The sequence below is a fragment of the Mobula hypostoma genome, chromosome 12 (genome assembly GCF_963921235.1).
Source record: "Mobula hypostoma chromosome 12, sMobHyp1.1, whole genome shotgun sequence".
NCBI classification, from domain to species: Eukaryota; Metazoa; Chordata; class Chondrichthyes; order Myliobatiformes; family Myliobatidae; genus Mobula; species Mobula hypostoma.
In genome coordinates, this window is record NC_086108.1 from 101,541,740 (window position 1) to 101,602,687 (window position 60,948).

Genomic DNA, 60,948 nt, shown 5'->3' on the forward strand with positions numbered 1-60,948 from the left:
CCATGGGAGGAGCTGCAAAGTTCGATGGCCACAGGCAGGAACAACCTCCCGTGACGCCCAGTGTTGTATCTTGGTGGAATATGGCCGGAGTCCAACAGCAAAAAGTTCAATATCCGGTCTACAAACACGTTCCTCGATCATAATATGACCAGGATTGCACCATCCATTGTTAACCAGAACATTTCCATAATGCTTTTTTATCCTTGTAGTTTCTTCACTCTACCCACAAAAATTCAGGTGGTTAGGCAGCCTTCCAGTGGAAGATTGAAGATCCTTCATCAGAATTTGAAAGAAGATTTAAAAAAAATTGTTAAAGTGCAAAGAATTTCAATACTTATGCAGGAAATTGACTCATGATGTCTACTGGCTCTTTTTGCTTCTATTGATGCTGAAAAACCCATTTAGATCTTCCAGCAATTTAATTCTTGTTTCCAGACTCCAGCATCTGCAGAATCATTGATACCCTACTAAGATCCAATGGGGAAGAGGGAACATGCCTGATAGGGTACAACCGGGGTACACACCTCATGTATGCACAGTTTTGAGCTACTAAGCTGTTCTATCTTGTTCAGGTCACATATTTTACAAGTAAGCAACAAGATGAAGAACTTCGGTATGCGGCCAGGACTATATATCGATAAGGACAGTGTGCCATCCATTCTTATTGATCCCATCACGCATAGTTTAGATTTGACTCTGGTAGATGTGAAGACGAGAACAATTAAATTTATCCTTTATTCATTACCTACTGCTCAGTCATTTTAGCAGGTATGTCCTTAGAGATTCAAATAGCTCAGTCAGAGGTGATGTTACAACCCACTACTGTTGATGGAATTGAAAGGCTCCCACCCAGAGTAAATCATAAACGCAAGAGATTCTGAAGATGCTGGAAATCCAGAGCTACACACATAATATGCTGTAGAAACATAATATGCTGGTGGAACCGAGGAAGTCAATCAGTAACTATAGAGAGGAATAAACAGGCAATGTTTCAGGTTGGGACTCTCCATCAGGACAGTCAAGGAAGGGGGAAGAAACCAGAAAAGAAGGTGGGAGAAGGAGAAAGAGTATAAGCTAGAAGGTGATATGTGAAGCCATGTGAGGGGGTAGGTAGGTGGCTGGATGAGGAAGGATGAAGTGAGAAACTGGGAGGTGATAGGTGGAAAAGGTGAAGTGCTGAAGAACAAGGAATCTGATAGGAGCGGAGAAAGAACCATGGGAGAAAGGGAAGGAGGTGGGGCAGTCAAGGGAGGTGAAAGGCTAGAGAGGAGAAGGGAAGGGGTAAAGAGGGGACACAGAATGGGGGATAGAAAAAGAGAGAAGAGGGTAGGGGTGATAAATTACCAAAAATCAGAGAAATCAATATTCTTGTTGTATGAGGTATTGCTCGTGACCGTGAACCGGAATGCAGACTTCACGGACCGGACCATGACGTTGTGAGGTGCATATTATGCCTCAGGAGCCTGATTGACTTATTCAAGACAGGGACAAAGCAATTTGCTGAAGGTAGAGCAGTGGGAATGGTGTATATGAAGGTGTTTGTCAAAGTTCCCATGGAAGGCTCATCCAGAGAGTGGGATCCATGGAAACTTGGCAGTGTGAATTTGGAATTAGCTTGCCACAGAAGTTCAAAGGATGGTAGTAGTTAGGGCTTATTCTGCGTAGAGGTCAATGACTAGTGGTATTCCACAGGAATCTGTTCTGCTCATTGTGATTTTTATAAATGATTTAGATGAGGAAGTGGAAGAGTGGGTTAGTAAGTTTGCAGATGATATGAATATTAATGGCATTATGGATAGTGTAGAAGGTTGTCATAGGTTAGGACGGAACATTGATAGTATGCAGAGCTGGGTTGAGAAATGACAAATGGAATTCAATTCATAAAAGTGTGAAGTGATACACTTTGGAAGGCTGAACTTGATGGCAGATTACAAGGTTTATGACAGGCTGTGAGGAGGAACAAGGGGATCCTGGGGCCCAAGTCCATAGGTCCCTCAGAGCTGCTGCACAAGTTGATAGGGTGGTTGAGAAGGCATATGGTGAGTTGGCCTTTATCATTTGGGAACTTGAGTTCAAGAACCACAAAGTAATATTGCAGGTCTATAAAGCTCTGGTCAGACCATGCTTGGAGTTTTGAGTTTTGTTCTGGTCACTTTATATGAAGGTTGTGGAAGCATTAGAAAGGGTGCAGAGGAGTGTTAACAAGATGATGCCTAGATTAGAGAGCATATTTAATAAGGAAAGTTTGTGCAAGCTATGGCTTTTCTCTTTGGAGCAAAGGAGGATACTACTACTACTATGTCGACTCAGGCCTAGGGGGCTGACGTCGGGCACGATGACGGACTCTCCACTTCTCCCTCTCCCTCATCAGCGTGTTCAGTTCATCTACATTAGCCGCGCTGCTGTCTTCTAGGAGCGTGTTGACCATAGTCTTGGGAGGGTGCCCAGGGTTCATCCTCCCGTGCTTGGGCTCCCATATGATGACTAGGCTGGCAGGTAGCTCGGGGTGGTGTAGACAGTGCCCCGCTAGTTGCAGTCTTCTTGCCTCAATTTTAGTCGTGAGCATCGGTAGGTTGTTATAGAGCTCGACGTTCATCATGTGCTGTTGCCAACTCATGTCAAGAGCCATCCGGAGCATTTGTGTATAGCAACCATCTAGAGACTTTCGCATAGTCTTGGTGAGTGTCCACGTCTCGCATCCGTACGTGAGAGTGGACTCTGTAACTGCTATGAAGATCCTCTTTTTAAGCCCTCTGGTCAGATTTGACTTCTAGATTTCCTTCATGTTGTTCATAGCCCTCCACGCCAGCACCTTCCGTATCTTTATGTCCTTCTCTGAACTCATCATTCTCGACCCGAGGTACTTGTAGTTAAAGGCTTTCTTAATGGTATCATTCCCTACGGTCTTTAGAGTACCTTCGTCGCAGTTAAAGGCCATGTACTCTGTCTTTTTAGCGTTTAGGTGAGGTCCAACTTCATTGCATTCTATTTCCAAGGAGGATGAAAGGTGTATAAGATAGTAAGAAGCACAAGTAATGAGGATAGTTAGTGCCTTTTCCCCAAGGTGGCAATGGTTAATACCAGAGGACCTCCTTTTAAGGTAAGTGGAGGAAAGTTTAGCGGGGATATATCAGAGGTAGGTGTTTTTACACAGGGAGTGGTAAGTGCCAGGAATGCACTGCTGGGTGTGGCGGCAGAGGCTGATTCACTGGGGGCATTTAAAAGACTCTTAGATAGGCATATGGATGAAAGTGAAAATAGAGGGCTTTGGTCTATGCAGGAGGGAAGGTTAGATCGATTGTTGAGTCAGTTAAAAGGTCAGCATGATACGTGGGCTGAAGTGCCCAACACTGCTCTACTGGTCAACATTATGTTTTATGTTCTACTATTCCTATTGTGAAGGCAATATCCTTAAGCTTTCTTTTGCTATCTTTGTGTATTTAGTATAAATAGTGACCCCAGCGATCAGACACACAATAATTATGACAACTGCTGAAAGATTCTCAACTTGAAACAGCAACTTTATTTCCCTCTTTTTAGATGCTATATGTCTTGCAGAGTATTTCCAGTACTTTCAGGTTTTTCTTGAGTAGTGGCTTACATCATAGAAAAGAAACAATGCTTTTATTGTGGACAATACATTATCTGTATACAGCAAATTAAGCAGCCTAAACATTAGCTGTTGTTACTGATTCCACACCTTTAAAAACACACGAATTTACTCAAAAATGACAATGGGTTTTGGAAATGAAGAAAATAAGACAAAGGGAATTCTTCAATACTTTGATAACTTTCTCATCCCCATTCTAAATTTATATGAATTGGCAGAATTTCTTGTGCTGTTTTGGTGAAATAGCTGTGCTCACACATCCTGGTGTATAACCAACTGGTCAGTTTATAGCCAGGACTATAAAAAATAGACAGTGAGTAAATTTATACAGGAATTCTTCCAATTGTTGTAACTTTGGGATGAGGGATGAGCAAATGCTGGAAAAATATCAAAAGTGTTTATTTTCCTCAAATCCAACCCATTCTCTATGATTTAATCTACAACCAAATAAAGGGTTTTGATCATCAGTCTCTTTAGTAGCAAGCTGTCTGTTTAATGTGGCTTTGAAAGCACTATGCAGCTGCAGAAATTTTCTTTGTCCTTTTTGCATACATAATAAAAATAATTATCCCTGCAACCAAACCCACAATACCTATGACAACTGCAGCAATCCAGGCTTTTGGTGATACATAATTATCATTCAGGTCAACCAAAGGCTCGACCAAAAGCACAAAGAAAGTTACCTTGGCAATGTTTGACAGTTCTGATGCATGATTGCTTTTGTCATATGCACGCACAGCAAAATAAACAGTTGCACCATTTTGCAAACTTGGTTTCTCAGGAAAAAATACTGTTTCCTTGGAGCCGTATGGCTGTGGATGCATGTCGGTCAAATTAATTAATGGAGCTTTGGGGAAATTGTCCCTTAGCTGTAGCAGATTATCACTCATTCTCAGCTCGTAGCGAGATGCTAAAAAAGGAAATCAAAAAATTGGATGTAAATGTTTGTCTTTGTGTACAATTGGAAAAGGCATACAATTTCCTTAGTATTATGAAAAACAGCCAAAGCTACAAGGGTAAAGAAGAAATTTGGCATAACCTTACGACCCTTACTAATTTTTAATCGATGCACCATAGAAATAATTCCACCTTGAAGAATAAAGGCTTGATATTATTCCTAGGTGTCTGTGAGATGAAGCATCTTGGCCTGAAACGTTGATATTCCATAGATGCTGCCTGACCTGTTGAGTTCTTCAGCACTTTTTCTGTGTGTTACTTTGGTATGGTAATCGCTTTGCACATGACTGCAAGAAACTTCAGAAACTTGTAGAAGACACAACTCAGCACATTATGGAAACCAATCTCCCCTCCATGGACTCTGTCTATACTTCTCTCTGTCATAAGGTGTGCATTGGGTGCGGACCCAAATGCAAAACACAGACACTGACGTACAAGGAACAGGACTAGGTTTATCGAGATACCAAGGTGAGTAAGGAAGAAATGACACTGGATATTGACACAGGCCCTGGACGAGACTAGGATTCAGGGCCTGGGCTAGGGCTTGGACTAGAAACACGGGAACCTGGATGGGGAACTAGGAACAAGAAGCCTGGACTAGGAACATGGAACTCCGGAACCAGAGCCTGGACAAGGACCCAGAACCTGGGCTTGGTTGGGACTCAGAACCTGGGTTTTGACTCAGAAATGGAACCCGGGTCTAGGCTAGGACTCAAGACTAGGATCTTGGCAAGGAGAGGACATGGCTACAGGACAGGTCAAGGTACCCCAGCACTGGGCTGGGCGAGGAACTCCTGGGCTGGGCAAGGCACCGAAACTAGATGAGGACACGAAGCTCAGATTTGGACCGGGCTGGAACACGGTGCCTGGACGGTCTTGGAACACAGGAATGCAGAGCCTTGAACTTGAACTGGACGCTCAGAGTCTTGGATGTGGACTGGACGAGGTACTCCAGGGCAGGACGTGGCTCTCGGACTAGGTTTGGCTCGGCTCTTGGGTACGGGGCCAGGACCCTTGCTGGGACGCAGGGCATGGATGACTGCTGAGGACACTTGCCGAGGTAAACTGCCGAGGATACTTGGACTGGATGAGGGGCTCCTGGACAGGAACACAGCGGCTGATACTTGGAACACAGAACACAGAACACAGAGCCGGGACCCCTCCTTGGGAACAGGACCTAGGGCCGGGACTCTTCTTTGATACGGACACTAAACACGGGGACACAAAGAGACAGTTCCAAACTCAACGATAGATAGTTCCTTATCTTGGTGTGGCAAGGCTCCAGTCTCACTCTGGCAGTTGAACTTAACAGGGATGCAGGCAAGGCTTCAGAAGGAAGGGGAAGGGAACAGTCCAGCAGGGAATCCTTGGTTTGAGAGGTATTTATGTGCCAGCCCGAAACGAGAATCAGGTGCCTCAATTAAGGCACCCAGTGGAACCCAGTGGCACCCAAGGGAAAACAGGAAAACCCGGAATAAGGAATCGACGGACCGGACCGTGAACTGGAATGTAGACTTCACAGACCGGACTATGACACTTTCTGCCTCAGTAAAGCAGCCAGCATAAACAAAGACCGCACCCACCCTTGATATTCGCTCATCTCACTCACCCATCATGCAAAAGATTATGGTTTTATCTTGTTCTACCTCAAAGCACTGTGTAATGACTTTAATCTGTGTGAATAGCACGTAGGACAAACTTTTCACTGTATCTTGTGACATGAGACAACAATAAATAGAGAACAATAAATCAGGACCAGTTTTTTAAAGGTGAATAAATACTCTCTTATTGTCACATGAACAACACTCAAAATTGGATTTTCACTTCAAATTTATAGGATTATTCTAATATGTGTGGTTGAATTAGATGGTCTGTAGGATGCGTATGAGTATCTGACAAATGTGTTTTAAGTATGGCAGGAGGTGTTTGTGACTGTGTAAGAGGCTTGGTGCTATTTGCCATCAGAATTTATTAACTGTGGTATAAAGGATACAGCATTGATTTCCTAGTAGGTTAGAGACAATTAAAGGTTCCAGCTTCAAAACTAGCAAAACATTGACTGAAGATCAACACTGTGACACAGCTAAAAGATCTGCTACAGCCATTCAGGTTCAATTATGAGCAGCAGTGCTCTCTGAGGAGTTTGCACGTTGTCTCTGCAACATTTCCTCTTGGTGCTCGTTTTCTTCCAAATTCCAAAGATCTGCAAGTTGGGGATGATTATTTAGTACCATAAAATGCTCCTAGTTTGTAGATGACTGGCAAAATCTGGGGAGTGGTGTGCTCGGGTGGGGGAGTTGATGGGAATGTGGTAAGAGTAAAATAGGATTAGTGTAAACTAGTGCTTGATGGTCAGTGTAAACATTGTAGGTCAAAAAGCTTATTTCTTCATTGTATGACTATAGCTTCTTTAATTTACTTCACAACAGATACTTTCCTTTCAAGTATCTTAAGCCAAGCAACAATTACCTGAACCTTGATCATAGTCACCTCCTGGTGCTGTCCATTCCAGCTTAATTTCATCTTTAACTATTGTTGCTCGAAGGTCTGTGATTTTACATGGTGGAAAATCAACAGGAGGGGGATCTGAGGGAAGTGAAATTGTTCCTCCTGCTTGAACCCTGTTGAAGTCTCCTGATGTGGTATTAACATGTGTTTCCTTAGCCTGAGGCTGTTGTGGAATTGCCTCAATATTTCCTAAATGGAAAGAAAAGAAAACATACCACTTCAATCCTAACAGTGCATGCTTAACGACCTCCTCTTTATTAAAAATGACAAGGTAATTCCTGCCCAAACTGCAGCTGATTGAGCAATTGCCACTTAATCAAGTCTGGTGACCATGCTATTGTATGTATTTGCAATTTTACTGATTTCTCCATCATTGCCGTATGGTGGAGAAATGATGCTTCCAAATAGCTGGTAGTTTATATATCTTTTTTAAAAAGTCTCCCTATGAATAGTTGTACATGTATTATGAATCTTAAGCTGGCTGGCACTTTCTCATATTGTATAATAACAAATCTGGATAGACAGATTGATGAGGTCAGAAAAGATGTCTTTTTCCAATTTCTGCCGGGATCAATAAAGTATGACTATGACTATTCTGCAAAAGGAGTCCACATGGTATTCTAAGAATAGAAGGGTTAAAAGCATTTTGCATCAGAGTAAAGGAGATGGCAGATTTAGTAATCCCATACTCACAGAATCTGATTATATTCATCTTCTGTATCCTTCCTATTTAATGAAACCTTAAGAAAACAACTTGAGTCCCTTTAGGAACTAAGTGAAGTAAGTTTTATCATCCTAGTATGCACAGTCCAAGTTTATGCCCTCCTTGGGAGAGTCGTAGACTTATACACCATAAAAAAACCAGGGAAGATATTTGTCAGTCGTTGCAGCAACAAACAAGTTTTGGAATATCAATATCAATGGGATCAAATATTGAGAGAAGAATACATTGTCTATTGATACCCAAACTCTGATTAGCACTAGTAACGAAATATAAATTTCTACTCCTTCTGTTTTATTATTCCTTCTATGAGAAGAAATTTCCACTCAGTTCAGTTTAGACAATATATTAAATGAAACAATTGTCATTACAGACACAGAACAGCTTCATATTTATATCAGTACGTGCATCAGGACAATCCTAGTCCTGGGTCCCTAACCCCTACACACATATAAGAGAACTTTATATACATTGTAAGGATTGAATTAATATAGCTAATGTACTACTCAAAGTTTCACTGTGAAATTAGCAATTTTGACTTGTCGTTGCCAAATATTTATTACCATTTTTTGTATATCCTGGTATTGGCATGAGCAGTCCCTCCTTTTTTATTGTTATCCTTGTAGTACCTGCAGTTCCTTGTACACGCACTTTAACATTGTATCTTCCAGTTCCATTAAAGCTAAAGAAATACTTAGAATAAATCCCATCGTTCCTGACAATATCGGCACCTGAAGGCAAGGAAAAGTACATGGTTTCTGGTTGAGAAGAGTAAAGAATTGCAATATTGGACTAACATTGGGGCTATTTCGATAAGTGTAATAGAGATTTTTACCCTCACTAAATTCAATTCACAGCATTGCGGGTGTACACTCATTTCCAGGACTGTGGTGATTCAAAAAGGCAACTCAACACCACCTTCTCAAGACCAATTAGGAATGGGCCTTTAAATGCTGGCTCAGCCTTTGATGCCAACATCCCTTAAGAAAAGACTTGGCATCCCACGTAAAAGGTACCCCATTCATTCTGCCTTCTACTAATGCATAAAAACAGAAGTTTAACACAAGAGCAAATCTAACTCCTTACATTTAGAGTATGTTCACAGATAGCTGCTAAAAAGACTGCTGGAGGAACCCAGGGAGTTCAACAGCAGCTTCATGATGCTTGATGTTATTAAACAAAATAATTTTGGTTGATTTGGGGAGCAGATTCAAGGGGTCACATGAATTACTCTTGGTCCTTTTTCTTATAGTTACATTTCATCAAATGTTGAAAAGACCAGAGTATGCTGATAGTCAAGGTTGTGACTTTGCTGTGACTAAATCATTTGCATTTCTTCTGTCATCTAGGCACTTCATGTATTGGAGAATATCGTAGGACATAGATGCATGTCGATAGTGATTTCAGGATAAATGAGTCACATCTACCAAAACTTGGTTTGTAAAATTTTAAAACTTTGGTACATTTGCACATATAGTTAATGCGCAGGAGGAATGTGGCAAAACTCAGCAAGACACAGTAGCATCATGGTTAGCACAATGCTTTACAGTACTTGCGAACCGGGTTCAATTCCTTCTAGGCCAGGTCTTCACGTGCTGCCGCTAGAGTCCCTGTTTCCCATTCCCTCACCACCACTCCTCAATCCTGTCTCTCTCAGGTCCCACCATCATCTCCTGGGTCCTTGGAGACTCCATCTTCCTCTCACCCCACCATCCCTGAACATTCAAAACCTCCCTTCTCCTCAGACACCACCAACCACCTTCACCTCCGGTCCCAGCCCTCATCCATGCCAGGTTTTCACCGTCCCCTCCGACCTTCCCCTCTCTGAGACAAAACGTTTTGTCCTCAGTAAGGGCCTCACTTTTGTTCCCCTGCACCCACACCTCAGTGAGCTCCGTGCCTGCCACGACGCTGAGCTCTTCTTCGCCACCTCTGTTTCCCAGCCTATTTCTTTGGCAAGGATTCCCCGCCTCGCACTAATGTCCCCTTCTCCCATCTCCAACCTCCCTCCTCTTCCTGGACACCCCACCCTGGTCTTCTGCCTGCTCTGGACCTTTTCATTGCCAAATGCTGACAGGACATTAATTGTCTAGACTTTAACACTCTTCTGTCCTACTCCAACCTCACTCCCTCCGAACACTTTGCTCTCCATACTAATCCTAACGTCACCATCAAACCGGCATATAAAGAGGGTGCTGTAGTAGTCTGGCAGATTGACCTCTACAGTGCTGAGGCCCAGCGGCAACTCTCAGACACCTCCTCTTACTTATACCTCAAACAGGACCCCAGTAAGGAAGACCAGGCCATTGCCTCCCGCACCATCACCAACTTTATTGACTCTGGGGATCTCCCATCCACTGCCACCAACCTCATAGTTCCTGCACCCTGCACCTCCTTTTTCTACCTCCTACCCAAAATCCACAAACCTGCTTCTCCAGCTAGACCCATTGTTTCAGCTTGTTTCTACCCTGCTGAACACATATCTTCATACCTCACCTCTATTTTATCCCCTCTGGGTCAGTCCCTTCCTACCTATAACTGTGACACCTCACACACTCTTGATCTTTTCAAGGATTTCAGGTTCCCTGGCCCCCATTACCTTATTTTCATTCTGGACATCCAGTCCTTATGCAGCTTCATCCCCCACCAGGATGGCCTCAAAATTCTCTGTTTCTTTCTGGACACCACCAGACCCAACCAGTTCCCCTCCACCACCACTCTCCTCCGCCTAGCGGAAATTGTCCTCACTCTAAATAATTTCTTCTTTGGGTCTTCCGACTTCCTTCAAACAAAAGGGGTAGCCATGGGCACTCACATGGGTCCCAGCTATGCCTTCCTGTCTGTCAGCCACGTGGAACAGTCTATGTTCCAAGCCTACACTGGTGACCGTCCCACACTTTTCCTATCCTATATCTACGACTGCATTGGTGCTGCTTCCTGCACCCGTGCTGAACTCATTGATTTCATCTGCTTTGCCTCCAACTTCCACCCGGCCCTCAAATTCACCTGGTCCATTTCTGACACTTCCCTTCTCTTTCTTGATCTCACTGTCGGTGGAGACAGCTTATCCACTGATGTCTATTATAAAGCAAGGGACTCTCGCAGCTACCTGGACTATACCTTGTCCCACCCTGCTACCTGTAAATACACCGTTCTCTTCTCCCAAATCTTCCATCTCAGCCGCATCTGCTCAGGGTGAGGTTTTTCATTCTAGAATGAAGGAGATGTCCTCCTTTTTCAAAGAAAGGGGCTTCCCTTCCTCCACCATCAACACTGCCCTCAACCGCATCTCTTCCACTTCACACACAACTGCCCTTACCCCATCCTCCTGCCACGCTACCAGGGATAGGGCTCCTCTCGTCCTCACCTACCACCCCACCAGCCTCCGCGTCTGGAACATAATTCTCTGAAACTTCCGCCACCTCGAACCGGTTTTCACCAGCAATCACATCTTTCCCTCCCCACCACTTTCTGCCTTCCGCAGGGATCGCTCCCTATGCGACTCCCTTGTCCATTCGTCCGCCCCACTGATCTCCCTCCTGGCACTTTCCCTTGCAAGTGGAAAAAGTGCTTCACCTGCCCCTGCACCTCCTCCCTCACTACCATTCAGGGCTCCAAACAGTCCTTCCAGGTGAGGCAACCCTTCACCTGTGAGTATGTTTGGGTCACATTCTGTGTTCGGTGCTCCAGGTGTGGCCTCTTGTATATCGGTAAGTCCTGACGCAGATTGGGAGACTGCTTCACCGAACTTCTACGCTCCATCCGCTAGAACAAGCGGGATCTCCCAGTGGCCACCCATTTTAATTCCACTTCCTATTCCCATTCTGCTACGTCCAGCCATGGCCTCCTCCACTCGCGACAAGGCCACAGTTAGGTTGGAGGAACAACACCTTATAGAAAACATAGAAACATAGAAAATAGGTGCAGGAGTAGGCCATTTGGCCCTTCGAGCCTGCACTGCCATTCAGTATGATCATGGCTGATCATCCAACTCAGAACCCTGTACCAGCCTTCCCTCCATTTCCCCGATCCCTTTAGCCACAAGGGCCATATCTAACTTGCTCTTAAATATAGCCAATGAACTGGCCTCAACTGCTTCCTGTGGCAGAGAATTCCACAGATTCACCACTCTCTGTGTGAAGAAGTTTTTCCTCATCTCGGTCCTAAAAGGCTTCCCCTTTATCCTCAATCTGTGACCCCTCGTTCTGGACTTCCCCAACATCGGGAACAATCTTCCTGCATCTAGCCTGTCCAACCCCTTTAGGATTTTATACGTTTCAATCAGATCCCCCCTCAATCTTCAAAACTCCAACAAGTATAAGCCTAGTTCATCCAATCTTTCATCATATGAAAGTCCTGCCATCCCAGGAATCAATCTGGTGAACCTTCTTTGTACTCCCTCTATGGCAAAGATGTCTTTCCTCAGATTAGGGGACCAAAACTGCACACAATACTCCAGGTGTGGTCTCACCAAGGCCTTGTAAAACTGCAGTAGTACCTCCCTGCTCCTGTACTCGAATCCTCTTGCTATAAATGCTAGCATACCATTCGCCTTTTTCACCGCCTGCTGTACCTGCATGCCCACTTTCAATGACTGGTGTATAATGACACCCAGGTCTCGTTGCACCTCCCCTTTTCCTAATCGGCCACCATTCAGATAATAATCTGTTTTCCTATTTTTGCCACCAAAGTGGATAACTTCACATTTATCCACATTAAATTGCATTTGCCATGAATTTGCCCACTCACCTAACCTATCCAAGTCACCCTGCATCCTCTTAGCATCCTCCTCACTGCTAACACTGCTGCCCAGCTTCGTGTCATCCGCAAACTTGCAGATGCTACATTTAATTCCCTCATTCAAGTCAATAATATATATTGTAAACAACTGGGGTCCCAGCACTGAGCCTTGCGGTACCCCACTAGTCACTGCCTGCCATCCTGAAAAGGTTCCGTTTATTCCCACTCTTTGCTTCCTGTCTGCTAACCAATTCTCCACCCACACCAATACCTTACCCCCAATACCGTGGGCTTTAAGTTTGCACACTAATCTCCTGTGTGGGACCTTGTCAAAAGCCTTTTGAAAATCCAAATATACCACATCCACTGGTTCTCCCCTATCCACTCTACTAGTTACATCCTCAAAAAATTCTATGAGATTCGTCAGACACGATTTTCCTTTCACAAATCCATGCTGACTTTGTCCGATGATTTCACCGCTTTCCAAGCCTTCAACTGATGGCATGAACATTGATTTCTCAAACTTCCGGTAATGCCTCCACCCCCTCATCCTTCATGCTCACCCATCGCCTCCCTCTGGTGCTCCTCCCACCCCCTTCTTCCATCTTCCATGGCCTTCTGTCTCTTTCACCCATCAACTTCCTAACTCTTTGCCTCCCCTTCCAAGTTTCACCTATCGCCTGGTGTTCCTTTCTCCCCTCTCCCCCATCTTTCAAATCTATTCCTCAGCTTTTTTTCTCCAGTCCTGCTGAAGGGTTTCAACTGTATTTTTTCCCATAGATCTGCCTGGCCTGCTGTGTTCAGTGGAAAAAGCCTGCTTGTATTTACACCGTCTATGTACCTCATAATTTTTGTATACCTCTCCCCTCATTCTACTTTGCTCTAGGAAATAATGTCCATAAGGCCATAAGGTACAGGAGCAGAAGTAGGCCATTCGGTCCATCAAGTCTGCCCTGACATTTAATCATGGGCTGATCCAATTCTTTCGGTCATCCCCACTCCCCTGCTTTAACCCCATACCCTTTGATTCTCTGGCTAATCAAGAATCTATCTATCTCTGCCTTAATTATACCCAATGACTTGGCTTCCATAGCCACTTGTGGCAACAAATTACACAGATTTACCACCTATGACTAAAGTAATTTCTCCGCATCTCAGTTCTAAAAGGTCGTCCTTCAATCCTGAAGCCATGCCTTCTTGTCCTAGAATCCCCTATCATGGGAAATAACTTTGCCATATCTAATCTGTTTAGGCCTTTTAACATTCAGAATGTTTCTATGAGATCCCCCCTCATTCTCCTGAACTCCAGGGAATACAGCCCAAGAACTGCCAGACTTTACTCATACGGTAACCCTTTTATTCCTGGATCATTCTTGTGAATCTTCTCTGAACCGACTCCAAAGTCAGTATATCCTTTATAAAATAAGGAGCTCAAAACTGCACACAATACTCCAAGTGTGGTCTCATGAGTGCCTTATAGAGCCTCAACATCACACCCCTGCTCTTATATTCTATACCTCTAGAAATGAATGCCAACATTGCATTCACCTTCTTCACAACCGACTCAACCTGGAGGTTAACCTTTAGGGTATCTTGCATGTGTTGGTGCGTGGCCAAGTGGTTAAGGCGTCGGTCTAGTGATCTGAAGGTCACTAGTTCGAGCCTCAGCTGAGGCAGCGTATTGTGTCCTTGAGCAAGGCACTGCAATGACACCAGTGCCAGGCTGTATCAGCCCTAGTGCTCTTCCCTTGGACAACATCGGTGGTGTGGAGAGGGGAGACTTGCACCATGGGCAACTGCCGGTCTTCCATACAACCTAGCCCAAAGCCCTAGCTCACGAGAATAATGGATGCCTATATATATATCTTGCACCAGGACTCCCAGTCCCTTTGCAGCTCTGCATTTTGAATTCTCTCCCCATCTAAATAATAGTCTGCACGTTTATTTCTTTCACCAAAGTGCATGACCACACACTTTCCAACATTGCATTTCATTTGCCACTCCTTTGCCAATTCCCCTAAACTACCTAAGGGTTTTTGTTTCCTCAACTCTGCTCGCTCCTCCACCTATCTTTAGATCATCGGCAAATTTAGCCACAAATCCATTAATACCATCGTCCAAATCATTGACATACATCGTAAAAAGCAGTGGTCCCAACACCAACCCCAGTGGAACTCCACTGGTAACTGGCAGCCAGCCAGAATAGAATCCCTTTATTCCCACTCTGTTTTCTGCCAACCAGCCAATGCACCACCCACACTAGTAAATTCCCTGCAATTCCATGGGCTCTTTTCTTGCTAAACAGCCTCATGTGCAGCACCTTGTCAAAGGCCTTCTGAAATTCCAAGTACACCACCTGTTTACGCTGCTTGTAATTTCCTCAAAGAATTGCAGTAGGTTTGACAGGCAGGATTTTCCTTTCAAGAAACCATCCTGGCTTTGGCCTATTCTATTCAATCTTTGACTGTAACTCAGGTCGTCAAGTCCTGGCAAAATCCTTGTAAATTTTTCCAGTACTCTCTCAATATTATTGATATATTCCCTGTAGACAGGTGACCAGAAATACACACAATACTCCAAATTAGGCCTCACTAATGTCTTGTACAACTCCAACATTACATTCTAACTCCTGCCTCAATACTTTGATTTATGAAGATCAATGTGCCCAATCCTATCCACTTGTGTTACCACTTTCAAACAATTATAGATCTGTATTCTGTGTACCCAGGTATGTCTGCCCAAAGTGCAACACCTTATACTTGTCAGCATTAAAGTCCATCTGCCAATTTTCAGTCAATTTTTCCAGCTGGTCCACTTCCTGCTGCAAATTTTGATAACCTTGCTCACTTTCCACTACATCCCCAATCTTGGTGTCATCTGTAAGTTTGCTAATCCAGTTTACCATTGAGGAGGTGACTTATTCTCAGTAAAATAATGAACAGAAATTTCTGAATGTCAGCTTCTGCTCGAATGCACAATAACCTTTGTTGTTTATTGTTCTCCATTGATATTTGTAAGATGGAGGGAATTGCTGAGGACAAGGTTGTAGATGTGGTGTACATGGACTTTAACAAGACTTTTGATAAGCTCCTGTATGGTAGGTTGGTGTGGAAGGTCAGATCATCTTCAATCCAATGTGAACCAGTCAAGTGGATGCACATCACACTTGCCGGTGATAATAAACCTGATTCTGATTCCGAAATTGGCTTGGTGAAAGGAGACAGATAGGGTTAATGGAGGGTTGTTAATCCGATTAGAGGTCTGTGACCAGTGCTGTTCCACAGAGACTGGTACAGGGCCACAGTTGTTTATCATCTTTATTAATGACTTAAATGGTAGTGTTGTTAACATGCAGGTGACACAAAAGTTGGTGATTCAGTGGACAGTGAAGAAAATTATACAATTTTAAAAGTGGAACAACTTGGGAAACTTGCCAGAGAATGGCAAATGTAATTTAAGACGGACAAGTATAAGGAACTGCATTTTGGTAAGTAAAATCGGGGAAAAACTTACACAATCATAGAAACATAGAAACATAGAAAATAGGTGCAGGAGTAGGCCATTCGGCCCTTCGAGCCTGCACCGCCATTTATTATGATCATGGCTGATCATCCAACTCAGAACCCAGCCTTCCCTCCATACCCCCTGACCCATGTAGCCACAAGGGCCATATCTAATTTCCTCTTAAACACAGCCAATGAACCGGCCTCAACAGTTTGCTGTGGCAGAGAATTCCACAGATTCACCACTCTCTGTGTGAAGAAGTTTTTCCTAATCTCGGTCCTAAAAGGCTTCCCCTCTATCCTCAAACTGTGACCCCTCGTTCTGGACCTCCCCAACATCGGGAACAATCTTCCCGCATCTAGCCTGTCCAATCCCTTTAGGATCTTATACGTTTCAATCAGATCCCCCCTCAATCTTCTAAATTCCAACGAGTACAAGCCCAGTTCATCCAGTCTTTCTTCATATGAAAGACCTGCCATCCCAGGAATCAATCTGGTGAACCTTCTTTGTACTCCCTCTATGGCAAAGATGTCTTTCCTCAGATTAGGGGACCAAAACTGCACACAGTACTCCAGGTGTGGTCTCACCAAGGCCTTGTACAACTGCAGTAGTACCTCCCTGCTCCTGTACTCGAATCCTCTCGCTATAAATGCCAGCATACCGTTCGCCTTTTTCACCGCCTGCTGTACCTGCATGCCCACTTTCAATGACTGGTGTATAATGACACCCAGGTCTCGTTGCACCTCCCCTTTTCCTAATCGGCCACCATTCAGATAATAATCTGTTTTCCTATTTTTGCCACCAAAGTGGATAACTTCACATTTATCCACATTAAATTGCATCTGCCATGAGTTTGCCCACTCACCCAACCTATCCAAGTCACCCTGCATCCTCTTAGCATCCTCCTCACTGCTAACACTGCCACCCAGCTTCGTGTCATCCGCAAACTTGGAGATGCTGCATTTAATTCCCTCATCCAAGTCATTAATATATATTGTAAACAACTGGGGTCCCAGCACTGAGCCTTGCGGTACCCCACTAGTCACCGCCTGCCATTCTGAAAAGGTCCCGTTTATTCCCACTCTTTGCTTCCTGTCTGCTAACCAATTCTCCACCCACACCAATACCTTACCCCCAATACCGTGTGCTTTAAGTTTGCACACTAATCTCCTGAGTGGGACCTTGTCAAAAGCCTTTTGAAAATCCAAATATACCACATCCACTGGTTCTCCCCTATCCACTCTACTAGTTACATCCTCAAAAAATTCTATGAGATTCGTCAGACATGATTTTCCTTTCACAAATCCATGCTGACTTTGTCCGATCATTTCACCGCTTTCCAAATGTGCTGTTATCACATCCTTGATAACTGACTCCAGCAGTTTCCCCACCACCGACGTTAGGCTAACCGGCCTATAATTCCCCGGTTTCTCTCTCCCTCCTTTTTTAAAAAGTGGGGTTACATTAGCCACCCTCCAATCCTCAGGAACTAGTCCAGAATCTAACGAGTTTTGAAAAATTATCACTAATGCATCCACTATTTCTTGGGCTACTTCCTTAAGCACTCTGGGATGCAGACCATCTGGCCCTGGGGATTTATCTGCCTTCAATCCCTTCAATTTACCTAACACCACTTCCCTACTAACATGTATTTCACTCAGTTCCTCCATCTCACTGGACCCTCTATCCCTTACTATTTCTGGAAGATTATTTATGTCCTCCTTAGTGAAGACAGAACCAAAGTAATTATTCAATTGGTCTGCCATGTCCTTGCTCCCCATAATCAATTCACCTGTTTCTGTCTGCAGGGGACCTACATTTGTCTTTATCAATCTTTTCCTTTTTACATATCTATAAAAGCTTTTACAGTCCGTTTTTATGTTCTCTGCCAGTTTTCTCTCATAATCTTTTTTCCCCTTCCTAATTAAGCCCTTTGTCCTCCTCTGCTGAACTCTGAATTTCTCCCAGTCCTCAGGTGAGCCACTTTCTCTGGCTAATTTGTATGCTACTTCTTTGGAATTGATACTATCCCTAATTTCTCTTGTCAGCCACGGGTGCACTACCTTCCTTGATTTATTCTTTTGCCAAACTGGGATGAACAATTGTTGTAGTTCATCCATGCAACCTTTAAATGCCTGCCATTGCATATCCACCGTCAATCCTTTAAGTGTCATTTGCCAGTCTATCTTAGCTAATTCACGACTCATACCTTCAAAGTTACCCCTCTTTAAGTTCAGAACCTTTGTTTCTGAATTAACTATGTCACTCTCCATGTTAATGAAGAATTCCACCATATTATGGTCACTCTTACCCAAGGGGCCTCTCACGACAAGATCGCTAATTAACCCTTCCTCATTGCTCAAAACCCAGTCCAGAATAGCCTGCTCTCTAGTCGGTTCCTCGACATGTTGGTTCAAAAAACCATCCCGCATACATTCCAAGAAATCCTCTTCCTCAGCACCTTTACCAATTTGGTTCACCCAGTCTACATGTAGATTGAAGTCACCCATTATAACTGCTGTTCCTTTATTGCACACATTTCTAATTTCCTGTTTAATACCATCTCCGACCTCACTACTACTGTTAGGTGGCCTGTACACAACTCCCACCAGCGTCTTCTGCCCCTTAGTGTTACGCAGCTCTACCCATATCGATTCCACATCTTCCCGGCTTATGTCCTTCCTTTCTATTGCGTTAATCTCTTTTTTAACCAGCAACGCCACCCCACCTCCCCTTCCTTCATGTCTATCCCTCCTGAATATTGAATATCCCTGAATGTTGAGCTCCCATCCCTGGTCACCCTGGAGCCATGTCTCTGTGATCCCAACTATATCATAATCATTAATAACAATCTGCACTTTCAATTCATCCACCTTATTACGAATGCTCCTTGCATTGACACATAAAGCCTTCAGGCGCTCTTTTACAACTCTCTTAGCCCTTTTTAATGCTTGCCCTGGATTTGTCGGCCTGCCACTTTTACTTTTCCCCTTTGTACTTTTTGCTTCTACGCTCACTTTACACCCCTCTGTCTCTCTGCACTGGTTCCCATCCCTCTGTTGTGAACTAACCTCCTCACACCTAGCCTCTTTAATTTGATTCCCACCCCCCAACCATTCTAGTTTAAAGTCACCTCAGTAGCCCCCGCTAATCTCCCTGCCAGGATATTGGTCCCCCTAGGATTTAAGTGTAACCCGTCCTTTTTGTACAGGTCACGCCTGCACCAATAGAGGTCCCAATGATCCAAAAACTTGAATCCCTGCCCCCTGCTCCAATCCCTCAGCCACGCATTTATCCTCCACCTCATCGCATTCCTACTCTCACTGTCGCGTGGCACAGGCAGTAATCCCGAGATTACTACCTTTGCGGTCCTTTTTCTCAACTCCCTTCCTAGCTCCCTATATTCTTCTTTCAGGACCTCATCCCTTTTCCTACCTATGTCATTGGTACCTATATGTACCAGGACCTCTGGCTCTTCACCCTCCCACTTCAGGATATCTTGGACACGATCAGAAATATCCCGGACCCTGGCACCAGGGAGGCAAACTACCATCCGAGTCTCTGGACTGCGTCCACAGAATCGCCTATCTGACCCCCTTACTATCGAGTCCCCTATCACAACTGCCCTCCTCTTCCTTGCCCTACCCTTCTGAGCTACAGGGCCAGACTTTGTGCCGGAGGCAGGGCCACTGTCGCTTCCCCTGGGTAAGCTGTCCCCTCCAACAGTACTCAAACAGGAGTACCTGTTGTTAAGGGGCACAGCCACCGGGGTACTCCCCATCACCTGCCTTTTCCCCTTCCCCCTCCTAACCGTGACCCACTTGTCTGCCTCCCGTGGCCCCGGCGTGACCACCTGCCTTCCACTCCTCTCTATCACCTCCTCGCTCTCCCTGACCAGACGAAGGTCATCGAGCTGCAGCTCCAGTTCCATAACGCGGTCCCTTAGGAGCTGCATCTCGATGCACTTGGCGCAGATGTAGACGTCCGGGAGGCTTGGAGACTCCAGGGCCTCCCACATCCGACACCGAGAACAGCAAACTGCCCTCACAGTCATAATGCCCCTCTCCTCAAATAGCAACAGAAAATGAATGTCAAACCTTCCTCGCCTTGCCCGCTTCCGCCTAAGCCCGGTGAGCCGAAGCCCTTAAGTCTTCACTCTGCTCCCGGCTCACTCCGCAGCCCGCAAACTACGCTGCCCGCTCTATGAGGCTCTGTTCCTTTTAAATCTGCCGCGCTGCACTGCCCGACGTCACACGCCTGCGCAGTCCCGCCTCTCAGAAAGCCGTTGGAGAAAAAAAATAACGAAAATTTCAAAAATCTCTTTCTCGGCACTCCCACTCAGACTCTCAGACTCCTTCTTCGAATCAAATCATTAAACAAAAATGTGGGGGCTCTATGGAGGTTATAAGGTAAATGTGCAATGCTGAGCACACCACCCCTCTTCACCATATCATGACATCCCCAAAATGAGGAATAGAAATTAGTCTCATTGACCTGGGACAGAAATCTTGCAGCAATTTTTTTTTCTTATTCTGTTTAGATCTGACACAATACTTACCTCAGTGCAAATGATGAGCTTCACCTGAGCGGAAACTCTTTCACTGAAATTACACCATTTCTTGACAAAGCTGAAAACTTCCAAAGCATGTGAGGACATCAGTCTAGCCTTAACTTGATTGTTTGGCAGGCCCATGGGCAAGTTCTGGCCTCAGGAGACGAATTTACTGACTTGGCAATCAACATGTTAAGATCATTAAACCCAACTCATGTCATAAGTGCCTGCATTACGATCTTTCATATACTTTGGAAAGGAATCTACATTTTGATATATCTGTTTTTTTATGTCCAATTGAACTGCACTTTCCTACTTACAGGGAGAATAAATGTATCCTACCTAAGCCATCATCAGAAAGCACATGTTCAATCGGAGGCCCGCTGGGACGTTCAATAATAGCTGTCACGTTCGCATATAGGATTGGTAGAAATCCATGACTGACTTCCACATTAATAATTATTGGACTGGTGGAATCCTTTCTGTTGATGTACCCCTTAACTATGATTGGTGGAACTGCTGAATCTGCTGCTCGGGATGTTACTGTGATTGTTATAACCTGTTTGCCTCCAGGATTCAGGATGCTGTAGATCCATGTTCCAATCTGCAAAGAAAAGGTCAAAGTTATACTTACACATAAGGGCTTCCTCCATAACTTGATCTACTCCGCATTCTGTTAAAATGTATTTAATGTTTTACTTATTTAGAGGTACAGCATAGTAACATGCCCATCTGGCCCGTGACCCTGCACCACCAATTACGTCTGTGAAATGTGGGAGGAAACCAGAGCACCTGGATGAAACCCACACTGTCATGGTGGGAATGTATAAACTCCTTTCAATTTCCTGTCTATTGCAACTGAACTGATCTCATCGGTATTTCTTCGCCGGTTTGATTGGGGCATGACTGCGCAAGTGTGTGGAGGTCAGCCAGTGAGAACGGTGAGAAGGGTTTAAAAAGGAGACAGTTTTACAGAGTGGGCATCAGAGGAGCGGGTGACGGACTAGAGGGAGACAGAGAAGGAAGGCTTTGGCTCAACGAGGCTTAGACATTAACGGATCGAGGCAAGGTTATCTGTGCAGAATACAGACAGAAAGTATGTGTGAGAGGCCAGTTTTCTGAGCTCAGTGTCAGATGTGGGAGGTCCTGGAGACTCCCAGCCTCCTGGACAGCCACATCTGCGTCAGGTGTATTGAGCTGCAGCTCCTTAGGGACAGCATTAGGGAACTGGAAATGCAGCTCGATTACCATTGTCTGGTCGGGGAGAGTGAGGAGGTGAAAGAGAGCAGCTATAGGCAGGTAGTCACACCGGGGCCTTGGGAGACAGAGAAGTGGGTAACAGTCAGGAGAGGGAAGGGGAAAAGGCAAATGCTAGAGTACCCCAGTGGCTGTCCCCCTTAACAAAAAGTACTCCTGTTTGAGTACCGTTGGGGGAGATGGCCTACCTGGGGGAAGCAACAGTGGCCCCGCCTCTGGCACAGAGTCTGGCCCTATGGCTCAGAAGGGTAGAGAAAGGAAGAGGATGGCAGCAGTGATAGGGAACCCAGGTGCCAGGGACCGAGATGTTTCTGATCGCGTCCACGATATCCTGAGTGGGAAGGAGAACAGCCAGAGGTTGTGGTACATATTGGTACCAATGACATAGGTAGGAAAAAGGGAGAAGGTCCTTAAAACACACCACAGAGAGTTAGAAAGGAAGTTAAGAAGCAGGACCTCAGAGGAAGTAATCTCGAGATTACTGCCTGTGCCACATGACAGTGAGAAAAGGAATAAAATGAGGTGCAGGATAAATGCATGGCTGAGAGATTGGAGCAGAGGGCAGGGATTCATATTTAATAGAACATAGAACATAGAATAGTACAGCACAGTACAGGCCCTTCGGCCCACAATGTTGTGCCAACCCTCAAACCCTGCCTCCCATATAAGCCCCCACCTTAAATTCCTCCATATACCTGTCTAGTAGTCTCTTAAACTTCACTAGTGTATCTGCCTCCACCACTAACTCAGGCAGTGCATTCCACGCACCAACCACTCTCTGAGTAAAAAACCTTCCTCTAATATCCCCCTTGAACTTCCCACCCCTTACCTTAAAGCCATTTCCTCTTGTATTGAGCAGTGGTGCCCTGGGGAGGAGGCGCTGGCTATCCACTCTATCTATTCCTCTTATTATCTTGTACACCTCTATCATGTCTCCTCTCATCCTCCTTCTCTCCAAAGAGTAAAGCCCTACCTCCCTTAATCTCTGATTATAATGCATACTTTCTAAACCAGGCAGCATCCTGGTAAATCTCCTCTGTACCCTTTCCAATGCTTCAACATCCTTCCTATAGTGAGGTGACCAGAACTGGACACAGTACTCCAAGTGTGGCCTAACCAGAGTTTTATAGAGCTGCATCATTAAATCGCGACTCTTAAACTCTATCCCTCGACTTATGAAAGCTAACACCCCATAAGCTTTCTTAACTACCCTATCCAGCTGTGAGGCAACTTTCAGGGATCTGTGGACATGTACCCCAAGATCCCTCTGCTCCTCCACACTACCAAGTATCCTGCCATTTACTTTGTACTCTGCCTTGGAGTTTGTCCTTCCAAAGTGTACCACCTCACACTTCTCCAGGTTGAACTCCATCTGCCACTTCTCAGCCCACTCTTGCATCCTATCAATGTCTCTCTGCAATCTTTGACAATCCTCTACAATATATACAACACCACCAACCTTTGTGTCATCTGCAAACTTGCCAACCCACCCTTCTACCCCAACATCCAGGTCATTAATAAAAATCACGAAAAGTAGAGGTCCCAGAACAGATCCTTGTGGGACATCACTAGTCACAATCCTCCAATCTGAATGTACTCCCTCCACCACCACCCTCTGCCTTCTGCAGGCAAGCTAATTCTGAATCCACCTGGCCAAACTTCCCTGGGTCCCATGCCTTCCAACTTTCTAAATAAGCCTACAGTGTGAAACCTTGTCAAATGCCTTACTAAAATCCATATAGATCACATCCACTGCACTACCCTCATCTATATGCCTGGTCACCTACTCAAAGAACTCTATCAGGCTTGTTAGACACGATCTGCCCTTCACAAAGCCATGCTGACTGTCTCTGATTCAGACCATGATTCTCTAAATGCCTATAGATCCTATCTCTAAGAATCTTTTCCAACAACTTTCCCACCACAGACGTAAGGCTCACTGGTCTATAATTACCCGGACTATCCCTACTATCATTTTGAACAAGGGGACAACATTCGCCTCCCTCCAATCCTCCGGTACCATTCCGGTGGACAACGAGAACATAAAGATCCTAGCCAGAGGCTCAGCAATCTCTTCTCTCGCCTTGTGGAGCAGCCTGGGGTATATTCCGTCAGGCCCTGGGGACTTATCTGTCCTAATGTATTTTAACAACTCCAACACCTCCTCTCCCTTAATATCAACATGCTCCAGAACATCAACCTCACTCATATTGTCCTCACCATCATCAAGTTCCCTCTCACTGGTGAATACCGAACAGAAGTATTCATTGAGGACCTCACTCACTTCCACAGCCTCCAGGCACATCTTCCCACCTTTATCTCTAATCGGTCTTACCTTCACTCCTGTCATCCTTTTTTTCTTCACATAATTGAAGAATGCCTTGGGGTTTTCTTTACCCTACTCGCCAAAGCTTTCTCATGCCCCCTTCTTGCTCTTCTCAGCCCCTTCTTAAGCTCCTTTCTTGCTTCCCTATATTCCTCAATACACCCATCTGATCCTTGCTTCCTAAACCTCATGTATGCTGCCTTCTTCCACCTGACTAGATTTTCCACCTCACTTGTCACCCATGGTTCCTTCACCCTACCATTCTTTATCTTCCTCACCGGGACAAATTTATCCCTAACATCTGGATCATTGGGACCTCTTGTGGGGCAGGTGGGACTTGAATCCCAAGGGGACCAATAGCCTGGCGGGGAGGTTTGCAAAGGCTATTGGGGAGAGTTTAAACCAGAATTGCTGGGGGGTGGGAACTGAACTTAAGTGACAGAGGTAGGGGCGGTTGGCTCACAAATAGAGGAAGCTTGGAGACAGTCTGAAAGGGAAGATAGGCAGGTAATAGAGAAGGGACGCGCTCAGAGCGATGGTTTGAGATGTGTCTATTTTAACGCGAAGAGTATTATGAATAAAGTGGATGAGCTTAGAGCGTGGATCAGCACTTGGAGCTATGATGTTGTGGCCATTAGAGAGACTTGGATGGTTCAGGGTTAGGAATGGTTACTTAGAGTGCCAGGCTTTAGATGTTTCAGAAAGGACAGGGAGGAGGGCAGAAGAGATGGGGGTATGGCATTGCTGATCAGAGATGTTGTCATGGCTGCAGAAAAGGAGGAAGTCATGGAGGGGTTGTCTACGGAGTCTCTGTGGGTGGAAGTTAGGAACAGGAAGGGGTCAATAACTCTACTGAGTGTTTCTTATAGACCACCCAATAGTAATAGCGACATCGAGGAGCAGATAGGGAGACAGATTCTGGACAGGGTTCTTGTGGTAGGGGATTTTAATTTCCCAAATATTGATTGGCATCTCCTCAGAGTGAGGGGTTTAGATGGGGTGGAGTTTGTTAGGTGTGTACAGGAAGGTTTCTTGACACAATATGTAGATAAGCCTACAAGAGGAGAGGCTGTACTTGATCTGGTTTTGGGAAATGAACCTGGCAGGTGTCAGGTCTCTCAGTGGGAGACCATTTTGGAGATAGTGATCACAATTGTATCTCCTTTACCATAGTAGTGGATAGGGATAGGAACAGATAAGTTAGGGAAACGTTTAATTGGAATAAGGGGAAATAGAGACCATCAGGCATGAACTTGGAAGCATAAATTGGAAACAGATGTTCTCAAGGAAATGCACAGAAGAAATGTGGCAAATGTTCAGGGGATATTTGCATGGGGTTCTGCATAGGTACGTTCCAATGAGACAGAGAAAAAATAGTAGGGTATGGGAACCATGGTGTACAAAGGCTGTTGTAAATCTAGTCAAGAAGAAAAGAAAAGCTTACAAAAGGTTCAAAAAACTAGGTAATGATAGAGATCTAGAAGATTATAAGGCTAGCAGGAAGGAGTTTAAAAATGAAATTAGGAGAGCCAGAAGGGGCCATGGGAAGGCCTTGGCAGACAGGATTAAGGACAACCCTAAGGCATTCTACAAGTATGTGAAGAGCAAGATAAGATGTGAGAGAATAGGACCAATCAAGTGTGTCAGTGGAAAAATGTATAGAACCGGAGGAGAGAGCAGAGATACTTAATGAATACTTTGCCTCAGTATTCATTACAGAAAAAGATCTTGGTAATTATCGGAGTGACTTAGAGTAGACTGAAAAGCTTGAGCATGTAGATATTAAGGAAGATGATGTGCTGGAGCTTTTAGAAAGCATCAAGTTGGATAAGTCACCGAGACTGGATGGGATGTACTCCAGTCTACTGTGGGAAGCGAGGGTGCAGATTGCTGAGCCTCTGGCAATGATCTTTGCATCATCAATGAGGACAGGAGAGGTTCTTGAGGATTGGAGGGTTGCGAATGTTGTTCCCTTATTCAAGAAAGGGAATAGAGATAGCCCAGGAAGTTATAGACCAGTGAGTTTTAATTCAGTGGTTGGTAAGTTGATGGAAAAGATCCTGAGAGGCAGGATTTATGAACAATTGGAGAGGCATAATATGATTAGGAATAGTCAGCATGGCCTTGTCAAAGGCAGGTCATGCCTTACGATCCTGATTGAATTTTTTGAGGATGTGACTAAATACATTGATGAAGGTAGAGCAGTAGATGTAGTGTATATGGATTTCAGCAAGGCATTTGATAAGGTACCCCTTGCAAGGCTTATTGAGAAAGTAAGGAGGCATGGGATCCAAGGGGACATTGCTTTGTGGATCTGGAACTGGTTTGCCCACAGGAGGCAAAGAGTGGTTGTAGATGGGTCATATTCTGCATGGAGGCCAGTGACCAGTGGTGTGCCTCAGGGATCCGTTCTGGGACCCCTACTCTTTGTGATTTTTATCAATGACCTGGATGAGGAAGTAGAGTGATGAGTTAGTAAATTTGCTGATGACAGAAAGGTTGGAGGCATTGTGAATAGCGTGGAGGGCTGTCAGAGGTTACAATGGGACATAGATAGGAAGCAAAACTGGGCTGAGCAGTGGTAGATGGAGTTCAACCCAGATAAGTGTGAAGTGGTTCATTTTGGTGGGTCAAATATGATGGCAGAATATAGCATTAATGGTAAGACTCTTGACAGTGTGGAGGATTAGAGGGATCTTGGGGTCTGAGTCCATAGGACACTCAAAGCCGCTACACAGGTTGACTCTGTGGTTAAGAAGGCATATGGTGCATTGGCCTTCATCATTCGTGGGATTGAGTTTAGGAGCCGAAAGGTAATGTTGCGGCTGTATAGGACCCTGGTCAGACCCCACTGGGAGTACTGTGCTTAGTTCTGGTCGCCTCACTACTGGAAGGATGTGGAAATCATAGAAAGGGTGCAGAGGAGATCTACAAGGATGTTGCCAGAATTAAGGAACATGCCTTATGAGAATAGGTTGAGTGAACTTGGCCTTTTCTCCTTGGAGCAACGGAGGATGAGAGGTGACCTTATTGAGGTGTACAAGACGATTAGAGGCATTGATCGTGTGGATAGTCAGAGGCTTTTTCCCAGGGCTGAAAGGGCCAGCACGAGAGGGCATGGTTTTAAGGTGCCTGGAAGTAGCTACAGAGGAGATGTCAGGGGTAAGTTTTTTTTATGCAGAGAGTGGTGATGGCGTAGAGTGGTCTGCTTGTAGCGGCGGAGGAGGCAGAAATGATAGGGTCTTTAAGAGACTGCTGGATAGGTACAAGGAGCTTAGAAAAATAGAGGGCTATGTGTAACCCCAGGTAATTTCTAATGTAAGGACAAGTTTGGCACAGCTTTTTGGACGAAGGGCCTGTATTATGCTGTAAGTTTTCTATGTTTCTTTGTTTCTATCTTAGACACTAAATGGGCAGCATGGTAATGTAGTGGTTAACACAACGCTTTACAGTACCAGTGAACCAGTTTCAATTCCTGGGGCTGTCTGTAAGGGGTTTGTTTGTTCTCCCCGTGACCAAGTGGGTTACCTGCAGCTGCTCTGGTCCCCTCCAAATATTCAAAGACCATACTATACCGGTTGGTAGCTAATTGGTCATTGTAAATTGTCCTGTGCTTAAGCCAGGGTCAAACCTGGGTTTTCTGGGCAACGTGGCTCGAAGGACTGAAAGCATCTCTTCTGTGCTGTAAGTAAATTTAGTCATTTTTTCTGTGTTAGAAGGAATGGTTAGAAAACTAACTATTTCCAGTAAAACTAACCAATCTTACTGGAAATATTTCTCGTGAACTCCAAATGCCTTCATAGCTGAAGTCCCATGACTGTCATTTACTTGGAAGGGTATTTTATGTGCAACCGAGAGGAAACTGCCAAGTTTCCGCTAGCCTACAATGCTTGTCCTTTTTGGTGATAGAGATTGAGCCTTGCCCATATTGTATGGGAAGTATCTTCAGTATATCATGTAGATGGTTACATAGTTTCTCTTTAGTGCATCAGTCTGGGAGGGAGTCGGTGATGCAGTAGCAGATATAAAGAAACGGCAGTGAGGGACTCAAAGATCCACCATTTTATGGACTCAATGTTGCAGGGTGTCCATAGTTTCTGCAATAGAAAACTCTAGAAAAACTCAAAGGTTAGATGGTATCTGTGGAAGGAAAACAATTAACAAGAAAGGGCTTATCCCAAAGGGTTCTTTTATCTTAAGCTCGCTAATTAATTCTGGTTCATTGCACAACATCTAATCCAGAATAGATGATCCTCTAGTTGGCTCAAACACTAGCTGCTCTAAAAAGCCCATCTTGTAGGCACTCTAGAAATTTCCCTTATTGGAATCCAGCATCAACTTGATATTCACAATTTAAATGCATATTGAAGTCTCCCATGACTATTGTAACATTGCCATTTTGGCATGCATTGTCTGCCTCCCATTGCAAGGAGTCTGTATACAGTACAACTCCCATCAAGGTCTTTTTACCCTTGTAGTTGTTTAGCTCTGTCCACCATGATTCAACACCTTCCACCCCTATGTCACTTCATTCTAATGGTTTGATTTCATTTTTTTTACCAACTGAGAAATGCTGCCCCATCTTCTTTCCTGCCAGTCCTTTCAATACAATATGTATCCTTGGATATTAAGCTCCCAGCTATAATCTTCTATCAGCCATGATTCAGTGATGCCTACAACTTTATATGTGCTGATATGCAACTGTGCTGCAAATTCATCTATCTTATTCTGTATTCTGTGCACATTCAAATATTACAACTTCAGTATTGTAATCATGCTTTTTGACTTTGTCCACATTTTACATTGCATCTCATCCTGTTGACTGCAATTTTGCCCTATCACTAGTCTCTCCTCTCTGCATAGTGCTGCTGTTGTAAACCAGCTACCTCATCTTGAGGACTATTATTCATCTTTCCTAAGATACTTCTTGCATTGAAATATATGCAGCTCAGGACACTAGTTGCACCATGCTCAACTTTTTGATTCTCAACTTTGTTTGAGGTTTTACTAACATCTGCTTCCACAACCTCTCCACTAACTGTTCTGGCTCTCTGCTTCCCTCTGCAAGTCTAGTTTAAACCCAACTATGTAGCATTAACAAACCTTTCAACAGCATATTAGACCCCCTCCAGCTCAGGTACAACCTGTCTCTTCTGTGTAGATCCCACCTTCTCAGGAAGAGCGCCCAATGATCCTAAAATCTTATGCCGTCCCTCTTACATCAGCTCCTTAGCCACATATATAATCTTCCTAGTTCTGGCCTCACTAGCAGCTGGCATGGGTAGCAGTCCTGAGATCACAACCCTGGAGGTTCTACCCATTAACTTAGCACCTAACTCCCTGAAATCCCCATGCAGAACCTCATCATTTGTCCTACCCATGTCATTGGTACCTACATAGACCATGACCTCCAGTTGTTCATCCTCCTACTTAAGAATGTTGAGGACTTGTTCCAAGATATCCCAGACCCTGGCATCCGGGAGGCAACATACCATCCAAGAATCTCATTCTTGCCCACAGAACCTCCAGTCCATTCCCCTAATGAATTGCTTATCACCACAGTGTGCCTCTTCTCCCCATTTCTCTTTTGTCACAGAGGTAGACTCAATACCAGAGACCTGACCACTGTGACTTTTCTCTGTTAGGTCATTCCCACCGACAGCATACGAAATGATATTTCTGTTGTTGAGCGGGTTGTCCACTGGGGTACTCTGCCTTGGCCCTTAACCCCTTTCTTCTTTCTGCTTCCTGTCTTTCACTCAGTGTCCTGTGCCCTACCTTGGGTGTAACTACGTCTCTATATGTCCTATCTATCATCCCCTCAGCCTCCCAAATGGTCCAGAGTTCATCCAGTTCCGGCTCCACCTCCTTATCTCAGATTGTTAGAAGCTGCAGCTGGATGCGCTTCATGGAGTTGTAGTTGCCAGGGACACTGGAGGCCTCCCTGCCTTCCCACATCCCACAAGAGGAGCATTCTAGTATCCTGCCTGGCATCTCTACTGTCCTAGATGAGCAGATATAAAGAAGGGAAGACAAAAAAAAGAGCTTTACTTTTCATTTATTTTCTCCGACTTCACTGGCTTCCGCTTTTTGCTGAAACCTCAAGATCACTACTCTGATTCTATCTAGATGACGGCCGCAGGTGTGATGGTTGCTGCTCCTGCCCCTATCTTCCTTTAATTTGCTCTTGTTCAATCAACCCAAACACTGATTGGCCACTGGTCAATCACTGTTGCAACTGACTGCTGACTTTTGTTCTCAGGCAGTGGACCTGATTTAAAAAATCCGCTCCTCTCATAACTTCCGATGTCTGGATTGGCCACTGGTCAAACAATGTGCCCTCGTCAAGAGATACTTGTCTTTCTGTGCAACATGTATTAGCATAGTTTAATGAGAACAACCAGAGGATCAAGGATGGAGCTCGGGACCTGTAACCTACAGCACCAATTATGTGTAGAAATAAAAGCCTGCAAGTGGCTAATAGTCTTGAAATCACAGATTCTTTAGGGCTGTCAATAGCCAACACGCCCACAGGAACAACTACTGAGAGTCATGAGTGGCAGTCATTGCCCACTAGAAGGAGCACTTTCAAGATCTCCTCAGCTGAGATTGTATTTGAGATTGATGCTTGATTCAGTTCCACAGCACAGAATCCCATATAACTGCAGCATCAAAGGTTAAAAATGCCACTCTACAGCTGATAAACATCAAAGTCTGCAGACCAAATAAAATCCCTGCTGAAATACTGAACAAGATGGAATAGTTCCAGTATGAATTCATGAGCTCATCCCACTGCTCTGGGAATCAGGGATATGACAGTAGCATCATTGTGACCATCTTCTAGAAAGGAGATTGGTCCCAGAGGAATCTCCTTGTTGTCCGCTCTGAGAAAGACTTCTCAAGAATTGTCCTCATCTTCCTCCTTCATGTGGACGAAGTATTAGAGCTGCCATGAGGATTTTGCCCCTCAAGGGTCACAACGAAATCCAAGAAATTTGAAGGAACGGTAACCAATGTACTGTAAATGGCTATTTCAGTCTTTTAAAAACTCTTCAAATGAGAAATATTGTCAAAATTGTATGCCTTCATTGACATACTACAATAGTTCCACAATGACATACAAGCCATTATCTTAATCACGGAGTCCAGCACAGACCCATAATCAGTGCAGACTGGGTTCCACCTGCTTCAAAAGGGCAACAATCATACCAGAACCCAAGATGAGCAGGGTAAGCTACCTCAAAGACTTTTGCTCAGTGTGCACTCACACCTACTGTGATGAAGAGCTTTGAGAGGCTGGTCGTGTCTAGATTTCAACTCTTGCCTAAGCAAGCACTTGGCCGCAATGCAACTTACCCATCACCACAATGTCTACACAGATGCAATCTTACTGGCCCTCTACTCAGCGTGGACAGTAGTACCTACCTACATTAGGCTGCAGTTTATTGACTACAGCTCAGCGTTCAACACAATCATACCCTCAGTTCTAATCAACAAGCTCCAAAACCTGGGCCTTTGTACCTCCTTCTGCAAATGGATCCTTGACTTCCTCATCAGGAGACCGCAGTCTATTTTGATCAGAAATAACCTCTCCTCCTCACAGACAACCAACACTGGTGCACCTCAAGGATGCATGCCTAACCCACTGCTCGACTATCTCTACATGCTCAATTATGTGGCTAGGCACAACTCAAATATCATCTACAAATGAAATATAGCTGATGGCATCTATATGCCATCTATAAATTTGCCAACAACGCAACTACTGTTGGCAGGATTTCAGATGGTGATGAGGTGGTGTCCAGGAGCGAGATAGATCAACTGATTGAAGGCGTCACAGCAACAACTTTGCACTCAATGTCAGCAGGACCAAAAATTAATTGTGACTTCAGGAAGGGGAAGTTGAGGGAATGCACACCAGTCCTCATCAAGGGATCGGAGTGGAAAGGGTGAGCAGTTTCAAGTTCTTTGTTGTCAACATCTGTGCCCAACTAACTGATGCAATTACAAAGAAGCTATGACATCAACTAAACTTTTCATTAGGAGTTTGAGAAATGGTATGTCACCAAAGACACTTGCAAATTCCTACAGATGTACTATGGAGAGCATTCAAACTGGTTGCTTCACCGTCTGCTATGGAAGGACCACTGCACAGGATCAGAGAAAGCTGCAAAAAGTTGTAAACACAGCCAGCTTCATCAAAAGTATTCGCCTCCCCAGCATCCAGAACACCTTCAAAAGGGGATGTCTCAAAAAGATGGCATCCATCATTAAGGACCCTTATCACCCAGGACATGCCCTCATCTCATTGTTACCATCAAGAAGGAGGTACAGGGGCTCAAAAACGCACACTCAATGTTTCAGGAACAGCTTCTTCCCTTCTGCCATCAGATTTCTGAATGGACATTGAACCCATGAACATTACCTCAGTATTTTTCCCTCTCTTTTGCACCGCTTATTTAATTTAATTTTCTTTTTTATGTATACTTCTTATTGTAATTTATAGCTTTTATTTTTACGTGTTGCAATGTACTGTTGTTGCAAAACCACAAATTTCATGACATATGGCAGCGATATTAAACCTGATTCTGGTTCCAAACCGCTCTTTGATCTTCCTCAATACAATGCTGCATATCATCTCTAACAAGTTTCTCCTTTGAATGGGGTTAATCTACAAGACAAATCAGAGTGTTTGTCCTTTACTCCAGAGCCAAACTCACTCCAATATTAGTCACCAATAACAGTATATAGATGATGCTTGTGTATGGGCGCGTTATAGAGCTTAAGCTCCATTCACTGAAGCATATGATAATCAGACTTATACTAAACACAGGAGAAAATATGCAGACGCTGGAAATCTGAGGAACACACACAAAATGCTGGAGGAACTCAGCAGGCCTGGCAGTATCTGGAGAGCAGTAGGGATCACAGCAGGGGAGAAGTGAGAGAGTTCCACCGAAATCCCATCAAAGGGAAGATTTAAACTTCTTCAGGATAGGCATCCCTGGAAGAAACTTCACAGAGTAGTAATCAAATCACAAACAAGAGAAAATCTGCAGACTCTGGAAATCTGAGCAACACACACAAAATGCTCGAGGAACTCTGCAGGCCAGGTAGCATCCTGCGGAAGTATTTCAGCTCTAAATGCCAACTATACTTTTTTCCATAGATGCTGCTTGGCCTGCTAAGTTCTTCCAGTATCTTGAGTATGTTGCACTAAAGACAAAAGGTTATGTAGATCCTGGAAATCCAAAGCAACACACACACACACAAAATGCTGAAGGAACCCAGCAGGTCAGGCTATGGAAATGAATAAACAGTTGGCACTTTGGGCGAGGCCCTTCTTCAGGACTGGAAAGGAAGGGGAAGACGTCAGAATAAAACGATGGGGGAGGGGAAGAAGGACTAGCTGGAAGGTGATAGGTGAAGCCAAGTGGGTTCGAAAGGTAAAGGGCTGGAGAAGAAGGAATCTCTCTGCTGTCCATTGAAGCATCACCCATGTATTCTGCACAGGATTCCTCAGTCATATTAGAACTCGAGATTGTGAAAGACTGCCTAAAAAGTTTTAAGGAAATCAGTTTAGAAGGCTATTTTGTCTTGCTTGACATCAAGCTACGTGGGAGTTAGAGTGGCATTCCTTGCAGGTCACGGAAAGGTTTTTGGAAGTTGGGAGGTATACTGCGTTCTCACTGTTCATTAAGGTAAACACTGTTGTATAGAATAGTGACACAACTATATGGAGAATGGACTTCAAGAGGCAAGCTGTACATAGATAATATAGCCAGAAGAAAAAGAGTTTGGCTTTTAGACAGTACAACGGAAAGCACACGACTGAAGAAAATGCTAGAAATACCCAGCAAGTTATTCAGCCTCGAGAAAAAAGTAAAATAGTGTTAACATTTCTGTTTAACTATAACAAGTATTTTAGGACATACCTGTGCTGTGCCATAAATCTTAAGTCGAGCTGTGTGCACAATCTCATCTATCTTAAAGTCACTGTTATTGTAACTCTTCCCACTGGGGTCATGCAGAAGAATGTAAGGAGTCTGTGTCTCCCAGGTAACTACAAAAGATGTATCATTGCCAATAGTCTCATCGATAACAACAGTGCCATTTAACCAAGTGTCATTGCCAATGTTTCTTCCTATATTTTCAAGCTGGAAGCAAACAAAATCATATCTTACCAAAAAGCAGTTGTTAATGGAAGAGAATAATTGCATTGTAATTTTCTGAAATGTTCCCATCAAAATTATGTGATGAACTTCAAAAACTGTGATTGAGTTGCAGAAAAGATAGACAAAACAGCAGAAAAAACACATTTATTAATAAAATAATTAAGAGTTAATAGGTCAACCAGCATTTGTGGAGAAAGAAATCAAATTAAAGTTTCGGGTCCTGCTAAGTGTTTAGAGTATTTTCTGTCCTTAGCTCAGATTTTCAACATCTGCAGCATCTTGATCTTCATAAGTGACTTAGTATTATTTTAAGCCTTGAAATCATGCCATTAACACATTAAATAATTTAACCTGAAGACACAGCCCCAGAAGTAACACAGATCTTTGGTCCGATTCAGACATATGATTGGCTTGGGTTGATGAGTTTTGCTGCAGGACATGAGTCTGGGTGTGGGAATTGCAAGTGAAGATGGCAAGCAACATGGGCAGTTAAGGGGTAGGCCAAGGACTCCAGGAGCAGCTGAGATGGAGGTCAGTGACTCCAGAAGTGACCAAGTCTAAAACATGAGGGCATGGAAACAGGAGTGGTTAGGCGATTTGGGCTATTGCATTTATTTCTACAATATTGGAATTTAACTAGGACTTTACTGAAAGATAATTCAACCTGGATGGCCTGTTGGCTGCTGTCACCATTGCCTGATGTTAATCCTGTGAAAGAATCAATTAATCCACTTGTATCCAGGTTATCAGTCGCTGCAAACTGTAAGCCCCCTGCAACATTAAAATGATAAATATTATGATTAATTTGTGTAATAACAATGATCTATGCTAATTAAGAAATAAACAAATAAGCACCGTGAATTGTGACCAGGTCTGTCAAATTAGGACTAAAACTGTTTAACAGTCCTGGCCTTCAGAAATTTTAGTACAAATAAAATATGAAGTAGTAAGAAACATTGGGTCAAAAATAGAAACATAGAAAACTTACAGCACAATACAAGCCCTTTGGCCCACAAAGCTGTGCCGAACATGTCCTTACCTTAGAAATTACCAAGAGTTACCCAGAGCCCTCTATTTTACTAAACTCCATGTACCTATACAGGAGTCTCTTAAAAGACGCTGTTGTATCCGCCTCCACCACCATCGCCAGCAGCCCATTCTATGCACTCACCACTCTCCGTGTAAAAAACTTACCCCTGACATCTCCTCTGTACTTACTTCCAAGCACCTTAAAACTGTGCCCTCTCATGCTAGCCATTTCAGCCTCTGACCATCCACACAATCAATGCCTCTCAGCATCTTGTACACCTCTATCAGGTCACCTCTCATCCTCTGTCGCTCCAAGGAGAAAAGGCCAAGTTCACTCAACCTATTCTCATAAGGCATGCTAAATGACAAATGATTACCTGAGCCAGCCCCTTAAGACAGAAGCACCGTCTGGTGGAATATGAGACAATATATATTATAGCACAATATTACTTTACTTTATCGTTGCCAAACAGTTGATACTAGAGTACACAATCATCACAGAGATATTTGATTCTGCGTTTCGCACTCCCTGGAGTACAAATCGATAGTAAATATTAAAAATTTAAATTATAAATCATAAATAGAAAATAGAAAAGGGAAAGTAAGGTAGTGCAAAGAAAAACCGAAAGGCAGGTCCGGATATTTGGAGGGGACGGCTCAGATCCGGGTGAGGATCCGTTCAGCAGTCTTATCACAGTTGGAAAGAAGCTGTTCCCAAATCTGGCCGTACGAATCTTCAAGCTCCTGAGCCTTCACCCGGAGGGCAGATGGACGAAAAATGTGTTGGCTGGGTGGGTTGTGTCCTTGATTATCCTGGCAGCACTGCTCCGACAGCGTGCGGTGTAAAGTGAGTCCAAGGACGGAAGATTGGTTTGTGTGATGTGCTGGGCTGTGTTCGCGATCTTCTGCATCTTCTTCCGGTCTTGGACAGGACAACTTCCATACCAGGTTGTGATGCATCCTAGAAGAATGCTTTCTACCGTGCATCTATAAAAATTAGTGAGGATTTTAGGGGACAGGCCAAATTTCTTTAGTTTTCTCAGGAATAAAGGCGCTGGTGGGCCTTATTGGCAGTGGACTCTGCTTGGTTGGATCAAGTCAGGTCATTTGTGATATTGACCCCGAGGAACTTAAAGATTTTGACCTGTTCAACTTGGGCATCACCGATGTAAATGGGGTCGTGCGGTCCGCTACTCCTTCTGAAGTCAACAACCAATTCCTTCATCTTGCTGACGTTGAGGGATAGGTTATTGTCCTCGCACCATACCACCAGGTTCTTAATTTCCTCTCTACTCAATATTTTGAATTACCTCAGTTTATTCCTGTCCTATGGTACTCTCTGTGTGGAGCTTGCATGTTCTCCTGTGACTACATGAGTTCCTCCACATACTGTGGTTTCCTCCTGATCACGCAGATCAGTAGATTAATTGGACATTATGAATTGCTCTTTGTATGTAGGTGAATGGCTGATTCGGGGAAGAATTGAATACAATGTGGGGAGAATCATTTATAGCAGAGGTCACAACATTTTTTATGCCATAGAGCCTTACCACCAACTGAGGGGTCCATGAGACCCAGGTTGGGAACTCCTGTATTTACAGGGAAACTAGTGCATGCACGGGATTGCTCTATGAACCAACATTGATTTGATGGGCCAAAATGGCCTCCTGCTTTGTTGCATGGAGACATATGAAATTATAGAGTCTGAACTGGAAGTGCAATCAAGCTATTCAGTTGAGAGCATTTATGGGTGCACAGTTAATGTGGTTTCACTACCAATAGCCGCCTCATGAAAAGCATCGCATGCTGAGATTCGAGACAACCATCAGAAGGACTTGAGTTAGCTCGTAAAAGTGGTCAGTTAAGCAGCTGGGACAAATATATGGCTACGTTAACTTGTGAATTAAAATATTCATTTCCGTGCTTTATGTGGTTTGTTATATAATTCCACTAATTTGTGTGAGCTGAGTAATCCTTTCATTGTACTATACAAAAGTCTGTGTGACTTGACCTATGCACAAATGAATCATAGACGGATGCCAACTTACTTCTTACCATTGCTGGAATGGGTTAGGATCAGGAAGGAAATCAGGAAAGGGAAGGTCCCACCAGTTTCACACTTTGTATGAACTCCAACTTTAATGTTTTCGTTTGAAGTTCCTTTGTTCATTGTTTACTTTATGCTGGCTAATTTAACATAAACCTTTTATAGGCTTATTCAGAAAGTCAGAAGGCATGAGATCCTGGGAAGTTTGGCCAGGTGGATTCAGAATTGGCTTGCCTGCAGAAGGCAGAGGGTCGTGGTGGAGGGAGTATATTCAGATTGGTGGATTGTGACTAGTGGTGTCCCACAAGGATCTGTTCTGGGACCTCTACTTTTCGTGATTTTTATTAACGACCTGGATATGGGGGTAGAAGGGTGGGTTGGCAAGTTTGCAGACGACACAAAGGTTGGTGGTGTTGTGGATAGTGTAGAGGATTGTCAAAGATTGCAGAGAGACATTGATAAGATGCAGAAGTGGGCTGAGAAGTGGTAGATGGAGTTCAACCCGGAGAAGTGTGAGGTGGTACACTTTGGAAGGACATACTCCAAGGCAGAGTACAAAGTAAATGCAGGATACTTGGTAGTGTAGAGGAGCAGAAGGATTTGGGGGAACATGTCCACAGATCCCTGAAAAGTGCCTCACAGCTGGATAGGGTAGTTAAGAAAGCTTATAGGGTGTTAGCTTTCATAAGCCGAGGGATAGAGTTTAAGAGTCGCGATGTAATGATGCAGCTCTATAAAACTCTGGTTAGGCCACACTTGGAGTACTGTGTCCAGTTCTGCTCGCCTCACTATAGGAAGGATGTTGAAGTATTGGAAAGGATACAGAGGAGATTTACCAGGATGCTGCCTGGTTTAGAGAGTATGCATTATGATCAGAGATTAAGGGAGCTAGGGCTTTACTCTTTGGAGAGAAGGAGGATGAGAGGAGACATGATAGAGGTGTACAAGATAATAAGAGGAATAGATAGAGTGGATAGCCAGCGCCTCTTCCCCAGGGCACCACTGCTCAATACAAGAGGACATGGCTTTAAGGTAAAGGTAAGGGGTGGGAAGTTCAAGGGGGATATTAGAGGAAGATTTTTTACTCAGAGAGTGGTTGGTGCGTGGAATGCACTGCCTGAGTCAGTGGTGGAGGCAGATACACTACTGAAGTTTAAGAGACTACTAGACAGGTATATGGAGGAATTTAAGGTGGGGCCTTATATGAGAGGCAGGGTTTGAGAGTCGGCACAACATTGTGGGCCGAAGGGCCTGTACTGTGCTGTACTACTCTATGTTCTATAGTGTCAAATCAAAAATTAAGGAGAATCCCTTAAAATAAGCATGTGAAATGTTTGCATTCCTGGTTTCCAGGTACATAATTGCAGATTTTTCAGCACTAGTTACCTGTCATGGTTGAAAGCTGCTCTAATTCTTCAGCTGCGGATGGTCCTAGTGCAATGGTGTGGATTACAGCTCCATTTCCTTCTGCTTCCGGGAAGCAGCTACTTATTTGATAATCTATTCCATCTGTCAGTAAAATAATTTCATCACCCTTTGTAGCATTGTCATCACCACGAAGTACCTGCAACAATCAGATGTCAACATGGAAAAAATGCAACACTTGAAATTAGTAGAACTGGCCAAACATTCCAGGCTTACCTGAAATCCAGCCCTAACCCCAGTACAGATGCTCGTTCCCCCATCAGCTGATGTTGGTAACAGCTGTACAAGATCCTCCCTTACGGCATCATTATCAATCCTTTTTAACTGTGTTTTAATGCTTGCATCAGAGTTAAAAGTGACAATTCCAACTTGTGATCCTGCTTCAGCAATCTGCAGTAGGAATATCTCAGCTGCTTGTCGGAGCCTGACAATGCGATTCTCCTGTACATCAGAAGAAGAAAATTCAATGTCCAGCAAAGCCTGTTTATATGATCATCTTAAACTCATATTTTAAAGAATTTATAAAATAATGCACAATTAGGTTTTGTCAAGCCGTCTACATTGCTCGATGGGGTCTAATCCCTCCTTCATTGTTGCTCAATCCACAGATTCTTGTGCAAGCTGAAAAACAATCACCTCACTCCACATCCATAGCTTGTAGGTGGAGGAGAGGATTTTGATGAGTCAGGAGGTGAGACACTCTCATTAGAATACCCAGCCTTTGACATGCTGTTGTTGAAATTCACACAAGAGTAGGGAATTCAGTCCAATATAGTAAATGACTATTATAAACGACCTTACCGATCCCATGCTTCCTGAGACATCAAGGACTAAGCAAACGACGCGGTCCTTGGCCTGTAGAAGTGTGAAATTTGGTTTGACTGAACCAGTGTGGGGTGATGAAATGTTTCTGAAGTCTTCTGACTTGTTGATCACGTCCCAAATGCTCTCGTAATTACACATTTCGTTCTGCATGTTGGGTGCTTCGGCATTGTGCGTCTCAGCATCACAGAATTTATCTACCTGGAAATTTATAACTACAGGGTTAAAGAGGTAAAAATTTTTGAAAGAGACATTTCTGCTTAAAAATACCAAGATCAGGCTAATTGAAAAACTACAATATAGTAAAATCTTGGAGAATATAATGTAAGACCTTCTAGGCGGGTGGAGAGTATTGTGTAGAAAAACCTGAGGGACCTCAAAATCCTTGCGGGGGTTGAGGGATTTGATAATACTACTAAGAAGGGTTTAAACTAGAGTGAAAGGAACATGGGAACCAGAGCAGTAAATTGGCAGCTGGAATAAATGAGATGAAGGTCGAGTTTAATTGAAGTGGGATTAATGGCAATTACAGTCTAAGGATAGTTATTTTAATGCAAGGAGAATAACAAGTAGGTTAGATGAATTTAGAACCTGGATTAGTATATGAAACTATGGTGTTGCAGCCATTCTCAGAACTGAGAAAAAAAAATTGTGTTTACTTGGTCAGTTTGTGCTGGCTGTGGAAACAGTAAAGAACTAACACGGGGAATTTGGAGAGCTAAAAGTGATCATGAAATATCTCAAACAAGTCAGACTAACTCATGTATTTTAGGAGCAAGAGGGTAACCAGGAAAAGGTGGAATAATTCAATTACAATAGAAGGATTTTATGCATGGAAACAGAAGAAGTGAGCAATGTCCTTAATATTTCTAATGTTTCCATGACTAGAGGTCAGTAAATAGTAGTGTTCTACGTGAATCAGTGCTGGGATCTGCGTTATTTGTGATACTATCTAGTTGAAGATATACCATAGATGAGCTGATTAACAAATTTGCAGATGACATAAAAATTGGTGGAATTGTGGACAATGAGGAAGTTTCTCAAAGAACAGAGCAGGGTAAAGATGAGTTGGAAAGTTGAGCACAGAAAAGTCACAGAGTCATAGAGAAATAGAGCAATAGAGCACAGGTGCAGCTCCTTCTGCCCAATGAGTCCATGGTGACCATGGTGACCATAGCGCCCACTGACCTATTGACGATTTTCTGCATCTGGCTCATATCCCTGTCAGCCCTGCCTGCCCAATACCTATCCAAGTGTTTCTTAAATGATACTATTGCACCTGCCTCTACCACTTCCTCTGGTAGCTTGTTCCATGTACTCAATGCCCTCTGCATGAAAACGTTGTCCCTCATATCCCTTTTAAATATTTCTCCCACCCTAAAACTATATCCCCAAGGTCTGGGGAAAAGCCTGCTACCATCCACCTTATCTATGCCCCTCACAAACATAAACATGTCTATCAGGTTATCCTCAAGAAATAGGCATCCAGCATGACCAATCTCTCCCTCTAATCAGGCCTTCTTAGAGTCATAGAATGTTACAGACAGAAACAGGTCTTCCGGTGTATCGAGTCTGTGCTGAACCGTTAATCTGCCTAGCCCATCAATCTGTATGTGGACCATACCCTCCACACCCCTCCCATCCATGTAACTATCCAAATGTCTCTTAAATGTTGGAATTGACTGTGCATCCACTTGCACTGGCAGCTCACTCCACATCCTCACCATCCTCTGAGTCAAGAAGTTCCCTCTCATGTTCCCTTTAAACATTTCACATTTCACCCTTTACTTATGATCTCTAGTTGTAGAGTCTAATGTAACTTCCATGGAAAAAGCCTGTTGCATTTACCTGAACTACACACCTCCTAACTTTGTGTACCTCTATCAAATCTCCCCTCAATCTTCTACATCTAAACTTATTCAAACTCTCCCTATAATTCAGGTCCTCAAGTCTATAAGAAAAACTCTATAAGATTAGTTAGACATGAAGTATGCCCAAAGCCATGATGACTATCATTAATCAGTCCTTTTCTATTCAAATACTGATATCTCTGGTCCCTTCGAATACCTTCCAATAACTTTTCTATTAATAATGTCAGGCCCACTAGCCTATAATTTCATGGCTTCTTCTTAGATTCTTTCTTAAACAATATTTCAACCTTAGCCATGCTCAAATCCTTCAGCACCTCACCCGTGGTTAAGAATATTGTGACACTCTGCGAGGGGGGCCCATGGTTGATAGACCACCCCTGCATCTCTAATGACCATCACATTTTCTTGTTCTTGTGTTAAAATGCTTTCATGGGATTATGGTGGGAAGTTCAATTTATTGGTACATTTTAACTTGGGTTATACAGTTATTCACTTGTGTAATTGTGGGTCACCATGACTGTAACCAGGGTGTGTGATAGTCACCTTCCTGCCTGGATTAGACTGAGGTGTTCATGGTACCTAGTCTGTTTTTGTGTATATCACAATAAAATGGTTGTTGAGTTTAATAGGCTTCCTCATCTGTGATTATCAACCAAATGCTCGCCACAGTGATGTCAGGAGTGGGATATCAAGTCAAGTCAAGTCACTTTTTATTGTCATTTCGACCATAACTGCTGGTACAGTACACAGTAAAAATGAAACGATTTCAGGGCCATGGTGCTACAGGAACAATACAAAAACTACACTGAACTACATAAAAACAACACAAAACTACATGAGACTACAGACCTACCCAGGATTGCATAAAGTGCACAAAACAGAGCAGGCATTACAATAAATAATAAACAAGATAATATGCACAGTAGAGGGCAGTAGGTTGGTGTCAGTCCAGGCTCTGGGCATTGAGGAGTCTGATGGCTTGGGGGAAGAAACTGTTACATAGTCTGGTCGTGAGAACCCGAATACTTCTGTGCCTTTTGCCAGATGGCAGGAGGGAGAAAAGTTCGTATGAGGGGTGCATGGGGTCCTTCATCATGCTGTTTACAGATGCAGCGTGTGGTGTAAATGTCTGTAATGGTGGGAAGAGAGACCCCGATGATCTTCTCAGCTGATATCACTATCCGCTGCAAGGTCTTACAATCTGAGATGATGCAATTTCCGATCCAGGCAGTGATGCAGCTGCTCAGGATGCTCTCAATACAACCTCTGTAGAATATGGTGAGGATGGGGGGTGGGAGATGGACTTTTTTCAGCCTTCGCAGAAAGCAGAAACGCTGCTGGGCCTTCTTTGCTATGGAACTTGTGTTGCGGGACCAGATGACATTCTCCACCAGGTGAACACCAAGAAATTTGGTGCTCTTAACGATCTCTACGGAGGAGTTGTTGATATTCAGTGGGTCGTTCAGTGTCCTACTGAAGTCAACAGCCATCTCTTTTGTTGGCTCTGCACCAGTCCGTTAGCCGCTGCACTCCTCTGTGTATGCTGACTCATCGTTCTTGCTGATGAGACCCACCACGGTCGTGTCATCGGTGAACTTGATGATGTGGTTCGAGATGTGTGTTGCAGCACAGTCGTGGGTCAGCAGAGTGAACAGCAGTGAACTGAGCACACAGCCCTGGGGGGCCCAACAAGATTGAACAGCAACGACGTCGGATAGAGTACCCTAAGACCCAGGAAATAAGCCAAGGGATCGAGCCGTATGCTTCCCCCACACTGGGCTCATGAAGGCAGGACCCGCAATGACAACCTGGGAACGAAGCATCATGTCTTCCCAGTGAGCCCTGAGAGCAAGTGTACCCAGCCTTCCTGAACTGGGGGGACACGGCGCAGTACATCACCCGCACTGGGGAACCCAAGACGATGCAGCCGTGGGAGGGTGTCAGACGCCGCTAGACCACCAGGAAGACCAATGGGCCTCAACAATTAGTGCCACAAGGTCCTCCCTGAGGCTCCCCAGACACAACAGTACCAGCGTGGAGCCTTACCTGGCGTAAGTCAAACCTGACATAGCACAACGGGTGGAGCCCCACTGAGACGGTGTTGCACCTTACCCGGGCACTGGAGGGGGATGCCCTATGGGCCCTCCTCGACCTAACACTGCCTGAGCAGCGTGACTACAGAGCCTTTGTAGTGGCAACTTCAAGCAGAGGCCATTGGAAGAAGCAATGAAAGAAGAACTGTGCAGCCTGACGACGTTTGCAACAGATCCACCACTGTGCTTGGCACGGTTTCCCTAGATCTCTCCTGTGGCCCAGGAAGAACTTGCCCTCCACACCTTTATAAAGGTCCCGACGCCGGAGTGCCATCGACAGCACGGTCGCCTGGAAACACCATCATTGCTGGATGGGGCACTGGCCAAGGTGGAGAGGGTAGAAGCAACTTTCGCCCTCCCAAGGTGTTCCAGCATCATCCGAGACCTCCAGCACAATCCCTCTGTTGTCTCCTCTATTCAGGGGGCTGTTTGGATGAAGAGATTATACGTGGACTGCGTGGTGGAGGGCATTAGGTACCGTCCGTTGGTGGACGTGGGATCAACCATCACCATGATCCATCCGGGCATCCACCCCAACACAGACCAGCCACTCCTGCCTGGGAGGACAACAATGGCAGTCCAGCTGGCTATGGTCACCGGCGACTGTGCAGGGATGAGAGGGAAGAGGTGGCAGTGCATCGCAGTGGGGAGCACGTGGTGTAGCTAGCTGACATCCGGGAGTCCTGCATCACTGGGATGGACCCGCTGTCCCACTGGGAGCCCGTGTGGATGTGCCGGGGGCAATTCTCTACCTGAGTGCTGAAGCCGTGGCTGTCCAGTAGGGCAGCTCCAGGAAGCGGAACTAGGTGGGCTTTGCGACAACCACCACTGGTCACCCTGGCGCAGCCCACTGTCCGCCTGTCATCAGCAACCACATCGACGTAATGTAACATCTAAACTGTCCTCCAGTGAGTCCGTCCAGGCAGTACGAGAGCTGTGGAAGCGGAGCAGTGATGGCTTGGATCAGGACCGGCGGCGGCTGAAGGACCTCCTGGACCAGCTCCACGACATCTTCACTGCCAGGGATGAGGACTGCAGGCGCATGGGGCTGCTCCAGCACCACATGAACACCAGGGACGCCCAGTCCATCCACCTGCAGCCCCATCACCTGACCTTCACTAAACGCCAGGCAGCGCTTGAAGAGATGGCAGCAACTGGCATCATCGAGCCCTCCAATAGCCTGTGGGCAGCTCCAGCAGTGTTGGTCAGGAAGAAAGACGGATCATGGCGGTTCTGTGGCCCAGAAGGACTCCGAACCACTGCCCTGAACTGATGATGCCCCGGACTACTTCATGGGTTCGACCTGGTTCGGCTCTCTCAATTTGCACTGTGGCAACTGGCAGGCCGAACTGACCCCAGAGGCCCTGCCCAAGACTGCCTTCACTATTCCACACAGTCACTGTATCATCTATTTGGACAGCTTCCTTGTGTACACCGCTGTTTTCAATGATGCCTTGTGGATCCTGGAAGAGGTCTTTGTCACCATCCGCCTGTCACAATGGGGGAGTGCTGGGAGCAAGGGTGGACCCAAATGCAAGACACATCTTGTGAGGTTAACGTAAGTGAATTTATTGCTCGATACAAGGAGAACAAAGCAGAAGCAGGAATAGCGTACCGGACAAGGACTCAGGCCTTGGACTAGGCTGGGACTAAGGGTCTGGGCTAGGACTGGGAATCACCGACCGCCAGGACCAGGACTTGGTACTTGGATGCCGCCAGGACCAGGACTTGGTTCTTGGATGCTTCCGGAGCCGGCAAGCTCTAGACTCGGCCCGGGAACAGTAGACAGCGGCTCTTGATTCCCTCCGGCGGGTTAACTGACGGACCCGCCTCGGCGAGGAAACTTTTGCAGGCTCGCTTTGGCGAGGTAACTTGACAGGGTTGCTCTGGTGAGGAAAGGCGACTGACTGGCACTTGCTCCGGCCAGATGACATTGGCTCGCAGTACCTTTGGTGACTTTGCAAACGCTCTCGCGCCGAACGGCAGAATGCCGGAGACTATAAACTGCCGGTTCAGCTGAGAGTAAATTCGGCAGCCCCCACCCCCGCATTTCTAATGACCAGCAATATTTATTGCTCTTGAGTTAAAATGCTTTCATGGGATTATGGTGAGAAGTTCAAGTTCATTTATTGTTACATTTTAGCTTGGGTTATACAGTGATTGACTTGTGTATTTGTGGGTCACCCTAACTGTAAGCAGGGTGTGTGATGGTCACCTCCTTGTCTGTATGAAACTGAGCTGTTCTCTTTCCGAGTTATGACGCTCAGTCTATTTTGGTGTTTATCACAATAAAACACTTGTTGAGTTTAATGAGCTTCCTTGCCTGTCATTATGGACCAAATACTTGCTACAATAATTTAAGTATCTCTGCTAGGGCCCCAGCAATTTCTACACTAGACCCCACAGGGTCTAAGGGAACACTTTGTCAGGCCTTGGGGATTTATCCACCCTAATTTTCCTCAAGACAGCCAACACTGCCTTCTCTGAAATCTTCACGGGTCTATGAGCTCATAGCTGCTTTGCCTTATTTCTGTAGACTCCGTATCCATCACCCGAGTAAATGCAGATGGGAAAAATCTATTTCAGGTCTCCCTCATCTCTTTCAGCTCCATGTGTAGGTTATCACTCTGATCTTCCAGAGGACCAGATTTGTCCCTTGCTATCCTTTTGTTATAACTGTATCTTTAAAAGACCTTAGGATTCTCCTTCACCTTACCTGCTAGAGCAACCTCATGCCTTTTCTTAGCCTTCCTGATTTCCTTCTTAAGTGTTCTCTTACATTTCTTATAGTACTCAAGTCTCTCATTTGTTTCTGCTTGCATATAATCTGCTATGCAGCTCCTTCTTTTTCTTTTCCAGAGCCTCAATATCTCTCAGGAACCAAGGTGCCCGAAACATGTTATCCTTGCCTTTCATTCTGAAATGATCATACAAACTCTGTACTCTCAAAATTTCATTTTTGAAGGCCTCCTACTTACCAAGTACAGTTTTGCCAGAAAACAAGCTGTACCCAATCCTCACTTGCCAGGTTCTTTCTGATACCATCAAAATTGACCTTTCTCCAATTTAGAATCTCATCCCAAGGACCAGAGCTATCCATTTCCATAATTACCTTGAATCTAATAGCATTATGATCACTAAATGCTAAGTGCTCCCAGACACAAAGTTCTGTCACATTGCCCTGTCTCATTCCTTAACAGAACATCTAGTATCGCACTTTCTCTAGTTGGGACTTCTGTGTACTGGTTAAGGAAGCTTTCCTGAACACATCTGACAGACTTTGGTAGCTAATGCCACTGATTTCTCTCAAGAATCCCCACCTTAATCCATGGGATTTCAGATCATACTCCTGGCCATACCTGGTGTAAAACTGAGAGATAGTACCTCAGCGTAATGTTGTGAGATCCCACCAAGACAGAACCCCAACGCTGGACTCCATACAGTATACAGAGTGAAGGGAAAATTGACAGATTTGGCTTTTTGAATTCAGCAGTAAATCCCCAGACATTAGGTATGTTTACAAGGGCCACCAAAATTTCTTCAGTCATGATAAATGAGAATAAACAACCTGGCCAATTAGTTGAGAAAACAGCTGCTGGTCGCTCTACTTACATTTGGTAATCCCTGTAGGTACATTATTGAAGATGATGATGGCTGATTTTTCTCTGGGAAAAATCTACATTCCTTATTTGGTAATCCTGTACTTTGATCAATGGTACATGTTGAACAGGATCTGCCTTTGCACTCAGCAATTGTTCCTTTTATGCTGAGTGAACATCTGAAAGTCATAATAATACTAAGCATAAAAGTGCATGGGTTTACATATTTCTGTAGATTTGACAATTTCTTCGGAAAATATAAGAGATAGCCAGTTTATAGGTCTCCTCATTTCCAGCCTATTCTTCCATTGGAACTCCCAGCCCACACTTAAACCCTCCAAATATTTGACACCTTTTTTATTAGCTGGGATGAAATTTGCCCCATTGTTAGCAGTTGTTGCTACTAATCATTCCTGTTCATGATTTCTGAAAACTACAATCAAGCCATTCAATTTAATGTCTTCATCTTTTCAACAAATCTACATTAGCAGGCTGCACATACACTAAACTGAGGACATGACTGTCTTTTCAGTCTGTTTACCTGGATAAGAGAACCCATGGCATAGCTGAGAAGAAAAGCAGGGGCATTCTCTTTTATGACCTGATGACCTTGTGTGCTTTATACAACATAACTTAAAACAGATGAAAACATCATTATCAAATTGCTGTTTGTGAGAGAAGATTTGTGCAACATTGGCTGCTATATTCCTTACATTACAACACTGTATGCAAAAATGTATACTATGGGTTGTAAAGCAGTTTGGGACATTCTAAGATTGGGCAAGTTAAAACTTGGAATAGTAATCCAGGCCCGTTGGGCCACAATGTTATGCCAACCTTTTCACCTTCTCTAAGATCAATCTAATCCTTCTCTCCTACTTAGCCTTCCATTTTCCTTTCATCTATGTGCCTGTCTAAGAGACTCTTGAATAGAAACATAGAAAACCTACAGTGCTATACAGGCCCTTCGGCTGTGCCGAACATGTCTTTACTTTAGAAATTACCCAGGGTTACCCATAGCCCTCTATTTTTCTAAGCTCCATGTACTTATCCAGGAGTCTCTTAAATGTATCTGCCTCCACCACCCGTGGCAGCGTGTACCATGCACTGACAGCTCTGTGTAAAAAACCTATCTCTGACATATCCCCTATACCTTCCTCCAATCACGGTAAAATTATGCCCACTTATAACAGTCAATTTCACACTGAAAATAAAAAGCTCTGGCTGTCCACTCTATCGATGCCTCTTATTTTCTTACACACCTCTATCAAGTCACCTCCCATTCTCCTTTCCTCATAAGACATGTTCTCTAATCCAGGCAGTATCCTAGTAAATCTCCATTCCATCCTCTCTAAAGCTTCCACATCCTTCCTCTAATGACGTGATCAAAACTGAACACAATGCTCCAAGTGTGGTCTAACTGAAGCTTTATAGAGCTGCAATATTACCTCACAGTTCTTGAACCCAGGCCCCCAACTAACAAAGGTCAACATACCATACACCTTCTTAACCACCTATCAATTTGAGCACCAACCTTGAGGGATCTATGGATTTGGACCTGAAGATCCCTCTGTTATTCCGCACTGCTAACAATCCTCCTACTAACTTTGTACTGTGGCATCAAGTTCGACTTTCAAAAGCCCATCACTGTACTTTTTGGTATAGAGCTCTATCTGGTACTTCTCAGCCCATCTCTCTAACCCGTCAACATTCTTTTGTGATCTACAACACACTTTGGCATTATCCACAACATAACCAACCTTCATGTCATCTGCAAACTTACTTACCCACCTTTCCACTTCCTCATCCAAGCCATTTATAAAAATCACAAAGAGCGGGGATTCCAGAACAGATCACTGCAGAACATCAGTGGTCACCGACCTCCAGGCAGAATGCGTTCCATCACCTACTATCCCCTGCCTTCTGTGAGCTAGCCAATTCTGATTCCATGCAGCCAAGTTTCCCTGTATCCGATGCTTCTTTGCTTGCATGTCTGTCCTTAAAAAACTTGCATTTCTACAGAAAGTTGCTATGGGTTTGCAAGCTTTTTTCCTTTTCATGTACCATAACTTGAGAAGAGATATCCCCATGACCAAATACAAGTTAGATTTGACGTACCTTGTTGCTTCAGAGGTTCCATTGTTGGAGTTGTAAAATGGAATCAAGTCATTGTGTTCATTAAACACACCCCAGCGGAAACGGGCCCATTCATGAACAAATACTCTCCCTAGAAAAACACAATTTTTAAAAATAATTTAGTCAGTGCTTTGACATTCTGTGTGTTAGAAACAGTAATATTCTGCCAGTTTCAATTTTGCCATAACTTACTTGTAAAGGCAAGATGCTTTTGATAGAATAAAAAGTTATTTTTCTGCCATCATAAAAATAAATAGGCAGTTATTTTGCCCAAAGGTTGAATCATCAAATGTGAGCTGTATTCATAGGATAAGAGAGCTTCAGCGGGAACTGATCAAGCATCCACAATTTGCCCATCAAAATATGGATATTTCAAGCTCGGATTGTTTGATAATCTAAATTTGAAATATCTTTTGATGGGCACTTTCACCATTCTTGCTGGCAAATTTCCCTCAAGCACTTGAAATCCCGTGCTGGTGACATTTTCAAATGGATGTTTAAATCAATTGAAAATCCTCTCATTCCCATGTAATTCTGCAGTGAAATGTGGTTTTAATTGAGAACTTGCCACAGCTAATGACAGCAACAACTTTGGTTATTCATTTAGCCAGCAAGCATCCACACCAGGTTGTCAGTACCCACATCCTGTCATGCTGCTGTAAGCAGATTTTTCCATTGTACCTGTTACTATACTAATACAGATACAATAAACTTGACTGAACTTGACTTGACTGAAGGGAAATCAAAAGCTATATATTCCTCCCCTACCCCCACCTTCTTATTTTGAATTCTCATCTTTTTTCTCCAGTCCTGAAGAAGGATCTCAGCCCGAAACATCAATTGTTTACTTTTTTCCACGGATGCTCCCTGGCCTGCTGAGTTCCTCCAGCATTTCATGTGTGTTGCTTGGATATCCTGCATCTGCAGATTTTCTCATGTTTGTAATAATACTACCAGTACTGCGAAGCCTACCCCAAAGAAGTTTAATCTGCCTCTGACTCTGACCTTGTGCTCACCCAGACCTGCTAACGCAGCCACATATCCTCACTGGGAATTTGTCCTATCAGATTCTCACTTCTCCAGCCTTTTATCTCTTTCACCAATCAACCTCCCAGCTTTTTACTTTGCCCCCTCCACCACTCCTGGTTTCACCTATCACCTACCACCTTGTACTTCTTCCTCCCCTCCTCCCACCTTCTAACTCTGACTTCTCCTCTCCCTTTCCAGTCCTGATGAAGGGCCTCGGTTCAAAACGCCAACTGCTTACTCTTTCCATTGATGCTGCCTGGCCTGCTGAACCCCTCCAAGATCTTGTATGTGTTGCTGCCAATAGCAGGTTGCAAGTGTGAAGGATTTAAAGTAATTAAAGTTAATAAATGAAAATGTTCATATATTACTCATTGGCTCATGGCCCATAATTACTCCTACGACATTTTACTAAAAGCTTAAACACAAGAGATTCTGCAGATGCTGGAAATACGGAATAACGCACACAAAATGCTGGAGGAACTCAGCAGGCCAGGCAGTATCTATGGAAATGAATAAACAGTTGATGTTTCAGACCGAGACCTTTCTTCAGAACTCAATCATATTGTCATAGTGAAAGAGATATTGGCAAGTCTCGACAGGTGGAAAATCCTTCGTGCCTGACCAGGTGTGTACTGTTTCATTCTGGGAAGCAAGATAAAAATTACTGAGGCACTGGCAGAGATCAGCGAAGGAGGTGAAGGGCTGACGTTAGAGAGGTATAAACCACTTCAAACCATGGATTGAATACATAATCAAAGTCTCTTTCCACGTGTAGAGAAGTCTAAAACTTGAGGGCATAAGTTTGATTTATTGAGGACATGAAGGACAGGTCCTCAAGGTCTGGTGGGTGTATGGAACAAGCAGCCAGAGGAGGTTGTGGAGGCAAGTAAAATTACACAATTTAAAAGACATTTGAACCGGTTCATGGATTGGAGAAATTAAGAGGAGTATAGGCTAAATGCTTAGACTAATTGTCACATTGGGCCAAAGGACCTGTTGCTGTGCTATATGATTCGATAAAAACTTTAAATAATCATGTGCTGTGCTGAATATCTTTGTTATTCAGAAATATACTGTTAATTTCTAGACCTCATAAAGCTTAGTGTGACAATCAAGCCTGACTTTCAGTTGGGATTGTCAATGGGCTTCAGCAATCATATCATTAATTGATGGAAGATACCTCAGGCACCTGTTCTTATGTCCTTGGGTAATTCAGTTTTCAAAATACATGCTAATTAATGTAGGCTTATTTAAATTATTTTACCTTTTGAACCATAAACTGAGGTCATTTCATCATTTAGCATGAAGTTCGGGGTGAAGTGAATGTACCGCCCCTTCTCACCACATCCACCATACTGCAGGGTGTACGGGGCATCTCCATATTTAAGGTATGGCTCAGCAATGATCACATTCGCCTATGAAAAAGAAATTGCATGTTTCCATATAATAATCCCTGCACATGAAAAGAAATGAATGGCCACATCAAAACTGTACATATGCTAAGTCCAAGGCCTTAGTACCAGAGTGCCTACAGTTTCAGAATAGCTTATATTCTTCTCTTTCCCTTCATCTCTGATTTTCTCTTCTTTACCACCCTCATCCACCTCCACCTCTTAAAATTTCTGGATCCTTAACAGGTTCCAATATAGTGATAGACACATTTCTTCTCCTTCACTGCACTTGAGGGCCTTCAGCTTATTTACCCATGCTTTCCCATGCTAGGTGGTCCTGTGCCTAGCATCATTTCATGTACATACATTCAATCTATGTGTGTAAGATGTCTTATTATATATTTATATTTATTATATTCTTTATCTTATTGTGTTTCTTGCTCTGCTTCAGATCTGATGTTACAAATATTTCATTCTCATTTAGACCATAAGGCCATAAGACATAGGAGCAGAATTAGGGTATTTGGCCCATCGAGTCTGCTCTGCCACTCAATCATGGTTGATCCTTTATTCTTCTCCTCTTCAACCATATTTCCCAGCATTCTCCCATAACCTTTGATGCCATGTCCAATCAATAACCTATCAATCTCTGCCTTAAGTACACCCAATGATCTGACTTCCACAGCTGCACGTGGCAACAAATTCCACAAATTCACTACCCTCTGGCTGAAGAAATTTCTCTGCATCTCTGTTTTGAATGGACGCCTCTCTATCCTGAGGCTGCGCCCTCTTGTCCTAGACTCCCCAGCCATCGGAAACATCATTTCCACATCTACTCTGTCTAGCCCTTTCAACATTCAAAAGGTTTCACTGAGTTTCCCCCCCCCACTCATCCTTCTAAATTCCAGTGAGTACAGACCCAAAGCCATCAAACATTCCTTGTATGATAACCCTTTCATTCCTGGAATCATCCTTGTGAACCTCCTCTGGACCCACTCTAACGCCAGCACACCTTTTCTGAGATGAGGAGCCCTAAAACTGTTCACAATACTCAAGGTGAGGCCTCACCAGTGTCTTATAAAGCCTCAGCATTACATTCCTGGTCTTGTATTCTAGACCTCTTGAAATGAATGTTAACACTTGTGTAATGGATATACCGTTACTTGGCCCGAAACATTCACTGTTTACTCTTTTTATAGATGCTGCCTGGCCTGCTGAGTTCCTCCAGCATTCTGGGTATGTTACTGAATCAATTTTGAATCTTTCAGAGTCTTTCTCCTAGTTGCCAGATACCAAAATGCTCCTGATCCTTTTGCAGTGTTCTATTAAAGGACTAACTCTTACTTAACATTCCAAGATTTTGAATGGGACATGAGATTATGATGCTATTGTAATCACAGAAATGTGGTTTAGTGATAGGCAGGACTGAAAGCTCAACGGTCCTGGGTATAGATATTTGAAGCATTACAGAAGTTGCAAAAGAGGAGTGGCTGTTCGCTGCTGCTTTTAGTGAGCATAATGGCATTTCCCAGGCAGAAAATTCTGCAGGCAGGGATAGGTGAATGATGCTGTATGGGTAGAAATTAGGAATAAGAAAGGAGCACTCACTCTGACCGTGGTAAATGAGAAACAAGAAGCCTCCTGCTTGTCAGTGGGAATTAGAAGAACAGGTATGCAGGCAGGTCGCAGAAGAGTGGAAAGGGTTGCTGTAATAATAGATTTTAATTTTATTAATATTGGTTCTGATTGTCTTGTTACAAGGGGATTACATGAGAAGAAATTCATAAAATTCAAGAAGGTTTTCTGAAGCAAAATGTGTCAGTACTTGATCTTATTTTAGGGAATGAGAATGGATAAATGATTGATATATCAGCAGCAATTCTGGGCAGTGATCATAGTAAGCTTTCAGGAAGTCAAAGATAATGTAGGTTCTCATGTTAGTGCTTGAAAACCATGGTCTCAACCTTTTTCTGCTTGTGGCCTACTTGTGACTTTCATTTACATTTGTGGCCCCTATCCTCCATAGTCTCAGTTAGTTGTTAAAGTTTCTTTTGGTCAACTGTAATAATTATTGTAATGTACAGACAATATTTATGTTTTAAGAGGTTATAGGTAATGTAACAGGTATATATGACAAATAAAACAATTCTTTCAAAACTCTGAATAGGATACTTTACTTTTAATGTAGATAATATGCTTCCAACTAGTGACGAAGAAGCGATTAATATTGTTACTCTGCTTATATAGTGAGATCCTTGTGACTGATGCAAGCTAGTGAACGTTTGAATAACTGGTTGCAACTAGGTTAAAGATAATCGAAGATCACCTCTTTTCACAACATCAAGACTGTTACAAGGTTTGATTTTAGTAGAAGTGTTTAACTAAATCCAATTAAAAACAACTTTGCTTTCTCCCCGAGCTGTGGAAACTTATTTTGAATATCACAAGTTATCCAGAAATTTTGCGTTTGAATTTTGCTTGAGCTGTTATATCACTCTGCAGCTCAATAAGACATTCTTGTAATGTGATGTCAACGTCATTCACATTCACCCCAAATGGATCCACCACCCAATCTGGAATATGCATCTCCAGCAGGTCTCTGAACTGAATATCAATATCAATGTCCAGTTGTTTCAAATGATCAAGATACATAATCAGATCATTATCTTGCAATTCTATTTTAAGAATGGCCAGTGAAGGAAGTTTGCGTAAACTAGTGACTTCCAATATTGCTGCTGAAAAGTTTGAATTATCCAAGGAAGCAATAATAGCCTCTTTGGATGATTGAGATTCCTTGTAGCTGCTTTAATAATTTCAGTTTTTCAAATATATCTGACAGGAAAAATATGTCAGATTTAGCAGTGACAATTTTTTCTCCAAGCTGCTTATCACTTAGAAATGCTACAAAACTATCAGGAAAAGTGAGTTTTCAAATAAGATAAGCTTCAGGACTTTAACGGAACCCTAGTGGTAGATAGTGATCCAGTGGCAGACTTCATGCATTCTTGCCTCTCTGCAGTTTAGCAGTTTTTGGCAGATGACACCGCTGCAGTAACTGCAGCCTTCATGCCATGTTTTATAAGTATCTTAACATGCGTGAGCCAGTGGAAGGCAAACAGAACCAGCCTCCTGCTGCATACGTGCTGACTGGCCTCGCTGCAGACAGCCCATCCAATCTGCTGTTTGTGATGTGGGAATGGAGATTGGGTGTCATCTATTTAGAGCCAGATGACATAGGAGAAATTCTAAGTGAAAATTTCTCATCGGTATTCACCAAGGAGAAGGATGTGGAAGATGGAGAGTTAACAGTTGCTCTGATATTCTGAAGCGTGTTTGTATCAGGAAGAAGGAAGTGTTAGACATATTGCAGCAAAATAGGTGGTGGAAATCCCCCAGGGCTTAAGTGATTTTATCCCAGGATCTCCGTGGGAACAAGGGAAGGAAGTGCTGAGCCTCCGACAGAGAATTTGTGCTTTTGTTAGTCAAGACTGAGGTGTCAGAAGACTGGAGAATAGCAAATGCAATCTTTGTGTTCAAAGAGGGCAGTAGGTATAGACTTGGAAACTACAGACTTGTGAGTTGTTAAAGAAGACTGAGGAACTGGACTTATGTTCATTTGGAAAGACAAGGACTGATTAGGCAAAGTCAGCATGACTTTGTGCAAGGGAGATCAGGTCTCACAAAACTGATTGAGTTTTTATGGAGGCAATTTGGAAAATTGATGAGTTCAAAGAATAGACCTTGATTATGTGGTCATTAGTTTACGTGTTTTATTTTACAGGGTTCTGCATATTAGGCTGGTCCAGGGGGTTAAGGCAATTTAATCTGAGGTGTGTTGATAAATTGGATCCTAAGTTAGCTGTGTGAGAGTTGCAATAAACTCATACTTTTTCTGACTGGAAATTTGTTACAAGTGGCGTACCACAGAGATCTGTGCTGGGACTTTAGTTGTTTGTAATAGATAAAAATAACTTGAATGAGACTATAGAAGGTGTGATCAGTAAGTTTGCAAATGGCACAGGCGCAGAGCTGATTCAATGGGTCAAATGGCTTAATTCCTCTCCTATGTCTAATATGTTATGGATATAACACATTATGTGTTATTAGACATTTGGGTTAACATATGAGGAACATCTGGCAGCCTTGGGCCCGTACTCACTGGAATTTAGAAGAATGCGGGGGACCTCATTGAAACCTACCAAAATTTGAAAGGACTAGATAGGGTGGATGTGGAGAGGACATTTCCTATGATGGGGGGGGGGCGGGTTCCAGAACGAGGGGGAACAGCCTTGAAACTGAGGGGTGACCCTTTAGAGCAGAGGTAAGGAGGAATTTCTTTAGCCAGAGAAAAGTAAATCTGTGAAATGCTCTGCCACAGACTGCGGTGAAGGCCAAGTCCGTGTGTATATTTAAGGTGGAAGTTGATCGTTTCCTGATCAGTCGGAGCATCAAAGGATATGGCGAGAAGGCAGGTGTACGGGGTTGAGTGGGATCCGGGATCAGCCCTGATGGAATGGCAGAGCAGACTCAATCGGCTGAATGGCCTAATTCCGCTGCTATGATTTGTGCTCTTATAAAAATTGGTGGAGTCGTTTATGGTGAGGAAACTTGTTTTAGTATAGTGTGGGATATAATTCAGTTTAAAAGTAAGTTGAGAGGTATTAGCCAGATATGAGGTCAAAATCTAGTTGGACATGCAAAATAACTGGCAGGATCTTAGGAGTATTGATGTACAGAGAAACTCTGGCATGCAAGTGCATAATTTTCTGAAAGTGATAACGTTTATATGTAGGGCAGTGATCCTGCTATTCTTGGCATTCTTGCCTTTGCAGGCTGAGGATTTGAGCATAAGATTTGGGACTTGAACCAACTTGTATTCTGTACAGTTCTAGTGTCACACTACAGGCAGAACGTGGTAGCTATAAAGAGAGCACCGAAGAGATTCACCAAGATATTAGAAACATAGAAACATAGAAATCCTACAGGCCCTTTGGCCCACAATGCTGTGCTGAACATGTACTAATTTTAGAAAGTACCTAGGTCACCGATAGTCCTCTATTTTTCTAAGCTCCATGTACCGATCCAGGAGTCTCTTAAAAGACCTTATCGTATCTGCCTCTACCACGGTCGCCGGCAGCCCATTCCATGCACTCACCACTCTCTGCATTAAAAACTTACCCTTGACATCTCCTCTGTACCTACTTCCAAGCACCTTAAAACTATGCTCTCTCATGTTAGCCAGTTCAGCCCTGGCAAAAGCCTCTGACTATCCACGTGATCAATGCCTCTCATCATATTACCTGGAATGGAAGTCTGTGTTTATAAGGATAGATTGGGTAGTCTGAGTTTATTTTCAGTTGAACAAAAGGCTGAGTGTGACCTTATAGGCGTTTATAAAATTACAAGTGCCATACATAGGAAAGATACAATTTTTTTTTTCCCGGAGGAGTCTAGAACTAGAAGGCACAGATTCAAAGTGAGAGGGGAAATTTTTAAAGATCTGTGGTGAATATTTTGAACTGGCTGCAAGAAGAGGTAGTGGAGGCAATTACAATTCTATGCTTAAAAGGTGTTTGGACACGTGCTTGGAAAGGAAACACATAAAGTGATATTGCAGCTCAGATTAGCATAGATAGGCATTGTTCTCAGCACGGACATGGTAAGCTGAAATGGTTTGTTTTTGTGTTTTCTGACAATGACTAAGATCTTCCTTTCAAGTATCTAATACTTCACAATTCAAAAAGCTCTCTAACATGATATGTCAACAACATTATTGGAATTGAGGCTACTTCTCTAGTAATATCTATATGCTAAGTACCTCTCTTACCGTAAAATGTACAAATTTTTGAATCCTGCATGGGCACAGTTGTCGAAACTGATCAGCTCCCAGATCTTGCCTGGTAATACTCATTGACAGTACCTCTGTCATTTGCAACTTGCCCACCCTCATTTGCAGACTCCCACTTTTGTGGAGCTCTCTGCACACTCCACAAAAAGTCATCAGTGAGTCACAATTCCATCTCTTAATTTTAACCAACAACAGGCATACCTCAACATTCCTGCCAGATTCCAAAATAGACTCATGTCATCAAGGATCAAGAACCCAATTACAGTTCCAGAATCCTTTCACTCGGGTATCAATACTTTTATGTTTGTAAGATTCCAGATAGATAAGAGAGAATCATCAAATATGCAAATAAAGGAATGTATAACAATTGGGTGAATATTTCAAGGGAAAAAAATTCTGTCTCCAATGCAACAGCAAAAATTTTTGAATCCAATTTACTCCTCACAGCAGTTATCTAAATGTGACTCATTAAGTCATACAACATAGAAATAGTTCTTTACGCTCACTGAGTCTGCACTGAACATCAAGCAATCATTTTTAGTGTTTTTTATGTCACTGGGGCATTTCTGTGACTCTATAACATACTATTAACTGGGGCAGAGATTATATTTGTCAGAACGTCTTCGGAAATTGTTTTGCCAGGTCTTTCCATGGAATGTCTCTTGCTCCACCACTGAAACTCACAAGTGTGAACAGAAATTTTTATAAGCAGTTCCAGTGTTGGAAAGTCACTCAGAACAGTTTTAGTCTCTCATCACTCTGTTGTTACCTTCTCATATGACTGAGTAGTTGGTCTCTGAAGCAGACTTGAATTCAATGGCCAGACAGCAGGCAGCAGAATTTTTACATCTGAGAAGTAAAGTTGATGTTTTGTAGCTTTGTAGAGGTAGAACGAGGCTTCAGTCATCATTTCCTGCAAAGTAAATTCAGGATTGAAAGTAAATGCATTTTAATCACCCAGGGAGGGGAAAAAGGAACATAAATATATCTTTAACTCTCACCAAATTGTAAACTCCAAGAAGAGAAACTTGATACAAATAGCATACAATGAACAAAACAGTGTAACAAAATTAATCACCTCACCTGAATGCTTTCAATCAGTTTGGGATTATATTCGATACTAGGATTTATAGCAAAAACAATGTTTCTATATCCATTATTGACCAATGTAACCTTGGAACATTTGATAACACAAACACTCAAAAGAGAGTAGAATAGCGATCCCTGGGTGAGAGTCATTCTTTCACGGAGGACTGCTCAACCAACTTCCTGCAATGCAAGTAATAGATCTGCAGGCAACACCCACTTCTCAAGGTGACTTGAAATGGATTAGAGCAGGAGGTGGATCTGGCAATCTGGAAAAATTATACAATTTGGACAGTAGTTCTAACATTTTCAAATGCTCATAGTTGCAAGTAACTAAGACAATAATATGTTGCCCTGGAAAGAGAACTGAAATAACCAGATAACCATGGAAGAAAGAACAACCAAAAATTTCAACTCCATATCTCTGCAACTTAGATGATATGAAGTGCTGAATTGGTTTTCATATAACATTAATAGTGTGTATCCAATAGCGATAGTGTATATCAACTGCAGTATTAATTTGGGTGTTAATGCACTATTTTCTTGGGCAGTCCCTCAGGAGAAGTATGAAGGGAGAAATAAATCAAAGACATAATGCTCCGGGAGTTGGTTCCCAATGTTTTTTCTCCCTCTCTTTTTCTTTTGATTATTTTCTTTCTCTTGTAGTTAGTGGGTTTTTTTAGTTAGTTGGGTTTCTCTTTTTTCCTTCTTTTCTTTATAAAAATAATATTTTTCATTATCATATATTATTCATTTTTGATAAGCTTTTTTTCTTCGGCTTTATTAACTGTATATCAATTTGTTGAAGTCTTATATAATTTTGTAGCTGTAGAAGATTATGTATCAATAAAAAGATTTTAAAAATGAAAATGGTCGAAGGTAGGAATCTTTGATGTTGGCGGATGCTGGCAGATAATGGTGTATGATGGTGGATACATCATAATCTCAAATAGTATATCAGAGTAGCATAGAAACTGACAGATGTGAGTTCATTCAGTATTTAAAATGAAAAAGGCTCATAAAATAAATCAGATCCTTTTGGAGTTTATAAGGAAATGCCAAAAGGCACCTACTTGCCTGTTTTTATACTTATATTCCAGTTTTCATAGAGGACATATCAAACCTTTTAGAAATTCTGGGAAACAGTTCATTGGAAATGAGGAAATGAGTTAAATAAATACCAACAAAAATAATACAAATCAAACAATCTGATAAGCTTCAAAATCCTGATATCTGGAAGAAGATAAAACCAGCGAACAATGCGACCAAAGGCAACAGCTTTCAGACGGTTCACAAAACTATTTCTTTCACTTCTTTTACATCTCTCTTTTTCATTCAAACAAGGTTCTGGTGCTTTGTTGTCTCTGAAGGGTTCCATGAGGCTTTGAGCAAAATGTGTGGCTTTGAGGCCAAGAAGCCTGGATCAACTCCACTTCTCAGCAATCTCACTGAACAAAGTACTGAGGAAGATTGAAATCATCGAGGTGAGTGCTGAAGGCAAGTGGTGTTCAATGCTGTCTATCAGCATCTTGCTGGTTGCTGCTGGAGGTAGGTGTCTACATGTGATGGTCTCTTGCTTTCTTCCTCTCACTTGCTGTTTCTGAAGGAAGGTCCCTGTGTTTGAATGGTTTCTTTCCCTCGATGTTTCTGGATGATGGTGTCGGATTTCTGGATCTCGGGAAATACTTAATCAACATGGATTGTAGATGGAACTCTGTACTTCACATTATGATGTGTTTCTGGTTTCTGGTCACTCCTTTTTCTGTTGCTATTTTGGGCAATTTTGGTCATGGCGGCCCGCAGATAACAAACTGAATAGAACTGAATATACTTAGACTCTTTCAGTTTTGTGTTTTATATTTTGTGTTTTTTTGTCATGGTCCGGTCCGTGATGTCCGCATTCCAGTTCACTGACTGGTCCATCAATCCTTATTCCTGGTTTTCTGGATTTCCCTTGTTCTGTTGGGTACCTAAATTGAAGAACATGATTCTCATTTTGGGCTGGCTACATAAATAGCTCCTGGGTTCAGCTTCAGTTGCTGGACTGTTCCCTGTCTTCTGTAGCCCTTGCCTAAAGCCTCACCTGCTACCTTCCGCCTGAAGCCTCGCCTGTGTCCTCGCCCATTATCGCCATCAAGTTCTACTGCCAGAGCAAGAACAGAGCCTTACTGTGTCTAGATAAGGAACTGTCTATGTATTCCATGCCTTCGCTAGGTAATTCT

The 60,948-nt window shown here is 43.5% G+C and overlaps 1 protein-coding gene across 1 annotated transcript; it reads right to left on the minus strand.

The window, feature by feature from the left end:
- Window positions 1-3,508: 3,508 nt before the first annotated feature.
- LOC134355259 (calcium-activated chloride channel regulator 1-like) lies at window positions 3,509-58,879 on the minus strand. Its single transcript, XM_063065055.1, has 14 exons — window positions 58,724-58,879; window positions 58,410-58,553; window positions 51,666-51,816; window positions 49,355-49,463; window positions 47,250-47,415; window positions 39,653-39,874; window positions 39,068-39,292; window positions 38,813-38,990; window positions 35,015-35,121; window positions 34,111-34,332; window positions 20,935-21,196; window positions 8,360-8,527; window positions 7,037-7,264; window positions 3,509-4,520 (listed from the first exon to the last, which is right to left on the minus strand). The coding sequence occupies exons 1-14, from the start codon at window positions 58,877-58,879 to the stop codon at window positions 4,123-4,125; spliced, it is 2,736 nt and encodes a 911-aa protein (XP_062921125.1). The 3' UTR covers window positions 3,509-4,122.
- Window positions 58,880-60,948: the final 2,069 nt, after the last annotated feature.

Excerpts from the sequence above, each read along its gene's own strand:
- LOC134355259 (XM_063065055.1), bottom strand. The coding sequence starts at position 58,879 with ATGACTCTCACCCAGGGATCGCTATTCTACTCTCTTTTGAGTGTTTGT. Across the intron at positions 34,333-35,014 it reads GCAGCCAACAGGCCATCCAG|CTTGAAAATATAGGAAGAAA; the intron begins GTTGAATTATCT and ends GTTTGCTTCCAG. Across the intron at positions 21,197-34,110 it reads AGATTTATGGCACAGCACAG|ATTGGAACATGGATCTACAG; the intron begins GTATGTCCTAAA and ends TTTTCTTTGCAG.